The sequence below is a fragment of the Mixophyes fleayi genome, chromosome 1, assembly GCF_038048845.1.
Source record: "Mixophyes fleayi isolate aMixFle1 chromosome 1, aMixFle1.hap1, whole genome shotgun sequence".
NCBI lineage: Eukaryota > Metazoa > Chordata > Amphibia > Anura > Limnodynastidae > Mixophyes > Mixophyes fleayi.
In genome coordinates this window covers 312,070,330-312,142,418 of record NC_134402.1, presented here as the reverse complement: position 1 = coordinate 312,142,418, position 72,089 = coordinate 312,070,330, and the positions used below count along the sequence as shown (strand labels likewise).

Here is a 72,089-nt window from a genome sequence, read left to right as displayed (position 1 = left end):
GAGAGGAATCAGAGGTTGAGGATGAGGATGACATCTTTCCTCTGTAGAGCCTGTTTAGTTTGTACAGGGAGAGATGAATTGTTTTATTGGTGTGGGGGCCCAAACAAACCAATCATTTCAGCCACAGTTGTTTGGTAGGCCCTGTCGCTGAAATGATTGGTTTGTTAAAGTGTGCATGTCCTATTTCAACAACATAAGGGTGGGTGGGAGGGCCCAAGGACAATTCCATCTTGCAACTTTTTTTTTGGCATTATGTGACCATTCAATAGTCGTTTGCCATGTTCAAAAAGTAAAAGAAAATGCCAACAAATTCAATAAATTAAATCAAAAGTTAAATGCCCTGTCATTATTTAAAACAAGAGGTTTTGACGTGCTAGAATTAGTGTAGTGTTAAGATGTTATAAACACTACACTTGGAGGTATTGTGGCCCCGGTATCAAATTGGGTACCGGGGCCACCCCACTACGCAGTCCAGATACTTGTTTGGTGGAATTCAGATCAGTTAAGGGTGTATTTATTTTATTGTGGCCCCGGTATCAAATTGGGTACCGGGGCCACCCCATTACGCAGTCCAAATACTTGTTTGGTGGAATTCAGACCAGTTGAGGGTGTATTTATTTTATTGTGGCCCCGGTATCAAATTGGGTACCGGGGCCACCCCACTACGCAGTCCAGATACTTGTTTGGTGGAATTCAGACCAGTTGAGGGTGTATTTATTTTATTGTGGCCCGGTATCAAATTGGGTACCGGGGCCACCCCATTACGCAGTCCAAATACTTGTTTGGTGGAATTCAGACCAGTTGAGGGTGTATTTATTTTATTGTGGCCCCGGTATCAAATTGGGTACCGGGGCCACCCCACTACGCAGTCCAGATACTTGTTTGGTGGAATTCAGACCAGTTGAGGGTGTATTTATTTTATTGTGGCCCGGTATCAAATTGGGTACCGGGGCCACCCCACTACGCAGTCCAGATACTTGTTTGGTGGAATTCAGATCAGTTAAGGGTGTATTTATTTTATTGTGGCCCCGGTATCAAATTGGGTACCGGGGCCACCCCATTACGCAGTCCAAATACTTGTTTGGTGGAATTCAGACCAGTTGAGGGTGTATTTATTTTATTGTGGCCCCGGTATCAAATTGGGTACCGGGGCCACCCCACTACGCAGTCCAGATACTTGTTTGGTGGAATTCAGACCAGTTGAGGGTGTATTTATTTTATTGTGGCCCGGTATCAAATTGGGTACCGGGGCCACCCCACTACGCAGTCCAGATACTTGTTTGGTGGAATTCAGACCAGTTGAGGGTTTTATTATTATATTGTGGGGACCACTCTATACCACACTACCACTCTATACCACTCTATTTAATACTTTAATTCTATTACTAATTGCCATAAAGAGGAACTGCCGCTTCTATTTAATACTTTAATTCTATTAGTAGTTACCATAAAGAGGAACAAAATAAACAAATTTTACCAAAAGTATAATAAGACTTACAAACACTACACTTGAAAGATGGTGCCTTTAAATGAAAAAGTCAGTCTTCATTGCACGACTATGTGCAACAGGGACAGTTTTTTGGTTTACAAAGTCAACCAATAACACTTCGACCCTATCTGTCTTTAACATACTTGATGGGATCTCAATGACGAATGGTCTGTACCATGGTTGGAGGAGGTATTGTGGCCCCGGTACCAAATTGGGTACCGGGGCCACTCCACTATGCAGTCCAGATAGAGGTGTATCAGATATTAAACAACGTTGACTGTTGCTGCAAAATTTTTAAATAATATTGTGGGGAACACTACACTACGCAGTCCATAAACTTTTTGGGTGGAATTCAGACCCGTGTAGGGTTTTTTAATAATATTGTGGTGACCCACTCCTCTACACAGTCCAGGTACATTATTGGTGCGAATCATACAAGTTCAGGGTTTTTAATTTATATTGTGACCCACTCCTCTACGCAGTCCAGGTACATTATTCGGTGCGATTCATACCAGTTGATGGTTTTCTTATTATATATATTGTGGTGACCCACTACTCTACGCAGTCCAGGTACATTATTGGTGCGAATCATACAAGTTCAGGGTTTTTAATTTATATTGTGGTGACCCACTCCTCTACGCAGTCCAGGTACATTATTCGGTGCGATTCATACCAGTTGATGGTTTTCTTATTATATATATTGTGGTGACCCACTCCTCTACACAGTCCAGGTACATTATTGGTGCGAATCATACAAGTTCAGGGTTTTTAATTTATATTGTGGTGACCCACTCCTCTACGCAGTCCAGGTACATTACTGGTGCGAATCATACAAGTTCAGGGTTTTTAATTTATATTGTGGTGACCCACTCCTCTACGCAGTCCAGGTACATTATTCGGTGCGATTCATACCAGTTGATGGTTTTCTTATTATATATATTGTAGTGACCCACTCCTCTACGCAGTCCAGGTACATTATTGGTGCGAATCATACAAGTTCAGGGTTTTTAATTTATATTGTGGTGACCCACTCCTCTACGCAGTCCAGGTACATGTTTTGGTGTGATTAAGACCAGTTGATGGTTTTCTTATTATATTGTGGGGACCACACCACTACGCAGTCCAGAAAGATACCTCGTTGCAACGTTTTGGACTAATAACTATATTGTGAGGTGTTCAGAATACACGGTAAATTAGTGGAAATGCTTGTTATTGAATGTTATTAAGGGTCAATAATAGCGTAGGAGTGAAAATAAGCCCAAAAACTTGATTTTTTTAACTTTTTATGCTTTTTTCAAAAAAAATCCGAATCCAAAACCTTAAATCCGAACCAAAACCTTTCGGCAGGTGTTTTGCGAAACAAATCCGAACCCAAAACATCGAGAAAATCCGGATCCAAAACACAAAACACGAGACCTCAAAAGTCGCCGGTGCACATCCCTAATTTACATATGTGATTCTTTAATGTATTAGCTGTTCAACGGACAGGGTTGGAAAAATGGTTTCAGGGGCAATTTAATCATCTTCACTGAGCCTCTGATAGAAAATATTTGCCTACCCCTTTCCAAAGTATTGATGTACAGTGTATAATGGACACTTTCATCCTTCTACTAAGGATCTCTGGATCCTAAGGACCAGGTTGATTAGGATATATCTTTTGAAATTGTCTTTTTAACCCAGTGATAAGGAATATTTAGGTGTAAGATAGAGGGTGGGTGTGCTTGTTGAACATTTCATTCCAAAACCAAAGGTATTAATATGGTGTTAGTTCCTCCTTTGCTGCTATAAAAGGCTCTGGGAAATCTTTCCACTAAATTGCAGGGATTCTCAACCTTTCAGCCAAAAGAGCATTAGTGAGGTCAGGCACTGATGTTGGGCAATAAAGACTGGCTCGTAGCCAATTTTTCTGTCCAATTTCTCACAAAGGTGTTTGATGCGGTGGTTGTCATATTTCTGACAGAAGAAATACCGACACTTTTCCTGCCTACGTGAAAATGCCAACAGACTAAATAAAAGTGTTTCACTTTCCGCTTCACAGATAAAATACTGATGTTGTGATTGCTGCCAGGACTAAACAGTCTGAAAGATAAATAAATGTAAAAAAAAAGCATGCCCTTCCCTCCCCAGTCATATGAATCCTAGCTCTGCCTACCTAGGGGTACTTAGCCCCATGCTGACAGCACTAGGGCCCTTCCCCCACCACTGGGTGGTGGTTGTGGGGTAATAAATGGCTAATAACCTTAGTGCTGCCAGCCTAGTGCTGCTCAGAGGAAAATCAAGGGACAAACAGTGGGGGGTGTGGCGTAAAAAAATGGTTAAAAAAAAATTATGAATGAAGCTCTATTTTACATTGGTGAGCTACAGGTCCCAGCAAGCCCCAACTGCCATGAACAGTCTGGGCATGCTGTGGCATGAATTACTACAAGCACCAGCATACCTAGGGATGCCAGGGCATTCTGGCACTTGGGGAACCACAAATGCCAGTATGCCCTGACACCCAGGGGCACTGGGCCCTGTAGTGCAGCCATGCTAAATGTAAATAAAATACAACCCTCGTTCAAACCACAAAATTTTATTGAAAAAAATAAACATTCATACCAACACTGTTATTTATTCTTGGTGGTCCAGTTGGATTCTGGACAGATTTTAAGGGGTATAGGGACTCGGTCGGACCTCCCGTTGGTGTACACTGACCAGCACTTTTACCTGCAGAGTCTGTTCTGAGCTTTCCACTATACGGATTTGGACTAAAATTTCAAAAGACTTTTAACATTGGATCCCAGAAGACATACTAGGGTGTAGTTCTCAATTGGACCTCCCGATGGTGTATGCTGCCCAGAAATTTGACCTGGGGAGCCTGTACTGGGTCTTCTACTGGATAGATTTGGTTTGTTTGTCTGTCCGGTAACGCATTCGGACTCCCCTGCACCGATTTAAATGAAACCAACGTGAGGTGGTCCAGTTGGCTCCTGGGCAGGTTTTAAGGGGGTTAGGGTCCCAGTCGGACCTTCCAATGGTGTACTTTGGGCAGACCTTTGACACAGGGAGACTTCCACTGGATGGATTTGGACAAAGGCTCCACAGACTGGTAACATTGGATCTCAGAAGACCTACTAGGGGTTGAAATCACAGTCAGACCTGCTGTTGGTGTATGCTGCCCAGAACTTTGACCCAGGGAGCCTGTTCTGGGTGTTTTACTTAATGGATTTGGATAATATTTATTATAAAAACAAAAATGACACCTAATGGGTGTGTTGGAAGAGCTTCTAAGCTTCTAATTATTTTTAAAATGTTAACAGTTGCATCAAACTCATTGTTAACTTAATAACTTAAAGAATTAAACACAGGCAACATAAATGGGAGGTCTGACTGGGACCTCAACCCCCTGGTATGTCTTGTGGGATCCAATGTTACCAGTCTGTGAAGTTATCATTCAAATCCATCTAGTGGAAAGTTCAGAACAGGCTTCCCGGGTGAAAGTTCTGCTCAGCGTACACGAATGGGAAGTCCGACCGGGACCTTAACCCCCTTACAACCTGGACAGGAACCAACTGGACCACCTTGCGTTGGTTTCATCCTAACCGGTGCAGGGGTGTCCGAATGCAAACAAACCAAATCTATCCAGTGGAGGGCCCAGAGAGAGGTCTGATTGAGACCTACACCCCTAGTATATCTTCTGAGATCCAATGTTAAAAGTCTTTTGAAATTTTTGTCCAAATTCATCTAGTGGAAGGCTTAGAACAGGCTCCAGCGCTCAAAGTTCTGGCCAGTGTACACCAACGGAAAGTCCGACTAGGTCCTTATACACCTTAAAATCTGTCTGGGAATCAGCTGGAGCACCTCGTGTTGGTTTCATCCGAATCGGTGCAGCGGTGTCGAAGATATTTGCCTACAAACAGACAAACAAACTTCTTTTATATATATAATTTTGTCAACGTGTATAATAAAATACATTTTTATATTTCTTTGAGTGTGACTTTTTTCCCCTAACAATACAGCTGAATTCTACATGTAAGGCTGAATTATTTTATTTTCTATCTTTCATAACACTATGGGCCTTCTTCATTAAGGAACGTATCTGCCATTTTTGTGCGTATCGTAAGCAAAATTAATTTGTGCATGCCCAGAACCGAACCATTCACAACAAAACGCAGCAATGTTCAATTATTCTTCGTATGCAAAGAACACTTACTACAGCCTACGATTTCTGGGAGGGAATGAAGCCTCGAAGTGGCGTTTGGTCGTAGTCAATAAACAGTAGGGACGTGCCAAACCCGAACGCACGCAGCCACGTCCGATTCAAGCGTTGAGCATCTCAAAGTTACTTGTTTTTCTGCCGTGTCTCTTGTTCCAGCTACAGGGCTAGTCCTGATTGCTAGTGATGACGGTCTCATATTCATGCTATAACATGTGTTTGCAATCAAAAGCAACTGTAAAAATGTATTTTATGTTCAGCAAACATTAAGATCAACCTAATAAATATATTTCATGGAAAAACTATATAAATAAAAAAAATTGTTGTTTTTGTTTTAAACAGTTGTGTCATTAATGCTTATATTATTAACTGATGACATTTATTAAATATTGAATTTTTATTTCTGTGCATTCCTTTGCAAATGTATATTCTACATAGGCATTGAACGTATCCTGTAGTGTATTGTGTAGTAGAGCAGGGCAGACCTGCACCCAAATTCATTAGCGCATGTATCTTCAGATCTGTTCCTTGATTCAGGAGTATGAAGAGTCAATTTACGTGCACTTTAAAACAAACACACATTGCGCTCAGTATGCATGCCTTGATTAATCAGCCCCACTGTTAATAATATTAAGCATTATATCAAGGCTGTTATTTAAAAATAAATTAGATAGTTTACAGATACATTAATGTGAACTTAATACTTTTTATGGAATTTTTCCCCCCCTTTCCTTTGTATTAGACACAAATCTAATGAAAATACTGCTTCCATTATCCTTTTTTTCCTCAGACTCAGAGGCCTATTCACCATTACCAGCCCCGTCACAGAGAAAAGTATGATTTTATTGTAGGTGCAATAAAAGTGACTTGTGAACAAATCAGCATCAGCTGCACTGACTGTGGTGAAGGGGTGCGGCATTGCTCTGTTCATGTCGGTATTGTGAGTGTTGACATTGAGAATGTCGACAATCACAATGCCGACATTTTGAACCTATCACCAGAATGGAAGTGTCGCCATTTAGTCTGCCGACATTTTCATGTCGACAGGATAACTGCCGACATTCCCATTGTCTACATTTCATACCCAACCCATGGTGAAAGTTTTTGCTTGCAGGCTGACTCCAAATTACAGGCCAGGTCATTGAAAATGTATTTTTCAGCTCTCCCAGTGGCAAGCAAAATCTCAAAAATGTTATTAGGGTGTTTGAGCTCATTACTGCTTAAATTGCATGCATTTGATTCATGTATATGTTAGGTCTTAGTTTAGAGTTTGTGTCTGTATGTATACAGTCATGGCCAATAGTTTTGAGAATGACACAAATACACTTTTTCACAAAGTCTGCTGCTTCAGTTTTTATGATGGCAATTTGCATATATTTCAGAATGTCATGAAGAGTGATCAGATGAATTACAATTAATTTCAAAGTCCCTCTTTTCCATGACAATGAACTTTATCCCAAAAACAACATGTCCACTGCATTTCAGCTCTGCCACAAAAGGACCAGCTGTCATCAGGCCAGTGATTCTCTCGTTAACACAGGTGAGAGTAAGATAAAATAAATGTAAGATTAAAATTTAAGACTTTGTTTTGTTTAATTAATTGTACAACAAACACTTTTATACCATCTTTAATTTTTAAATAAGCACATCATGCTCCCCTTTACTTTTCACCATTAGGGCTGATCAAGCCTATTGGGCTTAACCTCGACACCTTGCCAATGGTGTAGAATGACGGGACGGGGCTTTTACAGTGAGATATTGCAAACCTGCAGGGGTCACTGGGTTGTGCCATTAGTCAAGCTAAAACATGCTTTATTGTGAACACAAACAAAATAATCACCAACTCATTCAGGCAGCAGAGTAGGTAATAGAAATAAAGATAGCTAAATAACCTCATGGAAGATGTGAGTGGTAGGACCAGTCACTCCACAATCTGACACCATTTAAACATGAGTTTTATTAATTTGCCACTTCTATATTACAGAACCAGCAGAGTCCTTGGAAAGACAGCAGAATGTGCTTTGAGAAAAAAGTTTCTTAGGTGGAAATGCATCTTAAAGACCCTTTGAAACAGACAAGCAAGATCTGAGTAAGTGGGTTGGTGGGTGGAGTCACATTATAAAGGCAGACAGATATATACAGTACAGTAACTGACTCACTCACTAGAGGCTGCCAGAGTCTGGATTATAGCTGCTCTTTGTGTCTGCATCTTGTGAATGAGCATGTTGTACAATCTGATTATTCTTCTCTCTTTCTATTGTAAGTTATCTAACCCAAACTATTAATAAATGTTGTTAGGTTTAATATATACACAATACATATAAAACAATATTGCTTTTGATGAACAAACATATTTAACAGTTCACTGCTTAAATCAGGGAATACAACATTCTGTAATACTGCTGTTCTGTTCTATTATTTATTATTTTCTTGCATTAACTTGTAGCGTGAGTAGCAGCGTTTCAATGAGTTATGTTTTCTTTTTACACAGTTGTGGATTGCCAAGACGCTGTCTATCATGAATCTACTTCTGTAATAACTGAGCAAATGCCACTTATAACTTTGTCTTGTGGCTATAAAGTGAGTGATCTCAGGGCTTTCAAATGGTTCCGACAGTATCCTGGAGAAAAGCTGATTGAACTGGTGACCATTTTGAGTGAAGGGAATAGAACAGAAGGGAGATTCATAGCTGAGCTCCAGAAGAAGAACAGCCAGTGCTCACTGCATATCAAGGACCCTGGTGTGAGTGACTCTGCATTGTATCTCTGTGCAGTGGAGGCACAGTGTGATGACTTATATAGAGCTCTGTGCAAAATGTCACTTCCTTCAATGTATTTAATGGTTCACTTTATACTTGTAAAATTAGGAATGTTACATTTTCAGTATAAAATAAATAATATATTTGTTTGACTTACTTAGTGCTCTGTTGAAAAATACTATTTTCTTCAATATGGGCAAAAGTACGTGGACACCCCTTCAAATTAATCTGTGTAAGTCATTTCAGCCACACCCATTACTAATGGGTGCATGCAATCAAGCATACAACCATTCAGTCTCCATAGTCAAATATTAGCAGAACATGGGTTGTAATGAAGAGCTCAGTGACATTTAACATGGCACTGTCATAGGATGTCACCTTTCCAACATGTCAGTTCATAACATTTCTGCCCTGCCAGAGCTACTGTGGTCAACTTTAAATGCTGCTATTATGAAGTGGAAATGTTTAGGAGCAACAACAGCTCAGGCAAGAAGTGGCAGGCCACACAATCTCACAAAAAGGCTAAGTGTTGAGTCAGTAAAAATCATCTGTCGTTGGTTGCATTACTCACTAGTGAATTCCAAACTGCCTCTGGCAGCGACATCAGCAGAAAAACTGTACACAGGATCATCATGGGCAATGCTAAACATCAACTGGAGTGTTGTAAATCAACAGAACCGTGGACATGCCTTTTTCTGGAGTAAATAATCACACTTCACCATCTAGCAGTCTATTGGTCTAATCGTGGTTTGGCGGATGCCAGGAAAACAACTCCAACCTGACAGTGTACTACCAACTATAATGTTTGGTGGACGATTAAGGGTCTGGGGCTGTTGCTCATGTTTTAACCTGGGCCCCTTAGTATCAGTGAAGGGAAATCTTAATGCATGAAATCTGTTATTGCCCTCTGTTACCACTGACGATCCAATGGTGAGGTAAATATACTAATGACCTTTTAATAACCTCATTAATAGATCTTTCATAGTTATTTTTGTCAATATCTAACACTTGTTTCTCTTTGGACCCTTCCTAAAGGGAAAGGGCACCATTCCTCCCCATCCCCCAGAGCCAAAAGGCTCCTTAGAGAATCAAGGATCTTCGGATTCCCCTTCACCAAGACTAGGGGTGCCCCTTTACATCTCCGACCCCCCCAGAGCAATAAGGCTCCTTATGGGGCAAGGGTCTTTGGGACCACCTCAGCCACAAGGCTCAGGCATCCCCTTTACCCCGAAGTTGACCTAAGCTTCCCCCGAGGGACTGCTTCTTCAGCTCCCTCAATAAAAAGGAAGCCTCCGACAACTAGGGTAGGGAGTAGTCCATCAAGGTTTATACACAAACCCTATTCTAGTAACTACAAACAAAAAACAAACCAACTGGAAATAAAGTGCTAAGTGTTAAACATATATATTTCTTAATTTCTTTCCTTTAAAATTCCAAGTGTATCAAAATGTGGCCAATTGAATATAGCAACAAACAATCTAGCATTGGCTATCTTCTACTTGTCTAAATGTCTATTGATGCCATTGTCTTTATAAGGAACACTGCTTCCTACTGTCGCTTCACTGTCTATGATGGATGCCCTCTACCATTAAAAGTGTATTGTGTGCGTAGTCTTTCAAGTTTTTTTATTATGGGTAAAGCCCTCCTTCTTTCTACTTGTCTAATGATGCTGCTCTCAGTTTTATTACCTCTTATTCAGGTCTTGTAGCATTAGTGTCTATGATGGATGTCCTCTACAATTGGGCAAAAGCAGAACCAAAACCAAAACATGAAGAAGTTTTAGAACCAAATCCAAGCACTGGGGTCCGCGCACATCTCTAATAAAAGTGTTCTCATAAAACACATGGTAATCATGGTAGTGTAGTGAAGCTGGAAGAGGAGCCAGCAGCAGAGGACGATATGAATATGAATGAGCAGAAGGATCTACAACAAATACATATTCTATATTTATTATAATACAGAATATAAACCTCACATATAGGATGCATGACATTATGTGCATTTCTTGGCAAAATGTGGCACAATCTATATGAGTTATATGTGTAACTTCCGAGATTATCTAGCATTTTGTATTTTCTCCACCATAATTGCAGATCGATTTGTCCATGTTAAAATTATCAAAGTAGGTGCTGCATTTGATCCCAAATCCAAATCACCCACAAACTTTAGTGAACCACTTCAGGAGCAAACGCAGGATTTGAGGAGGGGGGTTTCCATGGCACACCAGCAGTGGGTGTGGCCAGCATGCATAGGGGCATGGGTATAATTTTGGACAGTGCTAGGTAGCTCTCCAACTCTTCCAATCCCCCTTTAAATACACGAGCAATGCTGCGGGCACTACTGTTAGGTGCATGCAGCTCCCCCTTCATGAGCAGAGCAGTGTGAAGTGGAACATACCTCCGAACTGCCCCTGTAGTCGGGACAAAGTCCTGACTGAGTGGGTCAGTCCCCAAACTCAGGACTGCCCCACCAAAATCAGGACAGTTGGCAGACTGTCATGCTCCCTCCTACTTATTCTTCCTGCTGTCAGTACTTGTTGCTGCTGCTTGTGTCCTAAGCTCAGTTGTGCTTGCCTGGATCCTGGAATGTTGGGTCCCTGTTTGGAAATAGAATAGGTACATGAGATATACAAATACCAGCAATGAGTGAACACAGTAGGCCTCCCCGCCTATATGCAGTCTGACATTAAATCAAAACAACTCATGTGTTATTATTAGTGCCCCTTTCTTGTAACCAGCCAGACTGTAAAATAATTTTATTCACCTTTATTAAAAAGACATATTTCCCCCAAACAACCCCAACATTAATTGTAATCACATTTATTAAATAAACCTATTTCCTACCATACATTAAATAACTTGCATTCGGTTTTAAGAAATAGCAATCCTGTTTCCAATGCTCTGCCACATATTTAATTAGTAGCGCCCAAACCACCTCAACATTAAATGAATCATCCCACCCTACATTAATAAGTCTGCACCAATCCCACTATTACATTAAGTTGCCCCAGCATAACCTCACCAACAAAATAACACCAATTAATTAGACACCACCTACCTCACACATTACATTGCCACAAGCCGCCTGTGCCATCACACACACACACACTACATTGCCACAAGCCTCCTGTGCCATCACACACACACACACACACACACTACATTGCCACAAGCCCCGTGCCATCACACACACACACACTACATTGCCACAAGCCTCCTGTGTCATCACAAACACATTACATTGCCACAAGCCCCATTCCATCACACACACACTACATTGCCACAAGCCCTGCGCCAACACACACACATTACATTGCCACATGCCCCCTGTGCCATCACACACACCTTACATTGCCACAAGCCCCGTGCCATCACACACACCTTACATTGCCACAAGCCCCCTGTGCCATCACACACACATTACATTTCACAAGCCCCCTTGTCAACACACAGACACACAACATTGACACACAATATTGACCACACACACACACACACCTACACCTACACCTCTCACTTACCTTTAAGTGCACTTCTGCTGTATCGCTCCTCACTGCTCAGACAGGAAGTGAAGTGAGCAAAAGGCAGCCTCACGATTGGCTGCCTGTTGCTGCCACTGACCACTGACCACCAATGATTTCATCGTCGCCCCCCTCCCCTGCTCGTGGCATCCCCCCTCCCCCGCTCACACCACCCACGCACCCCCCCCCCCCCCGCCCCTCAACGCACCCGTGCCAGGTGGAAAGAAAAGAAAAAAGAGTCAGGCACACCAGGCAGGACAGGGGTTTTCAAAGACTAGGAAACCCCCCTGAATGCGTCTCTGCAATTGTGAAAATGTTGCCATTCTGAAAAGATACATGTTTATTACAAATAAACTTCACTAATTATTATAATGGACATGTGGAACAGTAGGGTTATCCTTAGAACCCTGACTGCTATAGTCATTTTGCAGTAAAACATTCAATTTGTGCCAATTTAGCATATTAATTAGCAATGCTGAGAATCTGAACATAAATGCATATGAAACAACGAGTAAAAATATTGACTAAACTACAATTTTAATATTCTAATAAATAGACACTTTTGAAATGGTGCTAAAAGAACTCTGTATGTATGACTTGTTCTGTTAAGAAAAGAACACAAAATATTACAAGACATTAATTCTTCCACTAAACACTTTACTTCTTTACATACACTGGTGCTGGACATATGGAGGGAGTCAAGGAGTAGTGGTATCCTACCAAACAGTGTATCTCATCGACATCCTAAGATAATTGGGTGCTACATATATACAAAAGAAAAATATGTATCTAAATTAGCAATATGACAAATTCAATAAGGAATTAAGCAGATACCAGCACCAGCATATAAAAACAGTGCATTTATTGATATTGCCATATATAAAAAAAAATAAAAAACATTCACACAGTCATCATGTTTGGCTCTTTATATAGCTGTAAATACATTGACACATGTACATATGTATGTTAAGAAGACTAAAAATAAAACTATTGTAATCTCATGAATGTCCTTAGGAGCAAATCAAATCTATGGGTATGATTTAAATATTCCTCTTTAGCCTTAGTATAAGATAATTTCCAGGGGAGTGGAGGTAGGGTGGAGAGGAGCGCACCTCCGGCATTTAAGTAAGAACGCAAATAGTTCTATGCCTTTATATCATCCGGTGTTGCCAAACCGAATATCTGCTTTGTGTAATCTAAGAGGTGCTGGTGAGGACTAAGGGACAGGAACGAAAAATTTTCTTTTTTTCATGTCATTTTGTGATTAATACATGTTTTGTTTGCATAGTATATGCATATATTTCCGTGTATATTTTCCACATGTTTAAACGGTTGTATTGATAAATATTGCTGTTGTATTTTATAGTGAAATGAATTGTTAAAACCTCTGAGAAGTTATTACCAACATTTGGGAAAATATTTTTCTGTACAGAAAACAAAGGTGTATTGGAATTGTGTGACTGTGAGAATACAAGTTAAGGACAAAGGTTACTGTTGAGGACACAGGGTATAAAATAACCTTTGAGACATTCTGTTGAGAAAACAAGTATAAAAGCAGTCGAGGTAGTATACGAAGTATACAGTGATACGAAAACAAGAGTTTTTCATCATAATCCCAACTGTAATCATAGAGCCTATAGATAGTTAGTACCTGTAAACTCTGCGATCGGACCGCACATGCTACATATGTAACCGTTTTTGTGAAATTGTGGATGGTGGGAGGAAATTCGTTGAAAGGCTGGGTAGTCTTCAATATTAAGTGTTCCCAGTTGTAAAGTACTCAGCAGGAACTTTGCTGGAAAGCGGGGTATATTCCCGCTGGAATGTTAATGTGTTAGAGACCCCGCTGTGTACACTTAAGCACCGTTAAGTGGTGGACGCAGCTGGTGGAAGAATACATCCACAGCCAATTAATCTCTAGCGGGAGTTTTGTGCTCTGAGGCATTGATGAGTCCGCTTCCAAATGGGCTCCAAACAAATGCATGAGATGGTTACATGACTCAGGTCAAAGGTGGCCCAGTAGGGTCATTTAAATTGTAAGCGAGAAATACGGTGAGTATGCAACTATGTACAGTGATAAATGGCTATTGAGTGTGTGAAACCTTTTCCCAAAGTTGGTAGTTTTAATCCAGAGGTATGGAGTACGGTTAGAGATAAAAATGCTTGTGTAAATCACTAAAACTGAGAACTACATACACTGACTGTTTAAAACTGTGGCAACAGGAAGGGATTAAATGGCACGAGAAAGCATGCGCAGCGGAAGGTAGCGTTGCGAAGCAAAGAGAAGAGAGGGCAAATATGCCCCTGCAGCCATGCGGACAGGGGGAGAAACTATAACCAATATAAAAAAATTATAAAAATAACAAATGTAACTTATATTCTATATTGAGTATTATAAAAATGTAATTTTTCAAAGCCCTGGAATAGATTTACAGTAAGTGCCAAATAGGCAAGCAGGGAGCAGTGATTGAATCTAGTGAGACCTGTGTTAGAAATCAGCAGTCTGGGGACAGGCTAGTATTCCATTCAATGGCAAGCCCAACATCTAAAATCATAATAAACATAAGTGACATTCCCCACCTTACGTGGATAATAACTAAAGTACTGCTAGAGAAAATAATGAACCATGTATTAATTTTAGTGAAAGAAGTTAGTTGTTGTCCCTGTAATGACTTAGTTTCAGAAATCATAAAGGAGAAATAAAGTTCCACATGTATGCACTAATAGTAGATAAGAGATATCCATTGTGTAGAGACAATGGCACTAGCTAATTGACCCTGAGTGCATTGATGCATAGAATGAGAACAAAATAACAGAGTAAATTGACAAGTAAGTGACAAAAGACTAGAGATAACATTTGCTAGAGATGGAGTAACATAAGAAACATTTGCTGCCTTTGAATGGATACAGTCTGAGGTTTTTGTTGATTGATGATAAAGACTGAAGAGTAAAGAATAGAAAATGTGTTGTTTTGTTTTTCTGATACTAATTAAATGTTTTTCTTCCATAGACAAAGAATGGCCAGAGAGATATATATTTATTAATCATGGCGATTGCAGGAGAAGTGCAAAATTTTCCCTTAAAGACAGAAGTTAACATTGGGTCATTCTAACATACCCTTACCCCCAGTCACACCACAGCTATAAACACTAGCTCTCAAAAACATCACAAATAATACCAAGAGCTAGAGTCACAGGAGCTATAAACTCCGCTATAAACCCTTGGTAAGTCTTTACAAGAGAAAAACAGTGAGCTTACTAAAAGAAGTAGCCCCTACACTATACAGTCAATATGCACCGCAAATGGAGCTATAGGCATTGAGCAAAAGAGCTGTAGAATTGAAATCTGCAAAAGCTATAAACATCCGACTGCAAACCTAGCACGCCAGTATATTGTCTGCACCACTTCTAGTCTATATTTGCTGTTTTTTTCCACCCACCTCCCATCTCTCTCTCCCCCTCCTACACACCCCCTCTTTTTCTCCCCCTCCAGGATCACCAAGTGGCTCCACAGCAGAACCAACAAAACAAAAGACCCCATCCACGGAAATCGGGACTACCGTGACACCCGTAACGACAGCAACAACTACCAAAACACCAAGCCCCGAAAGGACCGTCAGCAGCTAAAACCCCACAACATCCAATACGCCAGACAACAGAGGACACAGAAACTAAACAACATATTCAATACCACACCAACAGAAATACCTCCAGAAACATCCATAGAAGAAAATTTCTGCAAAAAATTCCTAAGACTGGAAAAACTCCTAACAACCTAAATAAAACTATGGTGGGACCACTCAACCCTGAATAAATACCTAGAACACGAGAGAATACCGAGAGGCCTACGTCTCCAAAAAACACCCACCTTCACTCCGTGACTGAACAGCTTCGAGGAAGATTGGAACACGATCCTAGACACCTGCTCAAAAAAGTTAATAGAAGTCATCATAAAAGACAGAAAAGCATTTCTAAACAAGATAGAAGAAGAAATAAAGAAGATCCAAGAAGATTTGAAACCCCTAGAGGACTTAGAGGACTTCAAACAACTAGAGAGACTAACCCAGAGCAAACTCAACAAAAAGTTCTACAGGGACTACAAAGACTATGAAAACAAAAAGGTCCACGGAAATACACCTCACTACCAGACCCCATACAACAGAAGAGAACAAACATGGACACAACCACCTACAACTACACCCAAGACGCATCTCCGCTCTCCCCCAAGGAAAAAACAACAACGAACACCACCTCTCATCGCAACAAGAGCAAAATACAACAACCAAAACAGAACCTACAAACCCCCAAACGCAAGAAACTTCTCCTACGGAAACCAACATCAACACACAGCAAGATTCCAATTCGCAGAAGGGAAAAGAACCAACAAAAACTCAGTCAACTCCAAGAAAGAAAGAATTATGAACACAATCAACGAGCTGAACATCACCATCCACACAAGTCCGAACCAGGAAACACAAGTAGAAGAATCACTGGAGCATTTTTTAGAATTCCTCCAGAAACAACCAGACCCACCAGACCCATCGCTAGAAAAAGAGACAGAGAACCCGCCAAACATGAAAAGGAAAACCATTACTTCAGACACAAACGAGGAACAAGAGGAGGAGCACTCGCGAAAGAAAGAAGCAGGAAACGCGCACAAAAAGAAAAAGTAGAACCAGAGGGTATTTTCAACCTCAGCAACCTCACCCTGACCAACCACATGATTAAACTACTCAACAAGGGCCTTACATTTGCCCCCTAGAATCAGATTGAAAAATTTGATACCTACATAGACCTCCACAAATTCACGAGTTAACTCTGCCTGAAAAAATTCTTTGGCGAACCAAACAGAAAGAAAGAAGACAGAAGAAGTTTAGACTCCACGGAAAAAGACCCAGATTACGTCCACACAGACCTAAATACAAAGTCCAGCTTGTACCCTCAGCACAAAAAAGGAGCATTCATAAAGACATTCGAAGCCCTGGTAGAAAAAGACCTTGAACAACTTAAAGACAAAAAGGTAAAACCTAACAACCTCTATCCACAGGAAAAACAAGCCCTCAAAGAACTAAAAAAGGAACAAAGACATTGTCCTGAAACCAGCCGACAAAGGAGGAGGAATAGTCATTCTGAACAAAAATGACTATCTAGAAGAAGCAAAAAGGCCTCTAAATGATGAAACCACATACAACTTACTAAGCTGTGACCCCACAAGCAAATACCAGAAAGAACTCCAAAAACTAACCAACAAAGGCCTAAAGGAAGGAACCTCAACAAAAAAGAATACGCTTACATATCCAGACCAAATCCAAGAATCCCAGTATTCTACTATCTACCAAAGATCCACAAAAGCACTGAAAAACCACCAGGAAGACCCATCGTATCCGGAATCGAGTCACTAACCAGCAACCTCTCAGAATACATAGACCAATTCCTGCAACCTCTTGTAAGCATACAAAGAAGCCACCTAAAAGACACAACACAAATCCTGAAGATGAATGAAATAGAATGGAAAGAAAACTACACCCTGGTCACCTGCGATTATACCTCACTCTACACCATCATCGGCCACGAAAATGGGTGCGAACACAGCAAGCACTACCTACAAGGAAACCCGAAAGTCACACCACAGCTATAAACACTAGCTCTCAAAAACATCACAAACAATACCAAGAGCTAGACTCACAAGATCTATAAATCCCGCTATAAACCCCTGGTAATTCTCTACAAGAGAAAAACAGAGAGCTTACTAAAAGAAGTAGCCCCTACACTATACAGTCAATATACACCGCAATTGAGCTATAGGCATTGAGCAAAAGAGCTGTTGAATTGAAATCTGCAAAAGCAATAAACATCCGGCTGCAAACCTAGCATGCCAGTATATTGTCTGTACCACTTCTAGTCTATATTTGCTGTTTCTTTCCACCCACCTCCCATCTCTCTCTCCCCCTCCTACACCCCCCCCCATTCCAGGAAGACACGAATGGGAGGTACAGAAGAGAGACTCCATGGTCTCCCTACAGATATTGTCTTTGATCGTGGCTCCCAATTTGTGCAGTTTTGGAAATCCTTTTGTACCCTCCTCGGGATTATCAGCCTCTCATCCCCATACCACCCACAATTTAATGGACAGACGGAGAGGGTTAATCAATCCCTGGAACAGTTCTTACGATTGTACACCTCAGAATTCCACGACAGTTGGTCTTTCCTATTACCATGGGCAGAATTTACATACAATAACTCATGTTATTCTTTCACTCATACTTTTCTGTTCTATTGTAAATTTGGGTTTCACCCTAGATCCAATTCTTTTTATTCGCTCAGTTCTTCTGGTCTCCTGGTAATACGTTCCACAACTGCTGAGCCTGTCACTGTAGTCCTTCCACTGCGCTCAGTAATTTCCTTACTGAGGAGATGTCGTGAATCTCAGTCTCATGAGATCTCCTCAGTAAGGAGCTTACAGCGTGCCTCGGAAGGACTACAATGACAGGAGAACAGAAAGAGGTAAGTGCTTGGGGTGGGGGGCGGCAGTTGGCTCACAGGATGGGGGCCTCATGGGGGAATGGAGGCCTCCATTCCCTTAAACCGACCCTTGGTATATTTACTAAACTACGGGTTTGAAAAAGTGGAGATGTTGGCTATAGCAACCAATACGATTCTAGTTATCATTTATCTAGTACATTGTACAAAATGACAGCTAGAATTTGAATGGTTGCTGTAGGCAACATCTCCACTTTTTAAAACCCGCTGTTTAGTAAATATACCCCCATGACTTTTCCATCTGGACTTAGTGACAATTCATGCTGCAAGTGGGGGACGTCAACTCTGCCTGCATGATATGTGTGGGGAGATGACACAAACTGCGTGCTATGTGCAGGTTAGCACTTACAATAACAAAGTGTAATGTGTAGATGAGATGATGCTGATAAGGGTGGCAGGTGGGACAAACATCCCTTTAACCCCCTATATCGGCACCAACAGTATGTGTGAAATGATGCAGCAAATTAAATTATATCTAAAATACATCTATGCCATAAGGGTTTAGCAAAATAGAAGAATGAGAGGACAAATGCTCTCTGTATTTGTACTTATATTTACCTTACCTTATAATTACACTTATATTAAATGCCTAATTCACTATTTCTTTAGATAGTTTGTAATAGTATACCTACAACAGGCTTATGGAATATAGGAGGACTAAAGAAACTTTTCTCACTTGTAAAACACATATAAAAATGCAATTAATATTTTAAATTTCCCTCTCTGTCTTATTGGTAGATACACTATATTTTCCCTATTATATTTGCATATATGAAAAAGGGCGCTGCCTGCTTTCCAACAGCTGGCGGGTGTTGAACGGAGTTGCAAGACAGGGGTCAGGAGCTCAGGACTTTGGCGCACAGTCAGCCCTGGCCCCTCTGTGCCCGGACTGAGAGGATGTAACAGTGAACTTGAATGAGGCAATGTGAAAGGCTACGGCACTGATCAATCAGAACACTCCTATCACACAGCTGAATCTGGTCACATCAGTGAAGTAGCTTTAGGTAATGATCTTTACTTTCTAGGAGAGTAGGCAACTATGCCTCTCCTTTGCTACAGTACCAAATGACATAATTTATAATGGAATACAGCCGTGGGGTCCGAGTATTGCTGCTTTAAAAGCGTTGTTTACATTGTGTTCATAGTAAATGACGTCATTTGGTACTGTAGCTGTTTAGGGCATTCTGATTTTACAGTGGACGGTGATTTAAACCTTCAGAAAAACTTCATGTCTGGTATATGTTAATTAGTGATTTTATTAGTGTCGGGTTTACACCCATCGTTATTCTCCCGTCGTTTAAAGCGATGCTGGGTTTTACAGCACCGTTCTCCCATACCCCACCCATGGGATTAGAACACCACTATGAAGTGCTCAGGCAGGTCAAGCAGTGTATTAACCTATTGCTATACGGAAAAGCTGCTTAGAAGCTATCACTGACTGATGTTCTACAAACACGGCGGCCTATTGCCCAACACCAATAGTTATAGAAAGAATAACAACAATAATGCACAGCATTTAACTACCAGCTTCACCAAGTTGCCAAGTACTTTCTTAACATTCCCTGTCTGCATCTAAAGAAAGACTAAGATTGTGTATGGTAGGCAGACACAATATTTCTAGTTCAATTAATTAAGTTCAGGAAGACATCACTGGAAGTAAGAAGTCAGCATCCTGGAGGCCGTATCTAGAGGTTCTATTATGGTTCTAGGCTAGTTTCCAGGGCTCATAGTTCCTGGGTTCAGGCTATCAGTTTACCAGGTGTACTTTTCCAGATATCCAAGTATGATATATAAGATACCATAGGAACAAGCATATGTGCCTTTGCTCACATGTAATGGTCACTCCTATTGCTCAGCCTAAAGAACAGCCTATACTCGATAATCGCGTATTGGTTCATGTTATGGGCACACATCAGTTCTACAATGACATGGGTGAGTTGTTATTGGCTAAAGCATGTGAAAATAGGCTTAACCAGTGATGGGCAAACTTTTTCAGGAGCAGGCTAAATAAAAAAGAAAAACTTTAGGCGGGCCAATATAATTTATTAAAAAACTCAAATATCACAGCACAGCACTTATTTCAGCAGTTTGTTGCAGATCCGTCTTTCTGGTGAGCCACTAACTGACAACACAGCAGCCAATCGAAATCCGCCTTAGTATATGGCCCAGCCCATCTCTTCTCAAATGACTTTCAGCCATTAGGGGGCGGGCAGGTGTTTGAGTGATTGACATACGAAGTGTCCTTTTAGGAAGGAGGATGAAGTGTAATGGAGGAAATAGCTGGGAAGGCATAAAAATGAAGGTTCTGACACACAGGGTCGGCCCTAATAATTTTCCGCATATTTTAATGAAATTTTTTTCAATATTGGCGGGCCGTATAGAACCTCTAAGTGGGCCGGATCTGGCCCGCGGGCCGTAGTTTGCCCATCATTGGGCTAAACCATTGCTGCGGGGCTTCCAGAGATGTATCTCCCTTATGAGGGAGCCTAGCCACAAGATACAAGGAGAGCCAATTCTTGATGAATAGGTGGAGACATTATTTAGCTACTACAAGTCCCAGCTAGCCTTCTCATAGGTATTACGGTGGCTTATATTTCCACAACATTGGGCACAGGCACTGATAAAAGCAGAGTGCATAGCCGCAGGTTAAACCTTGCAGCTTGTATTCCCCTGTATGTTTACCTCTGTATCTTCTCTGCTGCAGTGCAGGGATGTGAAGTCAGAAAAAATTCTTTCCGTGGGGTCTAACTCTCCTTGTGCACGACCCTACTGATCATGTACAGCAGTTGCTGATGAAAAAGGTCTCCCTTCCTGAGGGCAGATACCAGCCTGATCAGTGTCATTGCACAGGCAATGATCTAACAATGTAGATTATTAGACACATGAAAAAGAGTAAATAAATAATTCAAGTAGCTCACTAGCCCAGCGTAAAAGAAGGCGATCCAATACTGTAGTAGACCCGGGTGCAGATGCAGTGGAGGGCTGGTAAACTTTAGCCTGGGGGGCAAGACTCGACTCAGCAGACTATTAGGAACATTTTAAAGGAGTAAAAATGCAGGTGGCCCAGTGACCCAGCCCTATATTGGCCACTATGGCAATGGCCCGGGAGGGGGGGGGGGGCAGATGCCCCGCTGCCCCTTCTGCAGATATCACCTGGCCTGGACTGCCCCTGATAGTGGAGCATGTAGGACACAGGAGAGAGGTGTCAATCATTAAGTCACTGTGATTACTGTAAATTCAGTGGAATCCTTCCCTTAATGAGCAGTATATTGGCGGACTAGAATCGTATTTCCTGTAGATAGACAGATAGATAGATAGATAGATAGATAGATAGATAGATAGATAGATAGATAGATAGATAGATAGATAGATAGACAGATAGTTTACTAGCGGAGAGCATTTTGAAACAGACATAAGAAACCTGAGTAAGTGGGTTGGTGGGTGGAGTCACATTATATTGGCAGACAGATATATACAGTACAGTAACTGACTCACTCACTAGAGGCTGCCAGAGTCTGGATTATGACTGTTCTTTGTCTCTGCATCTTGTGAATGAGAATGTTGTACAATCTGATCATTCTCCTCTCTGTTTATTGTAAGTTATCTAACCTAAATTATTGAAAAACATTAGAAAGTTTATTAATAATTTGAATATAAACACCTCACATTATGTATAACAATAAATTAACTGTTGATAAAAAATAATTATTTTTGTATGAATAAACATGTTTAATATTTCCTTGTATAAATCAGTGACTGATTTTTCCTATATTACTGCTGGATTTTATTTATCTTTTTCTTGCAATAACCTGTAGACTGAGTATTCGCTTATTTCACGACAATGAGTTATGTTTTCTTTTTACACAGTTGTGGATTGCCAAGACGCTGTCCATCATGAATCTCCATCTGTCATAACTGAACAGAGGCCATTTATAACTTTGTCTTGTCGATATAAAACAAGTAATTTCCAGGCTTTCAAATGGTTCAGACAGTATCCTGGAGAAAAGCTGATTGAACTGGTGACCACGTTGAGTGATGGGAATAGAACAGAAGGGAGATTCATAGCTGAGCTCCAGAAGTATAACAGCCAGTGCTCACTGCATATCAAAGACCCCAGTGTGAGTGACTCTGCATTGTATCTCTGTGCACTGCAGGCACAGTGTGAAGACTTATATAGAGCTCTGTGCAAAATGTCACTTCCTTCAATGTATTTAATGGTTCACTTTATACTTAAAATTAGGAAGGTTTCAAATACAAAACAAAATAAATTTAAAAAATCACAAACAAAAAACATATTGTTCTGATGTTCATAATTTTGCTTGTTAGAAAATCAATTCTGTAGGTACATGATTCTAGCTTTCTTCAATAGTTGTCTGTCAAATTGATGTTTGGAGCTGCATAAAGTAATACCTTATTGATCCATGATTTCCAAGTAAATGTAGAGCAACTCTTTTAAGCTGTTCTGTATTGACTTATTAGTTAGCAGTCAGCTAAAAACAAAAGTATGGCATTCTTCAAACGATATGGATCTGAAATGTTGTTTAACGTGACCCAATGACCAAATACAATCTTTACCACATGAAAATAGACTTGTTCCACCGTGGAAGACTCAATGTCAACTTGACTCTTTAATATGTTGACATATTGTATTGATATAAGTTTAAATGTCTCATCGCCAGATAATTGTCAGATAAAGAGCGATGGTAAGTAGGTCACAATGCTCTTAAATTAAAACCAATGTGCAGTATAGGAAGAAGAATTACGACTACAATCAAAGTAGTTGTAAATATTTGCAGGTTCAACTAAATTCACTATTATGTCCCTTATAAGGGAGGCTTTAGAACAGAATACAGGTTTTACTATTATGAAGCTTCTCTTTATAGTCCCAATAACATGAGATAAAACACATTTTGTATTATTAAACCCATGATCCTTTAGGAGATAATAATTCATACTCTCAATATAGAATATACTGCTGTCAATATAGAATAAGCCTCTATGCACAGGAAGCGTTGGATTTCAAAGTTATCCTGCAACAGCAGCAGGAGAATTAGACTACATTAGGCTTTAGTGGTCAAGGGACTACATTTTAAAATTTCAGCACCTTCTAAATTATACTTGTCAGCTCACCCAATTTTTGGTGGCCTTGAGGAGGTGAAAAGGGTGTGATTTCTTAGAAAATGTGTGTGGTTTGGGACGATCAGTACATGTTTCCCTGGATTGGGCATAGCCTATTTTGTCAATTTCTGTAAATATAAGACTGTAGCTTTAAAGAAATTGTCACTTTTTTAAAAATTGTATCCTGTTACTTATGTGCTACAATTGTTATATTTCTGTTTAATCAAAAGATACAAAATTACTTTTATTTGCAAACATCATCTGGGCTTTGTAGTTTGATTTATGTTTTTTTACTGTTCCAGTTTGAGGAACATAACACTAGGTGATGCTATAACACTGAATCATAATTATTTTTTCCTATTGCAATTTAAATGAAAAACATACTGCAACATTAACTGCAAATACAATGTATATCTGTATGTTATCATAAACAAATACTATATGAAAAGAGAAATTAAGTGGTTAAGGGTGTTGTGTGTACAACAATTATACTAAGACCCAAACCCAGGTATAACATCAAGGGGTAAATTTATTAAACTGCAAGTTTCCAGTAGGTTTGAAAAGTGGAGATGTTGCCTATAGCAACTAATCAGATTCTAGCTGTCATTTTGTGGAATGTACTAAATAAATGGTAACTAGAATCTGATTGGTATAGGCAACATCTCCACTTTTCAAACCCGCTGTAAACTTGCAGCTTGATAAACTTACCCCCTTATGTCTCCTTGCAGCCTCAGATAAGGAAAATGTCCATCTAGTGTGTCCCAGAAACTGTAATGTAAGATTATGTAGATAGGAAAAATTCTGTGTACTGTGCTGTATATAAGAGCTGTGTATTGGATAGATCATGCAGGAGAATATATCCTATTATACATAATTAATTTTCCCCTTGGCGCTGTAGATGGCAGCTAGATGATTGATTTGCTTCAGAATAAGTATACCGGTCTAGAAATTAAAAATTAGATTACTGATTACTTTGAGATGCATTTATCAGAGGAGGGAGTCAGATGGGAGCTCTACAAGGTCATGATATGAGGTAGATTAATTAGCTCTGCATCAATGGCAAAAAAAATTAGCAGTGCTAGAAATATATTCTCTGGAGGGAGAAATTTTCTCCCTCCTATCACAGCGTACACAATCCTCATTAAGTGACCTTCTAAGCACAAGAATATGCCAGGACATAGAAGGCATAAGGGTTGGTAGCATAGAACATAAAACTATCCATTATACAGATCATTTGCTACTAACAGTGGCAAACCCAATTCAATCCCTTTCCCAACTTGTCAAATAAATTTAACAATGCGGCCATTATTCAGGCAATAGAATTAACCCCCTATAAAACTATCTTGGACTTTTATATCTCACGCATGATGAGAGTAGTCCTAAAACAGTCTTATCCCGTTAGATGACTTCAATGCGATATTTAGCATCTTGGTGTTCATATAACAAAGCAATATCACCAAGTCTTTTTTGCTTTTACTCTACCAGATAAAGTCTGACCTTGATAACTGGGCTTATCATTATATATCCTGAGTAGGCCACATTATTGCCATTAAAATGAAAGTATTCCCTAGTCTATTACATCTGTTCCAAACCTCCCCATTTATATCACCCCATATGTATTAACTGACGGACTGGCCCACCTGGTTAGTGGGGAAATCTCTAGTGGACCACTGCCCGATGGCTATTTAACCACAATATGTAAAAATGTTACAGACATCTCATAGTTCCAGATTCTGTGAGCGTCTCAGCATTGTTGTCTAGATTTTCATGGTTTATACAGAGCTATGAGCAAAAGCTCACTGACCAAAACAATACTGGAAGTGCCACTATTGGGATCATACAGCACTTTGAACTCATAGGTCTGGATTACCAGAATGCTGTCACAGCAGTGTTTGCAAGTTCAGTAACCTAAATAATAATTGGTGCACAAAAACACTTACAAAGATCATTCATAAACATCAATAACATTATTTTATTGATTATACATAACTAGCTGAATTACCCGGGTTTAAATCTTCAAGTTATTAAGTTATCAATGAGTTGGATGTAACTGTCAACCTTTGAAAAATAATTAGCAGCTTAGCAACTCTTCCAACACATGCATGAGGTGACTGCCCACTGTAGTTTTTTTTTTTGTCATTGAAATCCATCCAGTGGAAGGCCCAGAATAGGCTCACTGGGTCAAAGTTCCAGCGAGCATACACCAATAGGAGGTCCGACTGAGAATCTATCCCCCCTAAAACCTGGCCAGGATACAAGTGGACCACAACACATTGGTTTCATCCCAATCAGTGCACGGGTGTTGAATGCATAACCGGACCAGCAAACAGACCAATGATTTTTATATATAAGTTTAACTAAGGCACCTTACTTAACCATGGCAGAATGCTAACACATTTCCAAGTTGTTAAATTCAATACCCACAGAGCAAGTAATCCAGGGCACAGAAGTGGGGGATGCAACAATCTAGTGAGCAATATGTTATGGAAAAAGTACAGGGGAAAGCAAGGATCAAGGGACTTATTCTGTAGGCGATCCATTAAACAAAGCAGAGGTAGGTATCATAGAACAGAAGAGCCAAGAAGCATAGGTGAGGTCAGGTAATGGAAGATTTATCACGCCGAGAGACTAGAGTTATAGGACGAATCAAAGCTCAAGGGATGCAGAGATCATGGGACGAAAACAGAAAATGCAGGGTTGGGGTCAGGAGAACCCAGGATTAAATGTGAAGAGAAAGGGGTGCAAGGATGTAATAAGCTAATGAAGATGTAGAACAAAGACCAAGAGATGCAGGGATAAAATGACCTGGGGAACAAGATACCCAGGGAGCAGAGCAAAATTCAGGGAATGCCGTGTACTAGCAGGATATGAAAGGGTAGATAGGGTATTGCAAGGGTCACATGGCAAAGGTGGACATTTAGAAGTGATGGTATGGAAATTTAGAAGTGAAAAATGTAATGGTAGTCATAAGTCCCAATACAGATGAAAGCTGAAAGATAGGAAGAAGGTACAACACCATTACTTGCAATAGAATATATAAATCACCCAAATAAGAAATCACTGGCCATGAAATGGACAAGTTACAACGAATCTCAGCACAATTGCTTGCAGGAAGTTGTACTTACAACTGGATCAGTAATTACCCACAATAAAGTGGACAAGCTGGAAGAAGCCATAGTGAGCTGGACTCCATTAACCAGAATGGCGAACACAAAAGGTTGAAGCTGATGAGCAATACAGCGCTGACACAGTAGTAGGAAGCACGGCGACAACCATGGAGTGAAGACATGTCAGGCACTCACGTCTCCTAAATACCATCGATCCCCAAAGTTCAACAGGTGTAGATAACCAGACATAGCAGATAGAGGAGCGGAGTGTGCTTAGTAGTATAGCACTAGCCAGCAGAGATTGGAACTGAACACAACAATAGTTCAGTGCTTGACAGCAGCAGGTTAAACTAAGCACTGCCTTGGCCTGATTATTCAATAGGCTGACTAGGCTGCAGCCTAGGGTGTGAGGCTATTGGGGGTGGGGCACAACATTTGTGGGGGTGAAAAATTGTAGCAGGGAGAGGTAAACACTGATATTAATTTTAAAATATAAGAGAATAGTTAGAATAGTTCTCCAATGTAAAAAGTAAACATGAAAGAAAAATGTAGTAAGTTTGTAATCTTGATGTATTCCCCTGGTAAAGGCTGAAGACAATGGGCCTGATTTATTAAGGAAAGTAAAGCAAAAAAATGAGTAACTGTGAACCTTAGCAAAATCAGGTTGCAATGCATGGGGTGCAAATTAGTTTATTATTTTGCACATAAGGAAAATACAGCTGTTGTTTCATGTAGCACGCAAATACTTGATAGCTTTATTTTTAAACTGACATTTAAAGTTGATCTAGGACAAGCCTTACACCAACTGTAAATCTGCCATCACATTTTAAATTCACATCTCCCTCCAATGCAACATGGTTTTGCCAAGGTGCAACATTACTCATTTTTTTGCTTTACTTTCCTTAATGAACAGGCCCAATGAGTTCTCCTTTCCGCAATTTTGGGAATGGCGATTTTGAAAAATCACTTTACTGACAATTTTCCATCAACAGAACGGTGGTACCGGAAAGCTGGGTTCAAACCTCAGAACAGCCGGTAATGGATTAGGGTTCGGTCTAATCTGTAGGTCACAGGGATAGAGAAGTTTCCATGCAGGTGTTTCAAGCAAGTGATGTTTATTTGCTCACACTGGTTGAAGGTACCAGTGAGCAGGTCAGATGAAACAAGAAGAATGATTTTCAATACAAAATAGTGCTTTTTTACACAGTTTTGGACACAGCTTCATAGGGTAAACCAGCCCACTGAAGTCTGAGTTATATTTAGTATCAGGATGCAATATGTTTACCCAAACATGGATTTACATGCAATGCAATGCTAACAATATTTACACTTATCTGTGATATCCTAAAACTTGCTGATATTTCCTGCATCTTGCTTTAGACAGAGGAAATCTAACAGAAAGTCTAATAAAACCTTAATGTGCCTCCAGGTGTGTTTAGACATCACACATCAAAAGGTCTAATTAACATGAGAATAACATGGGTCCTTTTTTCCGACAGTTGCAGAATACACATTTCCTCCACTTGAGAACTTCAACTTCCAAAGAAAAGTTACAAAACCCCACATAATTTATTTCCCTACACCAAAATACATAAAAGACTTCCTCAACAAATGCTTCTTGCATCAGGTATATACCTCAGAAATAATGCATTTCTTCTCGCAAAGTTAAAACAAAAAACAAATTTCCTCCCTTGTTCTCAGAAATAAAGATATTTCCTTTACCAAAATACACACAATATCAAAAGTAAGTACATTTGCAATTATATAAATAAGCGCCCTGCACTATTTCCTTTAAATAAGTTTATGCCATGAATTATTTATAATGATCCAGTCACAACTCTGACATGTGTTAACGAGAGAATCATTGACCTGATGTTGGCTGGTCCTTTTGTGGCAGGGCTGAAATGCAGTGGAAATGTTGTTTTTTGGATAAAATTTACTGTCATGGCAAAAAGGGACTTTGAGATTAATAGACATTCATTTGATCACTCTTCATGACATTCTGGAGTATATGCAAATTGCTATCATAAAAACTGAGGAAGCAGACTTTCTGAAAAATAATGTTTGTGTCATTGGCAAAACTTTTGGCCATGGCTGCAGTAGCAAGATGTCTGTCAAAAATACATGTGGTGCAGTTCTGCATTATGGCTTTGGGGTGCCAGAGGCACTTAAGACAGGGGGCCCTATCATCTAAAATTAAGGGCATAGATAGAGAAAAACTGTGCTATTGTTACCATCATATCTCACTCATTGCCCTCCATATCTCACTCATTCCCCACTCCATATCTTACTCATTGCCCCCTCTATATCTCATTCAATACCCCCTCGATATCTTTCTTATTGCCCCCTCCATATCTTTCTCTTTGTCCCCTCCATGTCTCTCTTATTGCAGACCTCTACCTCTCAAGTATTGTGGAAGTACTGTGAAGCAAGTATTGTGAAAGCAAAACAGATTGCCTTTTAGAAATATAAGTAGATTCAGAATAATGAAGACAAAGATGTATATCTTGTTAGACAGAAGGAAGCTAAGAAAGTAATCAGTTGTGCAAAGGCACAAGCTAAAGAGAAAATTGCCCAGTCAGTAGGTAAAGGGGCAAAACTATTTTTAGTTATATAAGTGAAAGGAGAAAAACAAAAGGAGGAATAATAAGACTAAAGACACAGAGTGAGTCTTGTTGAAGGAGAAAAGGATATAGCAGATCATCTTGATAATTATTTTTGCTCAGTGTTCACTACATAAAGAGAGGGGAAGGGACCACAGTCCAGTTGCAAGTATAGTAATAAAAATGAGGTAAATATAATTACATTTAAAGAGGAGAAGGTCCTAACAGAACTCGCAAAAGTGAAAGTGGGTAAATCAATGGGGCCAGATGGGATACATCCAAGATTACTAAAAGAGCTAAAAGGGGTGCACCATTAACAGAATTATTCAACCAGTCACTAGCTACAGGAGTAATTCCAGAGGACTGGAAAATAGTGAATGTAGTGCTATTGCACAAAGGTGGAAGCAAGGAAGCCTTCCAGTGAGCCTTACATCAGTAGTAGGGAAATTGATGGAAACACTCTTAAGATAAGTTGTAGAATATCACAAATCCAGTAACTTACAGGTTCCCAAACAGCATGGACTTACTGGTAGGAGATCATGTCAAACAAATCTTATTGGTTTTTGTGAGTGGTGACTAAAGTAATAGATCAAGGGGGGGGGGGCATAGATGTAGCATATCTAGATTTTAGTAAGGCTTTTGACACTGACCCACATCACATCACAGACTGTTAAATAAATTCAAAACCTTGGGATTGGATGCTAAGATAGTTGAATGGATAAGGTCTTGGTTGCAGTAAAGAAAACAAAAAGTTGTAGTAAATGGAGTGAATTCACAGGAGGGAAAGGTAACCACTGCAGTACCTCAAGGATCTGTACTTGAACCAGTGCTTTTTAATATCTTTATGGTGACATTGCAAATGGTATTGAAGGGAAAGTATGCCTTTTGGTGCTGAGTCACTGGGTCACCTGCTTTTTTTTCCCTTAAAATGTTCCTATTAGGGTGCTGAGTCGAGTCTTGCCCTGTAGGCTAAAATTTGCTAACCCTCTCCTAGCAGCTGTCGCTGGTGTTTACCTTACCATTTTGCATGCTGCAGTGTAGAAAGGGAAGCTTGGAAGCATATACTGTCTACAGTGATATAGACAACAAGAACGTATTTGAAAATTAAATCAAACAGCTACTTGGTTTTATGAGAAAGCTGAATATAATGGTCTTCAGCCTGCGGGGGAACAGGACAGGTGCACACAGATACCTTACCTTCCAAAAGATGACCACTTTCTGTCCACTTCGGATTCACCCCAGCCGTTCTGCGCCTCGATGTCCTGCTCTTTCCCTTTCTGGCAGGCCAACAACTGTACCTCTGTCAGATTACTCCCCTTCTCTATGGGGGAGAAACAGAAATTACAACCCGTGCTTACCATAAAGGGACTGTCCGAGGCTACGGCAAGGAGAATAGACCTTCACTCAACCCCGGGTTGTCAACACCTCGCTTTACTCTTGCCAAGGGCGCGGGACTACGAGTATGAGGGACCAGGAACAGTCCCCCCCCAAATACCCAACTCACCTCTCGGTGAGGGCCTAACCAAAAGAAAGAATCGAGAGCAATACTCACTGGGCACCCCAACTTCCAGTCCCTGCTCTCCTGCTCCTCTCGTCACCTGTGGAAGACAGAACAGAACATGTCCTCCCTCTACTCTACAGGTGAGGCTAAATATACCACCCACACAACTGGTACTAGCTAACAACAGGCGCCCTGACCCTACAACAGACAACTAATGGTCAGGTGCGCAACTTCGCTAGAAACTGGGTGTAGTGCACTCCTTAGACCTCCTCCATCTACCTGCAAGGAACACCCACTGGTGTTCACCTTCTACTCCGGGGCTGACCCTATCCCTCACCCAGTTCGTACCGATAAGACTATCTTCTCACTATGGGGTCATTCACAAAATCCCAAGGACCAGTTCCACTTGCACGACCGGGGCTCACTGGAGCAATGCGCCACCAGGGTAGCGGCTTCTTCTCGGAACCGTCAGTGGCCACTGCCGGAACTCGAGATGGTCGCGTTCACCCTAGTGGAACACCGCCCCAATCTGGAACCGCAAGTAAGGCTGCCGGAACTCAGACTGGGACAACCAATTGGAACCATGGGACGCACCCCTGGAACTCAAAAGGGCTGTGTTGCACTGCCAGTGAGGGGCCAAATCACTGCCTCAGGAATTCCTTTGTAAACCTGGGGACCTACGGGATGGGAAGACTACTGTGTGTCCTAACCCTCACTGCATGTGTGCTCTATCTATTCCTTGTCCCCACAGACACAGAGTATCACAGGATTACAGTCAGAAACAAGAGCCTACCTTTAATGGGGGCCTGACATCTTGCACCTGGAAGGAAACATACACAGCACAACCAAACACAATACACAATACTGTATTTCACCACACAGGCGCAATAACAAGAGTCTACTGGTTATGGAAGGCTGACAACAGAAGGCACTTACCTCTGCCTAACCAGTTGGTTAAGTAGGAGAGCATCAGGAGCCTGCTGCTCAACTGTTACCTCAAGTCTACAGCCTGAGACTCACTCTCTCGTGACACACTACTCTTTGGGAATTGCACCCTATTCTAACTCAGGGCCCTCACGCCCACTCTAACTCCAAGGACCTAGTGCCCTGTCTCTCAACTGGGGCCTTGTGCCCCTCTTTAACTACAGGGCCTTGTGCCCTCTCTATCTATGGGCTCTATGCCCAGCTACCTAGGGCCTTGTTCCCTAACTATGGGCTTTCTGCCCAACTAACTACAGGGCCTTGTGCCCTTTGCTGCATAGGGCCTTGTGCCCTGACTATGGGCTCTCTGCCCAACTAACTACAGGGCCTTGTGCCCTTTTATAAGACCCTACCTATCCCTACCTGTGCCAGGGCCTTGTGCCCGCTCTCTGATGCAACGGGCCTAGTGCCCAACAGTGACCCCGGGCTTTGTGCCCGAGCTAACAGTAGAGTATACTTACCTGCTCCGCGCAGGATACTCTACTTGCCCCCCGATGTCTTCCCCGGGTTTTACAGACCCTCCTGCCGGCGGCGCCTCTTCTCCGGTTTGGCGTGGCTGTCTGCTGGGCAGGGGTGCTCCTAGCCCTTACAAGGGTTTTCTGCCGACGTCTCCGGCGCTCTCTTCTTGTGACAGGATAACTCCTTGCCCTGACAAGGGCACCCTGCCACCTCCATTGGCATTTTCTCCCTTAAGGACCCCGGACGTCCCACGATGTCCTTCCTCTCTGGCTCTGCCGACGAACTGCTCTCAATATGGCGGTGTCCAGCGGCTTAAATAATCGCCGGCGCTCTGTCATTACTCGGAGCTGCCTCGAGCGCTGATTGGCTCGCCGCGGCGTCAATAATTTAAACGCCTGGAGGTGAGCCAGGATTGGCTCACTCGTCCGGCCGCTGCTCGGACCTGCGTGGAAAGAAGAGAAGTACTCACCGGCGCTGGATAGCAGGATCGGTGAGTAGATTTTCTTTTCTTCTGTCTTCACCCTCTTCACTGGCAGACACATCATCTTTGCCCTCTTCCTGGGCACTGCAGTGGGGCACATCTCTACATGTACGCCAGGCCACCTCATTTAGATGAAATACATGAAGTAGTCTATTTACAGACACTTTCTAGCTTTACTCTTGAGCAAATATACTTGTGCCTACCGTCAGGATGCTGCAAGTGAATAAAAGGGATTAAAGGAGTATACCCTATTGATACACCAACCTAAACTGTAAGTGCTGGTTACAACTACATGTCCAAGACATCCTGCCCTGACCATTTGCTTGAGCTAGTTCTATGCAGCATCACTGACCGACCTCTCTCTGCAATCCAGATCTTCCTTTTTGAACTAAGACATACTCAAGTATCAGCAGCATTTACTTGAACAACAACCACTGTAGACCAAACTCGGACCTATATGCCAGTCTGGTTCACATGGTATCAATGGAACAGGTAAGAGTCTAAGGCATAGCAAGCTTAGACTGAAACTGGAATAACTCTGAACAGAACTTCTTCCTGAGTCTCCTCTCCTCACTGGCCCTGCGATATATTCTCTTTCTCTCTCATTTCTCTCTCTCGCCACACATACCTTAAGGTGGCACACTCATTACATGCCACAAGGATTGCAACACTCACCTGCGACTAATGGAGCATTACATAATAAATGTCCTATCCAGTATAAGATAGTGTAAAAGGCACCATGTTGAAAGTATTGAACAGCTCCCAATAAACACCACTTCATGGGACATGTAAAATCAAGTTATATTGTGTGTTTGAAAGGCTCTGTGGATGCCTGCAAACCAAGGAATATCTCCCAAATGATGCAACTTCCAACATTTTAAGTTTATTAGAATTTTTTGTCCCTCAAGTTAAATCATGTTTTCATTTGGGTGCAGAATAAGGTGCATTACTATGACTAACCTGAATTCAACAAGGGATGCCCCAATCTGCCTGTATCTGACCTTCTCCTCCCATCAGTAGCACAATGCAGTTACCACCATCCTGTATCAATATAACAATATGTATATGACACCACTATAAAAGAGCAAATAGTATTTGTATTAGCAACTATTTTGCATTCCTCCATGATCTTTAGTATATTTTCTCTTTTTCTCTCGCCTAATCTACTACCATCTATGTACACAATATCCGCTCCTGTCATATCGGTTTTCTCCACCACTTGAAACTCAGGTTTTTCAAGCAGGCAATAAAGTAAGATATCTGCACTTCCTTATATGTTTATGTATAGTTGCAGCCAACAGCAAAAATAGAGGAGAACCCTCTGTTCCACTAAAGAACGATATTGTGAAAATTACAATTCCAAGACACAAGGGTAAGTAAATGGATAACTAGTTGTAGGGATGTAATACGGTGGCTGTTTTTTTTTATTATCACCTTATAGTGAGTGTCATCACATTTCAGTAACACCAGACACTGTATTACATCTCAATATCTATTTATCCATAATTTCATCCTTGCTCCCTGAATTTCTGTTTTTCACACTAATGTAAGACAGCTGGAAGATGAGAAGTGCTCCACAGAGATGTGCGACCCAAAGTGTAAAGATGACATAGTGACAAACACAAGGAAACATTAAAGTAGTTGTTGTGCAATTCAGAGCATTTATTTGAAGATGGCACCAGCTGGAGAATTAATTAAAACCCTTAATGCACCCCAATTTCATGTAATGGTTATGGTAAAGACAATAGATTCCTATTTTTGGAGAAGTGTGCAGGTTTTAAAGTTCAACTTTGTTCCCATTTTACAGCAGAGAAGATGCATAAAGAAATATGTATTTGACCACACCCACAGCTCAGCCACAAACCAGCAAAAGTGCAGCTGTTCAATATGACAAAGATCAAGAGTAACATACCTAGAAGGTCTATACACAGATGATGGCAGCTTCAGTGAGGACTTGTGCAGCCTTTACCATACTTATTACAGGTACAGCCCTCAATATTGCTAAACACTTTACTACAAAAGTTTACTAACTGATGTGACTTTCATTACAGTGCTTGTTAGATAAGAAAGAGACTAAAGATAATATGAGCAATATGAAGGGACAACGCATACTGTCAGAATAATCCCGGTCTGATTTTACATTGCCTTATAAAGGGAAGCTTCCCTTTACAAGGCAGCGCCGCTTTAAATTTAAGCTGTCATCTCGCCAATCTCCCCCGAGTTGACAAAACCGGAGATTGATACATTTACCACTAGGACTCTGTAAAACTACTGTAATAATACATTCATAAGGTGCAAGAAAAAGGTTTAATTCATCTTCAGCACTTTGAAGTGTCAGAATGTCAAATGAATCGATATAGTGGTCCATTTAAATTTATCACAAATAACAAATAAGCCATTCCCTATAAATATCTCCTCTAACATTATATGTCATGTATGTCATGTATTATTTTCATATATAATTTTTATTTCAGGAGTTCTGGGACAGTACTCAGTAAAACAGGCTCAGTATGCTGTTGTGTCAGAAGGAGAGGCTGTGCAAATAAACTGCTCATACACGGGCACAGAGTACAGCCTACAATGGTACCGGCAGCTCAGTGACCACAAAATCGAGCACATTCTAAAGCTGAACACTAATGGTTACAAATCACATGGATACTTCACTATGTTTCTGGATACCAAGGAAAAGTTCACCTTTCTCTACTTAAACATGACACAGGTGGAAGACTCAGCAGTGTACTACTGTGCAATGGAAGCACTGTGACACACTCCAACAGAGGCTCAGTGCAATAAAAGAACTCTGCTTTACCTGCTCATTTGTTGTCACATAGGTACCACTGCTGCTAACTTACATATCATTAAAAGGCCTTCCTATAATATAGCAATTACCTGAAAAATTATAAAAGATAAAAGGGAAAATACATATGCTTCACATTTAAATGCAACTAAATTTACTGTGTAAAATGTATTAACAGTGATCAAAGCAGTTTACGTTATACTGGAAGGTTCTTCCATCTGATTAGAATGTTAGAAGCTTACAATCATTTATTAATAATTTTATCTAAAAAATTTATTATAATTGCAATAATCTCTAGTCCATAGAGTTTAAATTTTTATTTTGACAAAATGTTTTGCCTTAAAATATTAGTATGTTATTGTGTATATCTAATTTTTGCATAAAAACTATGCAAGGCATTGTATGTATGAGACAGATTTTTGGTTTATTATTTAAACATTCCTAAAGGTAAAATATTGAACTGAACCATAGTTGCCAACTTGCCAATTGTCCTTAATTTCCAAGAGTGGTTCTAGTTTTATAAAGATTTGTCCTTGTAAATGTTTGTATCTAGAAATGTCCCTATTTTTCAGAAATGACTGACAGTATAGTACATTTCTTTTTATAATGCATATTAGATGCAGTCCATTGGATGATTAAAATGCAAAACTAAATATTAAATTCAGTAAACATTTCAATATGAGATTTGCAATGCACCAAGGTCTACTTATGGTTTGCCACACATTACTGTATAAAATACACCTACTCCCCAATACAGTGTCCTTGGAAATTATTTAAAAAGTTGGCAACTATACTGAGCATTAATGAACTTGGCCTAATGTAAAAAAAATCAAAATATAAATACAGATATGTTTTCTTTTGATATTTTCCCCAAGTGTAGCATTGTTACAGTTTTGAGCCTGTACATTTTACTTCCTGGCCCTGGACTAGAAAACTGTGTAAAGTCATGGGTACTGCTTTGTTCAGGGTGTAAGAAGGTGAACAAATGGTTAAATCTATATTATATGTTTATGTGAAAACAATTGCAGTGGTGAAATAGTATAACAAAAGTAATTTTCAGTTTACAAAATCTAAACAAATATACAAAATAAATGATTCTTTTTCAAATATTTATAGATTGACATCTATAGAAATGTATACTACAAAAGGAAAAAGAGGGGTTGGCTCCGCACTAGGTCATGGACCATCCTCAATGGTCACATTGTCAAGAGCAATGTGCACCAATAATGAAGAGGTGCTTTTAACAACATATGTAGTGCATGGAAAGGAAAATGGGTTGAGCAAAAGAGCACTCCAGTCCTGTTCAAAAAATGTAATTAAAATTAAATCTTTATTGAAAATACATTTAAAAAAGCACTCAAAAAGGTACTAATATAGGCGAATTATGTTAAAAATATAGATGAGGAAAATTAAATAAAGTGAATAGAATATAGACCCTGAGGCAGGACTGTGTGTGTAAAGTCAAAAGACTAATATCTGGGGAGAAGTATAATACGTGTAATTGTAGTCTGAGATTAATGCAGAAAAGTTACTATCGCTTCCAATATCTTGTTTGAGATCTTAATTATTATTGTAAAAAATATATTATGATATCATAGGCTCCTTATCAAGGTACTCCACATAATATTATATACTTGCAATTTTTAGTACTTGTGCTTAGTGTGTGTTTAAAGATGTTGGATCATCACTATATATATATATATATATATATATATATATATATATATGGAAAAACCTAATTAATATTAAGCATGAATTATCTTAGACAGTGTGATAAACAATATTCACTGTCTTTCTCTAAATATTATAGAATGTTTAGGAGCTGCTCAAAATATTAATAGTAAATTGCCACCTTCATGTACATAGACATGATTAACAGACCAAAGTTTTAATACTTAATCAGATGGCATTAGAATCACGATCCTTTTAGTGGTCACACTTTTTTTCCCCTTCTACAACGGCAAGACGCCGACATTGGGTACACATTCACACACTTCTAATTTGCACTTATCTTGCCCACAGTTAGAATCAAATTCCTTTTAGTGGTCGTACTTTTTTTCATGTGCAACGGCAAGACGCCGACAATAAGTACACATTCATACACTTCTAATTCCCCGTATCAGACGGCCAAATGCCGCATACAGTCCCCCTCACATTTCCGGGTCCAGCGTCACATGATCAAAGGTATCATGTGACGTACGTAAACCCGTCGCACGTTTTGCCTCACGGATTAGTCATGGGAATTACCCATCTAGTGTCTGGGACATCATTATAATGTTCGAACATTAGATATAGAAATGTACCTAATGTAAACCTAAAATTCATGAGATAATAAAAATTTTACCAAAAAAATTAAAAATAAATGGAAATACACAATACATAAAGCAAATCAGAGATGATTCTTATTTGTATAATAAAAAATAAAAAGACAGAAATTTGAGATTTTTTTTTTATAGAGACATTGTTCAATTGCTATTTTATGTTCCATCAAATAAATATTTTCTATTTTAGATAAAATTTTCTTCCCATGAATTTGACTGTGTTTTCCAGAATGAGGCAATTGTGAATCTAGTGGCCATTCATGTTATATTAATTAGTTTTGATGATGAAATTTTAATTTGTGGAATAGAACCTCCAGGTGTTTAAACCTTTTTCAAATATGATTGATGTTTAGGGCAAGACCACCATATGTGATCAGTAACACCTCTATCTCAACATCCTCGGAAGCAAATATTTGGAATATGATGGTATGCTTAGATTACTTTTTCTGGTGTCCAATACCAAAAAATAACAATTTTGATTATCTGTTATTTGAAGACAGGTAATGGAGGCATTTCATATTCATAATTATTGAACATTTTGTAGATAGATTCTATTGTTTGTTCTTGGAATTTATCGTTTAAGGTTAAACTTTGAACTATTGTCAAGGAGTATGAAGGTGTTTCATCATAATAAACTAATAACATTAAAATTAGGTGATTAAAGTAATTTTTGAGTTCACTGTTGTCAAAGAAAATCTTTTTTTTTTAAACTAGTTAAAAGCCCATCAAAATGACGGAAAACAATAAGAGTAAGATTATGTTGGACCCTTTTGCACCCAATTTGACTTTACCCTTGTGGCAGCATTAATTGAATTGTTTGTGAGATGGCTGCTCAGCCACAAAATGCTTAGCCTGGCAAAATTCACAAATACTGTTCATGGGACCACAGTTATGAGCATCAATATTTGTTTCACAAAGTTACCGACATCAAGAATAGCCTGGCATCTTGTTCGCTTACTTTGTAGGCGTTGACGTGATATTACATCTGTCCTGTTCACTCTTCCATTGTTTTCTCTGTGACGGGCAGATTTGCATGGCGATAGCGATCTCTTCGGTCAATAGTCATAGTTTGTCGTCTGGCCTTATCCCGCTCTGCCCTTCATCTTTTTACTGCTTCTTGCTGTGCAGTTATTCCCACAGCAGCCATTAGCCTTTTAGGTGGCCACGCAGTTACACTTAATTGCGTACATGAATTAGTATATTTCTATTAATTTAATACTAAGTGCAAATAATATGAATAGCTAGAACATCGAGTCAATGTGGAATAGCAAAGGTCTTTATAAATGATAACTGTCACCCAAAAAACCTAAATAAACCAAATAAAATAAGCCCAAAAAAATGAGGAAAATTTAGTTAGTTTGAATAGTCACTTACACAAAAGAGTCACTTGCAAACATTTTACCAAATGTGTTTGTGTTTTTTGTGTGTGTATTTACAGGTGAGGAGCAGCATTAGTCTTTTGTATGTACAGTATATATATATATATATAGCTATAGATATATAGATATATACACATATACATATATATACACACATATATATATATATATATATATATATATATATATGTATATATATATATATATATACATATATATATATATAATATGTCTATATCTTAAAAACAAAAATAGAAGCGCCACACATAGTGTATCATAAATAAAAAAAAAATCTAATGAAACAAGTGAAATAGTCTTGTACCAAAAATAAAATAATAAGCAGCTTATCTGATGTAGTCACTCCAAAGGAAGATATACGATAAAAGTCCTCTTGTGTATCTTCTTTTTTACATCAGATAGTTAAACTGGAAACTCAGAAGAGAAGTATTATAGTGTAGTAAGTATGCAATGACTAGTATCAGACTGCTACACAATCATATTATTATTATTAATTTTTATTTATAGGGCGCCACTAGGTGTCCGTAGCGCCATACAGGGACAAACAAAATTGCAATACAAGGTGAGACAGCACAGTACAGTAAACAATAAGCACAGTAACTCAGTGAGCTCAAAGCATAGCTAGAGGGGCAGGGGAGGGGAGAGGGGAAGGTCCTGCATACGGCTGAGCCCAAGAGGGAGGGCCCGGATCACAGGGAAACCCCCAGAGGGGAGAGGAAGGAGCAAAAGGGGACGGGGGGAAGAGGGTCCTCGAGGAGGAGGGCTAGGTAGCTGGAGAGCCAAGTTAAAAGTGGTGAAGACAGGATTAGAGATGACCCTGCTCAAAGGAGCGTACAATCTAAGGGGTGGGGTAGACAGACAGAGAGACACAGTGGAGAGAGGAAGAGATAAGGATAAGGGAAGGGGAATGAGGGGGAAGAGGTAGAAGAAGAGGTAGGAAATTAAGTGGGAGACTGGAAGGCTTTAAGAAAAATCATAGCACTTTCATCCAGTGATTATCAGAGCGGAATCTTTTGGCACTCAGAATAGGCTCTTTATACTCAAAGTTAGTGGCGCTCTAACAGGTAGCTAGCAATGCACTCCCCGTAACTTTCTAGATATTAACAGCGATCATTTATGCTGGGTTCATTAGGTTGTTAGGGAGATATACCACACAGAAGCTGGCACTGCAAACTCAGTAACCCTATGAATTTTGAGTGGTGGGGAAGCACGGTTATCCTTTTATGGATTCATGACTTTGTCCGTGGCGGTATTACTCGTCCTGTTCACTGCAAACCGTCATACAGAAGTTATCACTTCTTTTATTTTAGGAAGCGGTGTGAACAATAGACAGTTCCAGTATACTTATTGTACATGTTATACAGCACAGACACTGCTCATCTGTTATGTTCAGAATGCATAGAAAGATACTTACCTGTTATTATATTTAGATATATTGTGTCACAGATTCTGATCTCCTACAATCCTTGATTGGTCTCAATTACTATTGGACCCGTTATCTCCTACGATATATATGGTATTTTTACCAAGTTACTGTTTTGAGAGGATTATAATTGGAGAATCTGGGGATTTGTAGTAGTTTATACGGTTATATAGAACCCAATATCATATGGGAATTTCTACCAATTTATTTTTAGATCTATTTTCTGGATAGAAAGTGCTTTCAGCGCATTTTATATCACTTACACTTTATACACATTATTCACCTTTTTATATTTCGCTATTTCATTTTAATTATCTGGTCAATAAAAGTTAAGTTTTACAACCTTTAATATGGTACAGTGCTTAATATTTCCTACTACTCTTGAGAGTTGAAGTGCATCTTTCCAAACACAGACTTTTAGGGGTAAATGTATCAATCTGCGGGTTCTTCAACACCCGCGTGTTCAGCCTCTTCCGCGATTAAATTTCAAGCGGCGCTGCATTGTAAAGGGAAGTTAACCCTTTACATTGCAGCGCCGCTTGAAATTTAATCGCGGAAGAGGCTGAACACGCGGGTGTTGAAGAACCCGCAGATTGATACATTTACCCCTTAATCTTTCTATTTATTGCTACTGAAGGATCTTGTAGCACCAAGTAATCTGAAATCTATAGATACCAAAGCTATTAATAGTTTTTTAAATGTTCTACTGTTTTTATAAATGTACGAAGTGTAATGTTTGTAAATTTGTAGATGGATCTAATAAAACGTTCACTGACTCTTCAAATAAACAAGAGATCAAAATCCAAAAACACATGTTTAGCTACATCTGTAGTGTATATGTTAGAATGCCCTTGCGGACTGAAATACATTGGGAAGACAAAAAGAAATTTGAAACTTCGTATTCAGCAGTATATCAGATCGATTAGAAAAAAATCAGAGATACATTCTATTCCTAGACATTTTAATGAATATCATAATGCTGACCCTAAGGGACTTAAATTCAGAGCAATTGAACAAGTAAATCTGGGTTTAAGAGGAGGCGACTTAGCTAATAAATTATTACGTAGAGAAATTATTTGGATCTACAAGCTCGGCACACTTGCACCTTTAGGTCTAAATGAAGCTTTGAATTAGCTGCTTTTATTTAATAGTAATTTTTTTTTTAGGCTGATTGATAATAATTATTGTTTTTTCTTTTTTCTTTCTTTCTTCCGTTTTCCTTTCTTTTTTATATATTTTTTAACTTTTTATTTATTTTTTATTATTATAATTTTTTTATTATTATTTATTTATTATTTTTTATTTTTATTTTTATTTTATTTTTTTTATTTATTTTTTTTTTTTTTTATTTTATTATTATTTTTTTTCTTATTTTATTTTTATTCTTATTTTATTATTTTTGTTGTGTTATTTTTAGAGTTTTTTTGAGTATTTGAATTATAGGAATATTTGTATATTTTGTATATGTTTTCTCTGTAAAGATTGGTATATCTATATTTGTATATTTAAATATTTGTAATTTCACTTCCAAAATGGCGCCTCCCTTTGGTCTCCAGTAAAATGGAGATGACATTTAGAAATATGTATATTATTTGTTATATTTGGTTTTATATGTTTTATATGTTTTTTAAATTGATATTGTCACGGTTTGGTATTCTGGACTCTGGATCCGTTCAATAGGTGTTATAGGAATGGATCCTCGGGGAGTGAGAGTATGTTAACACACTGGCAAGTGGTAGTAGTAGCCCAAAGGTCAACAGATGACAGATGTAGGATAAAAGTAAAATCAGCGGTTTAATGATGACTGAATGAATAAACAGGAGAGTCTTGATATATATATATATAGACACTAGGAGCGTAGTACAAGGTGGGCTGATCCATCAGCAATATCATATGCAATGTGAACAATCAGCATGTAATATAGATATGGCATAAAATGAACAGTCCAGCAATAAGGTGGAAAGAAGGTATATGGTATCACAATAGAGCAGCACACCTCAAAGGGAAGAGTAACAATCCAGGTAGCAATATATCACAATAGATGCAGCAGGGATCCGGTACCATACAATGCCTTAATACTTTCATTAATACATGAACAGTTCAGCCAGAGAAGAGAACAACAAGCAGCTTGAGTGGTATAGCCCATGGAGTATCACACAACAGAGACAGGTGCAGCTTGAGCTGTATAGTCCATGGAGTATCACACAGCAGAGACAGGTGCAGTTTAAGCTGTATAGTCTGTGGAGTATCACACAGCAGAGGCAGGTGCAGCTTGAGCTGTATAGCCCGTGGAGTATCACACAGCAGAGACAGGTGCAGCTTGAGCTGTATAGCCCATGGAGTATCACAAAGCAGAGACAGGTGCAGCTTGAGCTGTATAGCCCGTGGAATATCACACAGCAGAGACAGCTGCAGCTTGAGCTGTATAGTCCGTGGAGTAGCACACAGCAGAGACAGGTGCAGCTTGAGCTGTATAGCCCGTGGAGTATCACACAGCAGAGACAGGTGCAGCTTGAGGTGTATAGTCCTTAACAGCAACACAGCAAAGGCACTGACAATCCAGGTGAGAGCTCATAGAATAGGTAGGAACCTAACAAGGCAGGTAACTTGATCAACAGGCCCAGAGGAAAGGGAGGAAGTACCTTTTCAAGTCTGGAGCCAAAACAGGAACCAATAGGAATCTTAATTAGAAGTAGACAGGTAATCAGTCTGCACATGCGCAGATCAGAACTTAGAGGTTTGAAGTCTGTTAATGAGACACAGGTGAATGACTTAGGACTATATTTACTATCAGGTGTGATGCATGGCGGCTTGAAGCCGCCATGCATCGCGGCGGTTTTCCGGCGGGTTTGCATTGCAAACAGCCGGATTTACTAATGGGCGCATATCAGCTTCAATTTGAAGCCGCCGGCGATGTCACGGCGGGATGTAATGCTCAAAGCCGGCGGCGGCTTTGAATAGAACATGACGCTTTTGCTTTAAATGACGGCGCTTTTGTGTAAAGGCGGTTTTTTTGAAAATTACACCTGTCTCCTGGCCTGTTACTATTGGCTATTTTCAAACTCAGGAGATTTGACATCACAAGCCCTATATAAACCACTGGCCTGACACTTTTTTCTCTGATAGGGTTTTGAGGAGTTTTGAGAGAGGAGTTAGTTGGTTTGTGCTTTGTGAGAGTTGGTGAGAGTTGGAGTTTGGTGGATTGGTGGAGCGATATCTGATTGAAGTGTGAGTAGTCCTGTGGTATTTTTCTGTTTTGTACATTTATTTTCTCTTTTATTTTCTGTCTTGTATTTTTTGTATTTGACTTGTCCTTTGTCTGTGTTACTTGTGTGTGCCTGTGTGGAGAGTGTGTCTGTATTTAGTGTAGTTTGTCCTTTGTGTTTGTAAGTCTTTCTGTGTTTTCTGTGTTTGGCATTTATTTGTCATTATGTCCAGAGATAGGAGGGGAGAACAGGCTGAGGAGAGGGAGATGGAGGTTGAGGGGTCAGAGGAGGGAGAGGGAGAGGTTGAGGAGACAGGTCAGGGCAGGAAGACCAAGACAGGGAGGAATGTGCGCTTCTCACATGATGAGAATTGTGTGTTGGTGCACAATATCGTTCCCTGTTATGAGGTCATACTAGGCAACCTGGCAGCCCGGACTCCTCTAAGGCGGCGTCACCAATTGTGGGGGCGTGTCTGTGATGCCGTGAACGCGGTGGGCCCACTAAAGAGGACAGTGGCTCACTGCCGCAAGCGGTTTTCGGATATAAAAAGGAGGCTGAAAGAGAAGATGGCCCAGGAAAAGAGGGCAACCAGGCGCACGGGTGGTGGCCCCCCTCTTCGTATTGAGTACACAACGTACGTGGAGGAGCTGCGACAGATAATGCCGGCAGAGATTGTCGAGGGGATAAACGTCCAAGACACGGATTTGCCCTCTTTTGGACAAGTAGTTGGTGAGTTATTTGCATATTTTACTCTAACAGTATTTATATTTTTTTTCTCTTTTTAAAACTGCTTTTCTCTTTGCAAAACTGCTTTTCTCTTTGCAAACGTTTTTTCTTAAAAAAATTTTTTTGTTTTTGTTTTTCAAAGTGTATTTTTGCCTCTAATAGTTTGTAAAGGTTTTTTTTTCTCATAGAAAAAAAAAATTGCAAACACATTTGTGCAATAAACAGTATATTTGGAAATTGTTTTTTTCTGGAAATACATTGTATGCTTTTTCTAATACATCCAGAATCGCCAGGACCGCAGTTCAGTCCCAGTGCCAGACCTACACCTCCACCTTCAGCGAGAGATTCGGGCACAGACGAGCAAGCAGGTGTGTGATTTCTGTTTAGGAGAGAAATAATGGAGTTACTTGATTTTCTGTGCAAATGTTGCGGTCAATGTTGTTTTTTTTCCCTTTTTATTGTTTGCAATGAGAAGTTAGGGCTACATTTTACTAAACTGATATGTTGCCTATAGAAACCCATCAGAATATACCTTTACTTTATTTATTGCATTCAACAAAATGACAGCTAAAATCTGATTGGTTGCTATAGGCAACATCTCCACTTTTTATAGCATGCAGTTTAGTCAAAATAACCCAGCATGTACTACACAGTCCAAATGATAATGGGTATTAAAAGGATAATAAGTGCATCCGTAAGCAGGTAGCATAGTACTAGAAATCAGGAATGCAAACATTGTGAAAGAATCTGTAGTTGCTAAAGAATATTCTTTCCTAACCAGTGTTCAGAATGCAATATACAAACATATTATATACTATATACTTACCGTCATTTTTCATACACAGGGCCCTCTTCATACCAGCCACCTCAGGCGGAGTCCCTGGAAATGTCCCCTGAGCCAGAGGATCTAACGACCATCACCCTGGTAACAGTGGATGCCCCTGTGTCTGGCCTCCAGGAAGTTTCACCTGGCCCTGCTGAACCATCACACCACCAACCTGCACCTGAAACTGTGGACCCAGCCAGAGAAATGGCGCTGTCTATTGGCGCATTCCAGCAGCAACAGACATTGTTCATGGACAGGCAAACTGGCCACATGGCACAAATTGCGGCCCAGTTGAGGCGAATACACCGCTCCACTAGCCAAATCCCTGCTGCAATAAACGGGCTGGCAAGCACTTTGGAGCAGACGAATGTGCAGCTGGCCCAAATGTCTGGGTCTGTGGACGCCATGCATTCCTCCGTTCGTGAGGGGAATGCCAATGTTATCCGGCTGGCAGGCCAACTCCAGCAGGAACTGATTGCCCGCTTGCCGGCCCCTTTTTCATCGGCCTCCACCAGTACTGCTAGTACGCCGAGCAGATCCACACATAGCACTCCTCCAAGGAGAGGTGCTCGCACCAGGGGTGGGCGAGGGAGGGTAGAGAGTGGGGTTAAGCACAGTGATATGCCAACGAAAAGACGGCGCTAGGGCAAAAAATGTATTCTTGGGGAATGTGTTGTGTAAGCGTTATACTTTTTCTTTTATTATGTTGTAATGCAATAAATGCTGTTATATTTCATTCATATCATTCTTTCTTTTCTTCCCATTAAACAAGAGTATACTGTTTTCTTTAAAACGATGCACTAATTTCACGTACACATTGACCTCTAACTGTCACTTTACAGGGATTTTAACAATTACAACATTCACAGTACACACTATCCTCTGTTTAAAGGGTCCAATTTTATTAAAATATTCCATTAATAAAACCATTGCACTGACATAAAATCAAAAACCAATATATGTTTTTTATTGTATGCACTTACATTTAAAGTAGTTTGTAATGAGACGGTCTCAAATCTGCCTCCCCCTGTGTGCTCTGCACATCGCCAAATGGGACACGGGCCCCTACTTGTTCACTGTGTACTGCAATAATCGGTGGCGTAAGTTGATGTAAAGCTAGATTATGTATCAGACAGCAAGCCAGGATAATATCAGACACCTTAACAGGTGCATACATAAGCACCCCACCAAATATATCTAGGAACCTGGTTTACATGAGTACAAACATTGGTACTACGTCCACATCAGGCAAAGATTCCAGATTCATACGCACTTTAAATGCATGTGGAGTGGCCGGTAAACCTTTACATCAGTAAATAGGATTCAATAATACAGGATGGGAAAAAAAAACAAAAAACCTCAAATTACATGCCAGTTTGCCCATTTCCCATATACAATCCTAAAGGAGGAAACTTTGCACAAAATGGCTCTTTCTCTTATGTTAGAAATGGCTAAATAGTTCAAACAGCACACTGTTTGAACAATCTCGCTGCTCACAAGCAGCGCTTTCATTTTGGTCTATTGAATGGCGGTTTTCCGGCGGCTTTATAAACCCCCTAATAGTAAATCCGGCTGTTTGTATGTAGAACATTGTTGAAACCGTCATGGCGCTTTATACAGAGGCGGGTTTGGAAACATCATTTTTGGCCATTTGGACGGCGGGTTTAGCCTTAGTAAATCCGGCGATGGCTAAACCGCCGCCAAACCCGCCAAAAGTCCGCGGGTTTACAAACACGCCTGATAGTAAATCTAGCCCTTAGTCTTTGTCTATGGAAGCTGAATGAGCAGCGTGTGACAGATATAAGTATTTTATGCCCTTTTTGCTATTGCTTCATTCTTATTTAATGTTATATGGTAAATGATCTATACCCAGTGTACCGTAAGTGACGCAGCGACATTAGGCAGAAGTGATGTCAGAGTGAGCCTGGATGCGTTGTCGGAAGTTACACGGATTACTCGTTTCAGATGTCATCCGGAACTGAGGCTAATTGGGATATTTATTTCATATGTTTTTGGGATTATATAATCTCTGTTTGTGACCGGATACACTTACCTTTGTTGACCTCTTGATAAAGTCAGCCAACGAAACTAAAGATGAGCGGGCTCGGATTTCGCTAATCCGAGCCCACCCGAACAGTGCGGATCTGACGGGATCCGAGCACTGTTCGGGTACTTCCGGCCGCCAAAGCAATCCAAAACGAGGCTATGACATCCAAGTCTCGCGTCGGATCTCGCGAGACTCGGATGTCATAAATTATTATTATTATTAATTTTTATTTATAGGGCGCCACTAGGTATCCGTAGCGCCGTACAGGGACAGACAGAAACGCGATACAGGGTGAGACAGAACAGTACAGTTAACAGAAATCACAGTAACTCAGAAGCTCAATGAACAGCTAGATTAGAGGTGAGAGCCCCCAGCGGGGTAGAGACAGGGGCCGGAGGACCTCGTGGAGGAGACAAGGAGCTGGAGAGCAGAGTTAAGGTGGTGGAGAACAGAAGGAGAGGAGGCCCTGCTCGAAGGAGCGTACAATATAAGGGGAGGGTAGGACGGACAGAGACACAATGGTAGGAGGAGGGAATGGGATGACGGAGGGGGGGGAGAGGAGAATGAAAAGGAGGGAAGTAGGAGGGGGACAGGAGAGGGAGGGGGGTAGGGGGTGACTGGGAGGAGGTCAATGGGTGGGGGACTGAAGGGCTTTAAGGAAGAGGTGGGTTTTTAAGGCCCGTTTGAATCTGGACAAGTTGGGGGAAGTTCTGATGGAGCGGGGGAGCTGGTTCCAGTGGAGGGGGGCAGCGCGGGAGAAGTCTTGGATGCGAGCATGGGGGGAGGTAACCAGGGGGAAGAGAGGCGGCGGTTGTTAGCCGAACGAAGAGGGCGGGATGGAGCGTGAATGGAGATGAGGTTGGAGATGTAGGGAGCAGTGGAGTTGGAGAGGGCCTTAAAAGTAAGAGTGAGGAGCTTGAACACGATTCTGTAGGGGATGGGGAGCCAGTGGAGGGATTGGTAGAGGGGGGAGACAGAAGAGGAGCGGCGAGAAAGGAAAATGAGCCGAGCGGCTGTATTGAGTACGGAGCGAAGGGGAGCGAGATGAGAGCGGGGGAGGCCAGCAGTAAGGAGGAGGTTACAGTAGTCCAAGCGGGAGATAATAAGAGAGTGGACAAGGGCTTTGGTGGATAAATTCCCCGCTCACAGCCGCCATCTTCATTCTCCCTGCGATCACTGAAGAGGGAGGTTGTTTGGGAGACCCTTTCCTGGTTAGTTTTGTTCAGTGGTTATTTGGGAGATCCTGTGCTCTGTCCTGCTGATCAGTTTAGTCAAGTGGTGCTTTGTCCAGTGCTCTGTCCTGCTGAGTCCAGTAGTACTTTGTCCAGTGCTCTGTCCTGCTGAGTCCAGTGGTGCTTTTGTCTTGTGCTTTGTTCTGCTAAGTCCATAGTAATTTTATAATTATTAAAAAATCATAAAAATACAAAAATAATTTTAAAAAAATATATAAAAATAATTTAAAAAGTATAAAAAAAATTCTAGTGCAAAATATTCTTGCAGTCCAGAAATATTAGTACTGCAATACCTACGTTCACTGTTCTTGCAGTCCAGAAATATTAGTACTGCTATATTTACCTACGTTCACTGTTCTTGCAGTCCAGAAATATTAGTACTGCTATATTTACCTACGTTCACTGTTCTTGCAGTCCAGAATTATTAGTACTGCAAAATTAAAATACGTTCACTGTTCTTGCACTCCAGAAATATTAGTACTGCTATATTTACCTACGTTCACTGTTCTTGCAGTCCAGAAATATTAGTACTGCTAAATTAAAATACGTTCACTGTTCTTGCAGTCCAGAAATATTAGTACCAGAGATTTAACTATAATGGAGTACAAAAATTTGGAGGATAAAGTAGGGAAATATCAAAACCCACTTCCTCCTAATGCTGAAGCTGCTGGCACTAGTTAAGACATAGACGATGAAATGCCATCAACGTCGTCTGCCAAGGGCGATGCCCAATCTCCTAGTAGAGGGCATGTAGAATCCAAAAAGCCAAAGTTCACTAAAATTAGCAAAAAAATAAAATTTAAATCATCTGAGGAGAAACGTAAACTTGCCAATATGCCATTTATGACACGAAGTGGCAAGGAAAGGCTTAGGCCCCGGCACGTGTTCATGACTAGTGGTTCAGCTTCACCCAAAGATCTAAGCCCTCCTCCCCCCCTCTAAAAAATTGAAGAGACTTAAGCTGTCATCAACAACACAGCAAATAACTCTGCCTTCTAAAGAGATGGCATCACAAATCCCCAAGGCGAGACCAAGGGTGTTGGTGGTTGCGAAGCCTGACCTTCCCATCACTGTACGGGAAGAGGTGGCTCCTTCCACCATTTGCAGCACGCCCTCTGCATATGCTGGAAGGATCACCCACAGTCCAGTTACAGATTTGGCTAATGAAGGTGTCAATGTTATACACCGGGAGGAGGATATTGATGTAGCTGGCGCTGAGGAGAAACTTGACGAGGAGGATGCTGATGTGGTTATCTTAAATGAGGCACCATGGGGGGAAACAGTTGTTGTCCATGGGATGAAAAAGCCCATCGTCATGCCTGGTCAGAAGACCAAAAAATCCACCTCTTCGGTCTGGAGTTATTTTTATCCCAATCCGGACAACAAATGTATGGCCATATGTACCTTATGTAAAGCTCAAATAAGCAGGGGTAAGGATCTTGGCCACCTAGGGACATCCTCCCTTATACGTCACCTGAAGAACCTTCATAATTCAGTGTTTAGTTCAGGACCTGTGGCTAGGACCGTCAGCAGTCCAGGGACACCTAAATCCCTTGGTCCTGTTGTATACACACCACCAACACCCTCCTCGTCAACTTACTTCACGATCTCCATCAGATATAGTCCTGCAGGCCATGTCACCAGCATGACTAAGTCCTCTTAAATCCGGAAATCATCGGAGGAATCCTGCAGCGGTATGCCTACTACTGCCGCTGCTGCTGTTGCTGCTGGTAGTCGGTCATCTTCCCAGAATGCTTCGTAAGAATGCTTCGTCTTTCACCAAACAGTTGACCGTCCAACAGTCGTTTGCCATGAGCACAAAGTACGACAGTAGTCACCCTATTGCAAAGCGGATAACTGTGGATGTAACAGCTATGTTGGTGTTAGACGTGCGTCCGGTGTCCGCCATCAGTGGAGTGGGATTTAGATGGTTGATGGAGGTATTGTGTCCCCGGTACCAAATCCCGTCTAGATTCCACTTCACTAGGCAGGCGATACCCGGGATGTACAGAGAAGTACGAGCAAGTGTCCTCAGTGCTCTGAAAAATGCAGTTGTACCCACTGTCCACTTAACCACGGACATGTGGACAAGTGGTTCAGGGCAAACTAAGGACTATATGACTGTGACAGCCCACTGGGTAGATGCATCGCCTTCCGCAGCAACAGCAGCAGCTGCATCAGTAGCAGCATCTCCACAACGGCTGCTCGTTCCAAAGCAGGCAACGTTGTGTATCAATGGTTTTAATAAGAGGCACAACGCTGACAACCTCTTAGAGAAACTGAGGGAAATAATCTCGCAGTGGCTTACCCCACTTAGACTCTCCTGGGGATTTGTGGTGTCAGACAATGCCAGTAACATTGTGCGGTCATTACATATGGGCAATTTCCAGCACGTCCCATGTTTTGCCCACACCATAAATTTGGTGGTGCAGCATTACCTGAAGAGTGACAAGGGTGTGCAGGAGATGCTTGCGGTGGCCCGCAAAATTGCTGGACACTTTCGGCATTCTGCCAGTGCCTACCGCAGACTCGAGCAACATCAAAAAAGGCTGAACCTGCCCTGCTATCACCTCAAACAAGAGGTTGTGACGCGCTGGAACTCCACCCTCTATATGCTGCAGAGGATGGAGGAGCAGCAAAAGGCCATTCAAGCCTACACAACCACCTATGACATAGGAAAAGGAGTGGGGATGCGCCTGAGTCAAGCGCAGTGGAGACTGATTTCCGTGTTGTGCAAGGTTCTCCAGCCGTTTGAACTTGCCACACGAGAAGTCAGTTCCGACACTGCCAGGTGATTCCCCTGATCAGGCTGTTGCAGAAGCAGCTGGAGAAAGTAAGGGAGGAGCTGTAAAGCATTGCGATTCAACAAAGCATGTAGCTCTTGTGGATGAAGCCCTTCGTACGCTTTGCCAGGATCCGAGGGTGGTCACTCTTTTAAAGTCAGAGGAATACATTCTGGCCACCGTGCTGGATCCTTGGTTTAAAGCGTATGTTGTGTCTCTGTTTCCGGCGGACACAAGTCTACAGCGGTGCAAAGACCTGCTGGTCAGGAGATTGTCCTCTGAAGAGGACCGTGACATGCCAACAGCTCCTCCTTCATTTTCTTCAACACCTGTGGCTGCTAGGGAAAAAGCTCAGTTTTCCTAAAAGACCCGCTGGCGGGGATGCTGAGAACATCTGGTCCGGACTGAAGGACCTGCCAACCATTGCAGACATGTCTACTGTCGCTGCATTGGATGCTGTCACTATTGAAAAAATGGTGGAGGATTACTTTGCTGACACCATCCAAGTAGACATGTCAGACAGTTATTATTTTTACTGGCAGGAAAAAAAGGCAGTTTGGAAGCCCCTGTACAAACTGGCTATATTTTACCTGAGTTGTCCCCCCTCCAGTGTGTACTCGGAAAGAGTTTTTAGTGCAGCGGGGAACCTGGTCAGTGAGCGGCGAAGGAGGTTGCTTCCCCAAAACGTTGAAAAAATGATGTTCATAAAAATGAATTATCAATGCTTCAATCAAGAACAGCACTGGCCTCCAGAGACTACAGAGGGACCTGTGGTTGTGGAGTCCAGCGGGGACGAATTGATAATGTGTGAGGATGAGGAAGTACACACTGAAGGGGGAGAGGAATCAGAGGATGAGGATGAGGACGACATCTTTCCTCAGTAGAGCCAGTTTAGTTTGTACAGGGAGAGATGAATAGCTTTTTTTGTGTGGGGGCCCAAACAAACCAATCATTTCAGCCACAGTTTTGTAGGCCCTGTCGCTGAAATGATTGGTTTGTTAAAGTGTGCATGTCCTATTTCAACAACAACATCAGGGTGAGTGGGAGGGCCCAAGGACAATTCCATCTTGCAACTCTTTTTTTGGCATTATGTGCTCTTTGGGGCCTAGATTTTCAAACTGCCATCCTGTCTGCCACTGCAGTGCCACTCCTATATAGTCATCCTATGGCAAAGCGGATAACTGCGGCCGTAACAGCTATGTTGGTGTTAGACGTGCATCCGGTGTCTGCCATCTGTGCAGTGGAATTTAGACGGTTAATTTAGGTATTGTGTCCCCGGTACCAAATCCCGTCGAGATTCCACTTCAATAGGCAGTCCAGAAATATTAGTATCAGATATTAAACTACGTTCACTGTTCCTGCAGTGCAGAAATATTAGAATCAGATATTAAACTATGTTCACTGTTCCTGCAGTGCAGAAATATTAGTATCAGATATTAAAGTATGTTCACTGTTCCTGCAGTCCAGAAATATTAGTATCAGATATTAAACTATGTTCACTGTTCCTGCTACATCAAAAAAGCATGAACCTGCCCTGCCATCAACTAAAACAAGAGGTAGTGACGCGCTTGAACTCCACCCTCTATATGCTGCAGAGGATGGAGGGGCAGCAAAAGGCCATTCAAGCCTACACAGCCAAAACCGATGGGCCACGTGTTTGTGCCGCCCAGTTGTGTCGCTTAGCTTAGACATCCAGCTACCTCGGTGCAACCTTTTGGACTAAAAACAATATTGTGAGGTGTGATGTGTTCAGAATAGACTGGAAATTAGTGGAAATGAATGTTATTGAGGTTAATAATAGTGTAGGAGTGAGAAAAAAAAAACCAAAATATGGATTTTAGCACTTTTTATGCATTTTTTTAAAAATAAATCAGAACCCAAAACCCAAAATCAGAAGCAAAACCTTTTGTGGGGTGTTTTGGCAAAACAAATCAGAACCCAAAACCTCAAGCTAATCAGAACCCAAAATACCAAAAGTGGCCAGTGCACACCCTTAAACGAAACGCGTTGAGGTGGAGGAGGCTTTCTGTTCTCTCCTGTGTTTTTCCTGAAACTACCCTGGGCCAGGTGGAATCTTTGGAACTTGTACTTTCTACCTTGGAGTTGCACAGATAACCCTTATTGCTTTTACTTTATTGTACGGGCACATTTTTACTGTTATTAAATCTTTTTTGTGAAGATTATGAGTTTATCTGGATATTTGTCCTAGTTTCTGATTTGATTGTGTAGCAGTCTGATACTAGTCATTGCAGACTTACTACTCTATAATACTTCTCTTCTGATTTTCCAGTTTAACTATCTGATGTCAAAAAGAAAATACACAAGAGGACTCTTATCCTATATCTTCCTTTGGAGTGACTACATCAGATAAGCTGCTTATTATTTTATTTTTGGTACGAGGCTATTTCACTTGTTTCATTAGAATTTGTTTTTATTTATGATACACTATGTGTGGCGCTTCTATTTTTGCTTTTTAGATCTATTTAGGCACTTGCAAATAAGTTCTAAAAATTAAGGAGCTGCCTGCTTTACAAATTGTATGTTATATTTATCCTTTTGCAATTTTGAAGGTGTGTTTTTTATTGCACACATGGGGTTTTGAAGTTTTGGTATCACAATTCATATATATATATAGTGGCAAGAACCCGCTACTGCTGGAGCACACGCCGACAACTTCTTCCATTTTATGCAGTTTTAATATCAGGATGGCACAGGTATTTGACACAATACAGTTTTCACATTTTTCTTGAGACCCTAAACGCTAGCTACACAAAGACCGCCTCTCTAAAGAACAGCCCACTTCCTCAGCATTGGTCTCCCTGGGCAGTGAATCAAAAAAAGTTTCATACATGACACTCCTACCACAGCCCTAGCTTGATGGGAAGGTGACACACCCACCTTCCCTTTAAGAGGAAACTCCCATCAATGGTTCTGTTTGCCCTGACACAGACATACCCTGTATGTTTGCTGTGAGGAAGGACATTTCAAACCATGTAAGTTAACCAAACTTTAAACTATTGTTTGTCACACAAAAGTCTTCACCTGGTTTATCTTCAATCTAGGTGCATTACTGCACTAATATTTTACTCTGCTTGCACTCTTTCTCTGTATATTGCAGGCTAAATGCCTCCCTTTGTTATATATCCCTCCCCCTAGAGTCACCAAGTAGGAAGACAGGGACTTTGCGAGGAGCACATATTTTCGTGACAGTGCATTTGCATTGTTATGTAGAATCCCGGGTCTATGTTCTACTGAGAACTTGAAAGGTTGCAGTGCCAAGAACCAGCGGGTTACCTTTGCATTTACCTCCCTATTATTCTATGGTGCATGTTCTGTTATTAAGGTGAATTCCCTGTCTAGGAGATAATAGCGCAGAGCTTCTGTAGCCCATTTTATGGCAAGACATTCTTTCTCCACGGTGGCAAATTTTTGTTCCCTTAGAAGTAACTTCTGACTTAGGTACAGTTCAGGGTTTTCTGATCCATCCTTCTCCTGTGACAAAACTGCACCTAAGCTGAAACCAGACGTATCAGTTTGAAGGAAGAACCTCCATGTAAAGTCCAGTGCTTGTAAACCTGGAGAGGAACAAAGAGCTAACCGAAGATCAGACCAGGCGGCTTCTGCAGAGTCAGACCAGGTTAATCTAGACAATTTTTTGTTAACATGTCTGCACAAATGTTTAACTCAGCCAACCAGCACCGGACCAACGACAGCCCCTCTTCCCCTGGCCCGGGCAGCTTCTGGGCTTGATTCATATTTTTAAACTATTATCCAGGAGGCCGTGGACTGCCAAAGTCTCTATATATTTTTTTTTTTTCTAAATCCCCCATAAACAAACTTTATGCGGCCTTCTGAGGCCACCGGCCTACTGGGAAAAGATCCGGTTGGCTCTATGATCAATCTGCCCCTGCTTTCTTTACTGAATTGCAGTGGCTGATGTGACTTTTATATTGTTTCATTTTAAATTGTTTGATGATTTCCTCCAATGAACTTTTAAGGTGATTGACTTTCCCTTTTCTAAGCTAAAGAGAGTAATACCACCACCAAATAATAATCACTAGTGAGCGGCTGTGGATTTACTATTCCACTCAGGTGGATGTTTTCCTGGTTGCTAATATTCCCAGACTTGGGTAAAGGCAATTTACATCCTTCATTTTCCAGAGCTTTAATTTTTTTTAGTATCTCTGCTATTCACTTTCTAGTAATAGTAAATATTTAGGGAAATACCAGTTCTACAATGACATAGGTGAGTTGCTGTTGACTTTCTACTTATGCAAAGCATATTAACATAGGCTAAACCATTTCTGCGGGGCCTTGTCTCAGACCCCCCCAATATGACAGATTTCCCAACATGTATCCCCTTGATGTGGGGCCCCAGCCGCAAGATACAAGGAAACCCAATTCTTGAAGAATAGGTAGAGAAATTTTATTTTGCATTCTTTAACAAACTGCAATATATATTTTTTTTAAAAAAAGTAACCCCAATACCCTAGTGACCGTTCTACTGCAAGTGTATTATGTGGCCAGCTGTATACCAGTGTAACCAATGGATCTCCACCTATGTTTAACTACTAGAAGTCCCAGCTAGCATTCTCATTGGTATTACCGTGGCTTGCAGTTCCACAACATTAAAGTGCCACAGGCACTGATAAAAGCAGAGTGCACCGCCAAAGGGTCAACCTTGCAGCTTGTATTCCCCTATATGCTTTACCTCTGTATCTTCTCTACTGCAGTGCAGGGGAGTAGAGTCAGAACAAATTCTTCCCATGTGGTCACAGGCTCCTTGTGCATGACCCTGCTGATCGTGTACAGCAGTTGCTGATGAAAAAGGTCTCCTGAGTGCAGATACCAGGTTGATCAATGTCAGAACATAGGCAATAAACTGACCCTGCATATTATTAGACACCTTTCCTTACTGAGCAGCAGTACTGACTGACTAGCATCATATTTCCTGTAAATAGATATAGACAGACAGATAGATAGATAGATAGATAGATAGATAGATAGATAGATAGATAGATAGACAGACAGACAGACAGACAGACAGACAGATAGTCTACTAGCAGAGAGCACTTTGAAACAGACATACAAAATCTGAGTACGTGGGTTGATGGGTGGAGTCACATTATATTGGCAGACAGATATATACAGTACAGTAACTGACTCGCTCACTAGAGGCTGCCAGAGTATGGATTATGACTGTTCTTTGTCTCTGCATCTTGTGAATGAGGATGTTGTACAATCTGATCATTCTCCTCTCTGTCTATTGTAAGTTATCTTACCAAAATAATTCAAAAACATTAGAAAGTTTATAGATAATTTGAATATATACACATCACATTATATCTAACAATAATTTAATTGTGTATAAAAAGTAATTAATTTTCATAAATAAACATGTTTTCCTTGCATAAATCAGTGACTGATTTTTCCTATATTACTGCTGGATATTATTTATCCTTTTCTTGCAATAACCTGTAGAGTGAGTAGCAGCTTTTCACGACAATGAGTTATATTTTCTTTTTACACAGTTGTGGATTGCCAAGACGCTGTCCATCATGAATCTCCATCTGTCATAACTGAACAGAGGCCATTGATAACTTTGTCTTGTCGCTATAAAACAAGTAATTTCCAGGCTTTCAAATGGTTCCGACAGTATCCTGGAGAAAAGCTGATTGAACTGGTGACCACGTTGAGTGATGGGAATAGAACAGAAGGGAGATTCATAGCTGAGCTCCAGAAGAAGAGCAGCCAGTGCTCACTGCATATCAAAGACCCCAGTGTGAGTGACTCTGCATTGTATCTCTGTGCAATGCAGGCACAGTGTGAAGACTTATATAGAGCTCTGTGCAAAATGTCACTTCCTTCAATGTATTTAATGGTTCACTTTATATTTGTAAAATTAGGAAGGTTATAATTACAAAATAAAATAAAATTAAAAAAATGACAAAAAACATATTGTTCTAATGTTCATAATTTTGCTTGTTAAATTAATTAATTCTGTGGGTACATGATTCTATAGTCCCAACTTTCTTCAATAGTTGTCTGTCAAATTGATGTTAGGACCTGCATGAGATAATACCTTATTGATCCATGATTTCCAAGTAAATGTAGAGCAACTATTTTAAGCTGTTCTGTTTTATCTTATTAGTTAGCAGTCGCCTAAAAAAATAAAAGTATGACACCAAGTGAGAAACTCTTCAAACAATATGGATTCCTAATGTTGTTTAAAGTGACCCAGTGACCAAATACAGTCTTTATCACATGAAAATAGATTGTCCCGCTGAGGAAAACTCATTGTGACTCTTTAATATGTTGACATACTGCATTGGTGTTGCAGAGATTTGCTGCTTCAACTAAATTCTCTATTAATGTCCCTTAAATGAGAGACTTTAACACAGAATGCAGGTTATACTATTATGTAGCTTCTCTTTATATTCCTAATAAAAGGAGATAAAACACATTTTTTATTATTAAACCCATGATCCTTCGGGAGATAATAGTTCATGCTCTTAATATAGAATAAGTCTCTATGCACAGGAAGCGTTGGATTTCAAAGTTATCCTGAAGTCAGCAGCAGGAGAATTAGACTACATTTTACAATTTCAACACCTTCCAAAATATACATACCAGCTCACCAAATTTTTGGTGGCCTTGAGGTGGTGGTCTATCGGAAAATGGTGTGATTTCATAGAAAATGTGTGTGGTTTGGGACATGGTTTCCTGGATTGGACATGGCCTGTTTTGTCAATTTCTGTAGATATGTAGCTTTAAAGAAATTGTCACTTTTTTGTTTTATAAAACGTTATCCTGTTACTTACTTGTTACAATTGTTATATTTCTGTTTAATCAAAAGATATAAAATTACTTTTGTTTTTAAATATCATCTGGGCTTTGTACTTTGCCTTCTGTTTCTTTAGTGTTCCAGTTTGAGGAACATAACACTAGGTGATGCTATAACACTGAATTATAATTATTGTTTCCTAGTGCAATTTAAATGAAACACAGACTGCAAAATCTACTGTAAATATAATGTAAATCTGTATCTTGTCATTACCAAATACTATATGGAAGAAAGGAGTAATGAAGTGGTTAAGGGTTTTGTGTGTACAACAATGATACTCAAATCCAATCCCAGGTATAACATCTAATATCCCTGCAGCCTCAGATAAGGAACAAAAACTGTAATGTAAGATTATCTAGATAAGGAAAATTCTGTGCACAGTGCTGTATAAAAAAGTTGTGTATTAGATAGGTGATACAGGGATATATATCCTAATAATCCCCTCCGTCTCTCTGTCTGTCCACCCCTCCCCTTAGATTGTACGCTCCTCTGAGCAGGGCCATCTCTCCTCCTGTTTCCACCACTTCTAACTCTGCTCTCCAGCTACTTAGCCCTCCTCCTCAAAGGTCCTCCACCCCACGTCCACTTTCGCTCCCTCCTCCCCCCTGGGGGTCTCCCTGTCTTCCGCGCCCCCCTTCTTGGGCCCCGTCGTTTTCGGATCCTCCCTCCCCTTTCCCCGCCCTCTCTAGCTGTGCATTGAGCGTACTGAGTTGCTGTGTTTACTGTACTGTGCTGTCTCCCATTGTATTGTGATTTTGTTTGTCTCTGTACGGCGCTGTGGATGCCTTGTAGCGCCTTATAAATAAATATTAATAATAATATTAATAATAATAATAATAGACATTATTAATTCTCCCCCTGTCCTCATGGTGCTGTAGATTGCAGCTAGATGATTGCTTTGCTTCAGAATAACTATACCGGTCTAGAAATTAAAAATGAGATTACTGAGTACTTTGAGATGAACTCATGAAAGGAGGGAGTCATATGGGAGTCCTACAAGGCCATGATAAGAGGTAGATTTATTAGCTCTGCATCAAAGGCAAAAACATCTTCAGTTCAAGAAATATGTTCTCTGGAGGGGGAAATTTTCTCTCTCCTATCACAGCGTAACTGTTAGGCTGCCGGTCTGATAATAAACTTACAGAACTAATGGAAGAGGTTTTTGCATATAGCAGCCTCCTTTCCCGTAGAGCTTTATGTGCTCACAGGTACTCGGATGCCCCCAGGACTTTACTCTTAATGTAGTGTAAGCTTATTAACAACACCGCAGCAGCAGGGCCAGAGGAGGCTGTATAGATGGTAACGGATGGTCAGACGTAAGCCGAGGTCAGGAGTCAGAAGCAAGCATTAAACAGCTTCCAATCACCGCCACTTCAATGGACATGTAAAAATCAAATTATACTGTGTGTCCTGAAAGGTTCTGGGCAGGGGCGCACGCACCCCTCCGCGAACGAACGGTACTGTACAGCAGCCGCGGCGCTACCAAAGAAGCGTCCGCGGCGGTGCTGTATTGTACTACAATACACAATGCTGTACAATTCAGAATCTCCGAAATGGAGCTGCTGCGCATGCGTGGCCACATGTGCAGCAGCTCTCTCACTCTTTTTTTTAAAGGGGGGGAAACCCCCCTTAAAATTCCTGCGTGCGGTCCTGCTGGGGATGCCTGCAAACCAAGGATTGTCTCCCAAATGATGCAATTTCCAACATTTTAAGTTCATTAGAATATTTAGTCCCTCAAATGAAATCATGTTTTGCATTTGGGTGCAGAATCAGGTGCATTACTATTATTAGCCTGAATTCTACAAGGGATGCCCCAATCTGCCCATATCTGGCCTGCTTCTCAGGTCAGTAGCAAAATTAAGTTACCACCATCTTGTATCTATATAAAAATATGTATATGACATCACTATAAATTGAGCAAATAGCATTTTTATTAGCAAATGTTTGGCATTCCTACATGATCCTGTATTTTCTCTTCTACTACCACCTATGTACGTGTTAACACAATATCTGCTTCTGTCATATCGGGTTTCTGCACCACTCGAAACTTAGGTTTTCCAAGCAGGCAATAAAGTAAGAGATCTGCGCTCCCTTATATGTTAATGTATAGTTGCAGCCAACAGGAAAAATAGAGGAGAACCCTCTGTTCCTCTAAAGAATGATATTGTGAAAAATACAATTCCAAGACACAAGGGTAAGTGAATGGATAACTAGCTGTAGGGATGTAATACGGTGGCTGTTTTTTTATTATCACCTTATAGTGAGTGTCATCACATTTCAGTAACACCAGACACTGTATTACATCTCTTTATCCATTTACTCATCCTTGTGCCTTGAATTTGCATTTTTCACAATAAAGTAAGGCAGCTGGGAGATGAGAAGTGCTCCACAGATATTTTCAACCCAAAGTATAAAGATGACATAGTGACAAACACAAGGAAAGATTGGAGTAGTTGTTGTGCAATTCAGAGCATTTATTTGAAGATGCCACCAACTAGAGAATGTAAGGAGCATTGAAAAAGTAGACGTGTGATTGGAACCCTTAATGCACTCAATTTCATGTCATGGTTGTGGTAAAGACAATAGATCCCTATTTTTGGAGAAGTGTCGGTGACAAAGTTTCCCATTTTACAGCAGAGAAGATGCATAAAGAAATATTTATTTGACCACACCCACAACTAAGCCACAAACCAGTAAAAAGTGCAGCTGTTCCACATGACAAAGATCAAGAGTAACATACCTAGAAGGTCTATACATAGATGATGGCAGCTGCAGTGAGAACTTGTGCAGCCTTTACCATACTTATTACAGGTACAGCCATCAATATTGCTAAACACTTTACTACAAATGTTTACTAACTGATGTGACTTTCATTACAGTGCTTGTTAGGTAAGAAAGAGACTAACGATCCTATAAGTAAAATGAAGTGACAACGCATACTGACAGAATAATCCCAGTCTTAGTATCAATAACGATTAGGACTCTCTGTACAACTACTGTAATGTTACATTTATAAGGTGTAAGAAAAAGGTTTAATTCATCTTCAGCATTTTGAAGTGTCAGAAAGTCAAATGAATCGATATATAGCGGTCCATTTAAATTTATCAGAAATAACAAATAATGTCATTCCCTATAAATATCTCCTGTGCAAATAAACTGCTCATACACAGGCACAGAGTACAGCTTACAATGGTACCGGCAGCTCAGTGACCACAAAATCGAGCACATTCTAAAGCTGAACACTAATGGTTACAAATCACATGGATACTTCACTATGTTTCTGGATACCAAGGAAAAGTTCACTTTTCTGTACTTAAATATGACACAGGTGGAAGACTCAGCAGTGTACTACTGTGCAATGGAAGCACTGTGACATATTCCAACAGAGGCGCAGTGCAATAAAAGAACTCTGCTTTACCTGCTCATTTGTTGTCACATAGGTACCACTGCTGCTAACTTACATATAATTAAAAAGGCCTTCCTTTAATATAGCAATTATCTGAACAATTATAAAAGATAAAAGTGAAAATACATGCATATTTCACATTTAAATGCAACTAAATTTACTGTGTAAAATATACAATAATGAAATGTATTAATAGTGATCAAAGCAGATTAGAATGTTAGAAGCTTTCTATTTAGTGATGCAATTTGATCTGTTCTTTGGCATAGGAGCATGATCAATGACTTTATATTTAAATTGTAACAACAAGTATCCATTACACAAAGAAAGGGCCTGTGGGTGTAAGTATTTTGAATAGCCTTTTTTATACATTTCCTATGTTTTAGTAAAAGGCTTTATATTGTAATTATTGAATGCTACATAGTTTAAATGTGGCTAAAAAAGAATGTATCCCTTTGTCAACCTTGTAAGTACTTCTTCGGTTTTTATGTATAATATGTCATACCCACTGTACAGCACTGCAGAGTTTTGTGTTGCCTTACAGTCATTTATTGTTATTTTTATTTTAAAAATCAGGCTTGGTTTATTATAATTTTAATAATCAACACTTTGTTTAGAGTTTGTGAATTCCTAATCCATAGAGTCTAATTTTTTAATGCAACAAAACGTTTTGCATTAAAATATTAGTATGTTATTATGAATATCTAATTTTTGCATAAAAACTTTGCAATGTATTGCATGTGCGAAACAGAATTTTGCTTAATTTAAACACTCATATATGTAATATAGTGAACTGAACCGTAGTTGCCAACTGTCCTTAATTTCCAGGAACAGTTCTAATGATTGAAGATTTGTCCTTGTAAATGATTGTACTTGGAAATGCCCCTTTTTCATAAATGACCAATTGTATAGTCCATTTCCTTTTATATTGAATATTAGATGCAGTCCATTGAATGATTAGAATCCAAGCTATATACTGTAATCTAATGTGACAAAGAGGGATATTTGCTATACCACTCCTGCATAGGGACAGGAGAGATCCTAAAGAGTCTACAGGTAAAGGTTGCGAGCAGGGTTGCACATATGTACAGCAGTGCACCTATTTGAAAGGTATACAGGTGGAAGACATATGTGTGACAAAGTATAAACTGTGATTTAACTTACACAGTGCAGATGGTTTGGATGTAATTTCTTTTACAGCTGACTGGATGTGATCGAACAGAACACCTGAAGAAACATCCTCTAAGGACCATGTGGGAGTGTCACCTGTCAATCAAGCTAGGGGGAGTAGGACTCTAAATTACTTAAACCTGTGTTGGGCATTTGTGCAGTGCAACCAATGCCAGATATTGTCCGGTGTCTAGACAGAAAGACTGTGGCTAGATTTACTAAGCTGCGGGTTTGAAAATGTGGGGATGTTGCCTATAGCAACCAATTAGATTCTAGCTTTCATTTATTTAGTACCTTCTACAAAATGACAGCTAGAATCTGATTGGTTGCTATAGGCAACATCCCCACTTTTTCAAACCCGCAGCTTTGTAAATATACCCCTGTGTCTTGTCATAGTTAAGCTGGGTATGCAATACAGAAAATTACTGCAGATGTAATTTCTGCAACAATTTTTCCAACGATGAGCATGCAGATTTATGTGTACACACCTACACAATTTACATCCCACATAACCATCTGCTGAAAAGATTGTGACACAGCACACTCTATAGAGATCTGCCTACAGTGCTGGTTGTGAGGGCATACACACTTCCACATTTGCCCAACATCATTCCATCGTTGATTGTCATTTTTAGCAAGTTTATAAAACCAAATCAAACGATAAGTTGAGCTTTGGTATGCTAAACATGATCGTGGGAACTTGCACACTAATGCAATATCTTAGTAAGCGGTCATTTATCGTGTGATTGCCACAATAATTGGATAAACAACCTGTAGTGCATACCCAGCTTTAGGTCACCTGGTATCATCCTTACGGAAGGTGTGTTGTTTATCTGTGAACAATAAAATCAACATTTATTCAGGAAGAAGTTGTTGGTATCTGTCTTCTTCCAAGTGTCAGCATCACAGTAAATTCAGTAAACATTTAAATATGGGATTTGCAATGCACCAAGTTCTACTGACGGTTTACCACACATGACTGGATTAAATACACCTACTCACCAATACAGTGTCCTTGGAAATTATTTAAAATGTTGGCAACTATACTGAGCATTAATGAACTTGAACTAATTTAAAAACGCAAAATTTAAATACAGAGATGTCTTATATTGATATTTTCCCCAAGTCTAGCATTGTAACAGTTTTGAGCATTTACTTTTACATTTTACATCCTGGTCCTGGGACAGAAAACTTTGTAAAGTCATGAGTACTGCCTTGTTAGGGTTATGAGAAGGTAAACAAATGGTTAAAACTATGTTATACTGTACACAGTAGTGGTGAAATCTTGTGCTGGAATGCTTTAACACGGGTTAAAATGCCCTACTCTCTGCCCCCACATTAAGAATTACGGTTTGTAGTTGTAAAAATGGTTTTATTTGAATAATCAAAATAAATATAATACAATAGTATAACAAAAGCAATTTTTGAGTATAGAAAATCCTAACAAATTATTCTTTTTCAATTATTTATAGATTGACATATCATCATCATCACCATTTATTTATATAGCGCCACTAATTCCACAGCACTGTATATAGAAAAATGTACCTAATATAAACCTATAAATTCATGAGATAATGACAATTTTACTATAAAAAGTAAAAATAATTGGAAATTCACTTATTTGTGAAATAATTTTTTTGTTTTCCAACAAGAGCCAAAATTTTGAGACTTTTTTTTTATAGAAACCTTAGTCAATTGCTATTCTATGTTCCATCAAATACATTATATCTATTTTAGATATAATTTTATTCCCATGGGATCAATGGTGTTCACCAGAATGAGGCAATTATTAATCTAGTGGCCACATTTATTATATTAATTAGTTTTGATGATACAATTTTAATTTGTGGGATAGAGCCTCCAAGTACTCCAAGTACACACATTCTGTTAGATCATTTAAAAATTGGTTAAAATTCTTCCAAAATTTTGTTAATTAAGCTTGAGACCTCTTTCAAAATTGATTGAAATTTAGGACAAGACCACTATATGGGATCAGTATTTCCTCAACATCCTCAGAAGCAAATATTTGGAATTTGATGGTATACTTTATTTTTCTGCTGTCCAATACCAAGTATAAGCATGTTGATTGTCTGCTCATTAAGGCTGATATTTGAAGTTAAAAAATTAGTGGTTTGAAATATTGTATTCCAATAATCTTTTTCAAGATTTTCTATTATTAGGTTATCCCATTTTAAACAGGTAAGTGGCGGTGTTTCAGTTTCATAATTATTGAACATTTTGTAGCTTGATGATATTGCTCCTTTTTGGAATTTATTGTGTAAGACGAAACTTTCAAATGTTGTAAAGGAGCATCAAGGTGTTTTACCATAATAAACTACTAAGCATAAAATGAGGTGATAGATGTCATTTGAGACCTTTTTTATTTCAGATATCTCTTTCCAGTCTATCTATTTGCTGGCATAAACTAAGTCCCAACATATATATATATATATATATATATATATATATATATATAATGTTGGGTACTGTGTGTCTATACACAAACACCAAACACACACACACACACAGAGTATGTATATATGTATATATATATATATATATATATATATATATATATATATATATATATACTCTATGTGTGTGTGTGTGTGTGTGTTTCTGTATATACACACAATACCCCACCTTATAAACACTTAACAGTTCTTCTTCTATATACACAGCAGAGCACTTCCTTATAAGTACAGCCGATACTTAGACACGCTCTGGATCCAGCATACAGTCATTCAATCCTGAAGTCTGTGGTCAAGTAGACTGTATGATTGTCTCAGTGTCTGGTTTATATACAGTTTGTAGTACATAAAAATAGTAGTGATGTCATGGCATGTTTCCATTGGTTCAGGATTCAGGACAGTCCAGTGTAATACAGGTCATAGGTCGGTTCAAACAAAGCCCTCCAAGGGTGGGGGTCAACTCTCCAACAGCTGCATACGTGTCTTCCCTCCGAAAAGCTGGTTTAAACTGGTCTATTTGCATTACATACACAATATCATCCTCTGTCATCCATAACTTGCATACGCAAGATGTCTGATGGTGAAAAGTGGATTAGAATGACACTAAACATGATATGTTTCCTATATCCTGAACCTTAGATATCAACAAAGTGGGTTTAACATTATTATATTAAACTATTGCATTCAATTAAAAAAAGTGTGTTGGAACTTTATTAAGATGAACTATTTAAATATGAATGTGTGAGTGCAAAATGTATGTAGAAGTGTTTGCACGAATTTTTGCTAAATACTGTCTTCCATGCAGTAACGTGCTATTTGCATATTTTCTGATAAAGACAATTAAATTGATGGTTATTAATTTGAAACAACTTCATCCAATTATTCGACTTTCACAATGCTAATCTCAGATCCAGGTGAATTCGACACACCAAACAGAGGTACCGAAAATGAGAGAAAAATGATCAGAAATAGTGTAGTATTATTTATATATAAAGAGTGCAACACCCACAATTATAGTGCATCTACTTACAAAATAGAATAGAATTTGAGGCTTATCTGTAGCAATCCAGTTGCTATTTCATTTGAGATGTAATCTGTATGGCTCCAAAGAATGGATAAGCAACCTTATTGTGTAGTATTTTTATAAAAAACATTTAAAATAAAATAATATAAGATAAATACACTCACAAACATATAAATAAAAGTGCTTATCTGTAGTCTTGATCATTCAATAAAGGATGTCTAAGTGTTGCAGCTTTGGTTTGACAGGGAGACTAGTAATGTTAGCTTATTCTAAAACATAATGTCAGCCAAGCTAGAGAGCACAGACCAGAAATATTGGCTGGAAAATTAGATTGTGCAGTGATATTGCTTTGCAATGTAAAACAAATTAAAGCAACTTTGTGTTTTTCTTAGTTATAAATAAAAACAGTCAATAATTGAGTATATAAGTTTGCACCAGTCTTGGTTGAAAACTTGGCAGAAGAACCTTTAGTTGCAATTACAGCTGTACTTCTATTTAGATAAACCTTTATGTTATGGCTAGCATCCCAAACATAAACTCCTAGAACAAGCAGTAGAGAGCATCCCAAACATAAACTCCTAGAACAAGCAGTAGAGGTCTTTGCCAATAGCAGCTACCTTTCCTGTAGAGCAAGTTTTACTCACAAGTACTCGAATGCCCCCAGGTCTTAACTCTAAGAAGTAGGAGCTTATATTTGTCGACCGTAGCGCGGGTGGTAGGAGGTTGTCCAGGAGGCAGAATAGACTCTAGCTGAAGGGAATGGTCCGGCAATCCGAGGGTGGTCTGGGCAATTGGCAAAAACAGACGAGGTCTGCTAAACAGGCAGAGGTCAGGGCAACAGGCAAGGTCCGGTAAACAGAAAGAGGTCATGGCAACATGCACAAGCAGGGTCCAGTAATCAGGCAGAGGTCACAATGGTGGGCAGTCAATCAGAGCAATGAGCACACAGGCATGACCTGGAGCTGGTCAGCAAAAGTGTAAAATTAAGCTATAACCGACAGTGAGGCTAAGTCCTCCTACCTCAAATAGTATAAGCAGGGCTGAACCCTGCACAGATTAGCCCCAGAGGTTGATTAATGAATTTTTCTATCTGTGCACGTCCGGCTGTTTGACAGCTTGGCGGGCGTGGCGGCAGTGGCGAGGGGGCATCACAGTTGCCCTGGCAACAGCAGGGACGCTCTGGCCGGAAGTGACATTCCGGCTTCCAGGGCAATAGCCGGGACGCAGGAGACCATTGTGAGCAGCGTAGCGGCCTGTGGCAGCACCTCCTCCTTGAGGAGGGGTGAAGAAACCCCTATATCACGGTTTCTTAGGAAATTGCTTGAAAAATTAATTGATGAGTTTGTCAGCGTGTAAATTTCTCTGTGGAACTCAGGAACATTCCTCTGGACCATAGCCATTCCAATGCACCAGAAAATGAAACTGCCCTTGGACTCTCTTAGAGTCAAGAATTTTTCCCACCACAAACTCTTGACATGTTTCAACCATGACAGGTTGAGGTTTTGATGATCGACATGGTCTTAACTTGCTTGAAGCGACGGCAGGTGCAAGAAGAGAGCAATGGTATTGGGTATTTTCAAGGACCTAGGAAGCTGTAGTCTAGAAGATGGAAGGCGGTGTGAACCTTCTTCCATACTAATTTAAGGTAAGCAGCAGTAGAGCAAACCTCAGGCACACTAGTCGGAACCATGGAAGACAAGGAATGGATCCCGAGGCCCACTTAATAGTCAGAAGCTCCGGATTGCCCACATCATAGTTGGCTTCTGCAGACGAAAAACTTGCGGGATAAGTAGGCACACGGGTGGAGGTGATGGTCATTGGAATCCTTTTGAGATAAAATTGCTCCTGCGCCTACATCAGAGGCATCCACCGTGACTACAAAGTACAACTCCAGGTTGGGACACCTGAGGACCAGAGCAGAAATGAAGGCACATATCAAGGCTTCAAAAGATGCCACTGCTGAAGGAGGCCAGTAGTCAGGGTCTGCCCCCTTCCTGGTTAGGGCAGTAATGGGTGCCATGAGAACCAAAAAGGAGAGAATAAACCTTCTGTAATAATTCACAAAGCCCAGGACTCTTTATTTGTCCTTCAGAGTAGATCTTACTGGGATCCATTTAGAATTCACTAGGTGTGATGACATTCCCAATGAAAATGACCCTGTTGACCTCGAACTTGCACTTTTCGAGTTTAGCATAGAGATGGTGGTGACGGAGCTTGAGAAGGACCTTCCTGATATGCTGGCGGTGTTAAGTCAGGGACTGAGAATAAATCAAAATATCATCTAGATAGACAACGACAAAAGAACCCAGGAATTCACATACAAAATTGTTGATCAAGTCCTGGAAGATGATTGGTGCCTTGCTGAGGCCGAAAGGCACGACCAGGTATTTATAGTGGCCTGCTTGAGTGTTGAAGACAATCTTCCACTCGTCGTCCTCTCTGATGCGGGTTAGGTTGTAGGCTTCGCAATGGTCAACCTTGTTGAAAATCTTAGCCTCTTTAAGCTGATCAAAGAGGACAGAGATGAGTGGTGGAGGGTAGGTATTTTTGATGGTGACATTGTTAAGCCCTCGGTACTCTATACATGGTCTTAACCCCTGTCTTTCTTAGATAGAAAGAAGACCCCAGCACCAACTGGTAACTTTGAAGGCCTAATGAAGCCTTTTTTGTAGATTTTCCAACACGTATAACTCCATAGCTTTGGTTTCCGAAATGGAGAGAGCATACAGTTTATCCTAGGTAGTTTACAACCAGGGACAAGATCAATAGTGCAGTCATACTCTCGGTGTGGAGGAAGGGTATCCACCTCTTTTTTAGAAAAGACATCCTGGAAATGCCTATAAGGATAGGGTAGCTGCTCAGGACAAGCCAGTATGACCCAGAGGGGTAAGGTGAAACAAGAGAAAGTACAAGAGGAGCTCCACTGAAAAATCTCCCCCTTACACCAATCAACTAGGGGTTATGGCGTTGAAGCCAGGGTTGACCCAGGATTAGCGGTACTGAGAGACAGTGTATAAAGAACAACATAAATGTTTCTGAATAGAGGGTATCCACCAAGAGTTGCAGTGGTGGTGTCTGAAGAAGAATCTTGCCACCCGTCAGAGGTCTTCCATCCAGACCATTCACTGTGATAGCCGATTCTAGATTAATAGGCTGGAAGCCCAAGGCTTTGGCTAACTCCAGGTCCAAGAAATTTCCAGCAACCCCACTGTCCAGGAAGGCAGAGAGAAGAACGATTTAACCAGTCACAGAAAGCTGAGCAGGGATCAATAATGAATTCTCGGAAGAGACAATTTGCATGCCTAGGTGAACCTCTCCCTCATTCACTAGGCCTGGTCTTTTCCTGCCTTGTTGGGGCAAGCACAGAAGAGGTACCCCTAATTGCGCAGTATAGGCAGAGACCTAGGGAGCACCTTCTGGACCTCTCTTCAGGGGACAGGCGGTAAACCCCCCGCTGCATAGGCTCAGTAATGTCACCAGAAGGAAGAAAAGGATCTGATGGTACAAAGGAGGAAGGAGATTCTTTTTCTCTGCTTTCCTCTCCTTAATCCTCCGATGAATCTTTATGGCCAGCTGCATACATTTTTCCAAGGAAGCCAGAGCAGAATATTGAACCAAAGAATATTTAATTTGTTCCGAGCGACCCAGGCGAAACTGACTGATCCGGGTTGTTCCATTCTCTGTCCGTGGACCAGCACCGGAGCTCAGTACAGTATTCTTGGGGCGTTCATAGTCAATGCTTCAGGGATCTCGGGTGCACCTCGATGGAAGCCACCCGGTCAGGATCCTCATATAACAATCCCAGGACGTTAATAAATGCATCCACAGACTGAAGCGTGGAACTACTAGGATCCAAACTGAAAGCCCAGGACTGGAGAAGAGAGATAATAATCCCCACTCTCTGCTGTTCCGATCCCAAGGAGCGGGGTCTAAAATGGTAATAGAATTTGCAACTCTCTTTAAAGTTGTGAAAGAGCCTATGATCTCCAAAAGCAGTCTGGAGGGAGCGTTCTGGTTCCCTGGCTTGGGCCGAAAGTGACATCCCGGCTGCCAGGGCAACAGCCAGAGTGCAGGAGAGCGGGCGGGCCATTGTAAGCAGGAGAGCGGGCAGGCCGTCGCGAGCAGTGCGGCGGCCCATGACACTCTACCAGATTTGCATATATAAAGGCTGCAATTGAAAGCTCCTCCATGTAACTTTAGCTATATGCTTTGTGTCACTGTCTTACTGAAGTATAAACCTTCTCCAAATCATACAAGACTATATAATCTTCCTCCACTTGCTATGTGGGTTTCCCATGTGCTTTATGGAAAACTCTAGGCAAGTTTTCATGTGTTTTCTTTCATAAAGCAAAGATTGTGTATCTGGGGTATTGTTTCTCTCTTTTTGTCTATGGAAGACTGTAACTCTGTCAGAGTTGCCATAGGCCTTTTTGTAGCCTCCCTAACATGTGCCATCCTTGTGCGTCATGATGCTCCCTCTAATCCTGAAGTGATCACAGTTGGTTTATAGCTTTCTTCTGCTATACTCTGTCCCTATTCTTCCTATCTCTATCTATGCTCATTAATCCATATATATTCCCTTCCCTGTGTCCCATACCAGAACTCTTAATAAATGTAATCCCATGATGTGACACACTGGTTTGGAATCATTTGCTCACACCACATCTTTAGAAACCAAAAGATACAATTTTTTCTTTCAGGATTACACGATGGAGAACTGAGAGGAATAATTATAAAAAAAAGCTCCTTATCATAGAAGTCTTATTTCATTTGTTAACTTCAGGAATATTGCAGTACCGCAAATATCGTCCTGTGACAAGATCTTATGGAGAATGCACACTAACATATTTCATTTAGACTCTTTATTGATTATTCTATGCCACAAGATGGCAGCACTGTGCCCTTCTATACTATATATTGTTTAGCATAACAAGAACTTTGAAATGACAGAAGCTGATCATGTGCGATGCTTTATCATGTAGTGAGTCACTTATTATAGAACCTACATGTAGAACACACATCATATACATCTGCTGAGGGTCTTACAGTCAGCACAGGTATGACAATGCACCCTGTGTGGAGCTGGATTTTGCTGGATATATTATGGACTGCCTGTAAGTATACCTATCACAGTATAGATATAATTTAATAAGGCTTGAACAAAATGTTTACTTTTCTCCTGCGTTTATTTTGATGTTCAGCATGTTAATTTGGTGTCATATTTTCTTGTTTTGCAGTTGTGAAGTCTCAGGATTTAGTCTATTACCAGAATCAGACAGTCACTGTGGCAGATGGGGAACCTGTTAAACTATTTTGTAGTTATAAAGTGAACACGTTCAATAACTTAAGATGGTACAGGCAGAACCCAGGAGAAAGCCCTGTTCAACTTATAATTACTTTTTCTGAGAAGACAAGATCAGAAGGAAAATTCACAGCTGTGCTGCAGGAGAAGAACAGCCAATGTACTCTGCACATCAGTAACCCCAGTGTGAGTGACTCTGCATTGTATCTCTGTGCAGTGGAGGCACAGTGTGATGACTTATAGGGAGACCTGTGCAAGAAGTGATCATACACCAACACAAACTTTGCAAACACAACTTCATCCCACAAGAGTAATGAAGTGCACCATATTAGTATTACCATATTAGTTTTGAAAAGGGCCAAC

The 72,089-nt window shown here is 40.3% G+C and overlaps 1 protein-coding gene across 1 annotated transcript; it reads left to right on the top strand.

Annotated features, from left to right (window-relative positions):
• Positions 1-44,760: 44,760 nt before the first annotated feature.
• Positions 44,761-46,092, top strand: LOC142150858 (uncharacterized). The gene is made up of 2 exons (XM_075206067.1): positions 44,761-44,989; positions 45,467-46,092. The coding sequence occupies exons 1-2, from the start codon at positions 44,884-44,886 to the stop codon at positions 46,090-46,092; spliced, it is 732 nt and encodes a 243-aa protein (XP_075062168.1). The 5' UTR covers positions 44,761-44,883.
• Positions 46,093-72,089: the final 25,997 nt, after the last annotated feature.

What these genes read in the sequence shown, in the direction of transcription:
- LOC142150858 (XM_075206067.1), top strand. Translation starts at nt 44,884, where the DNA reads ATGCTTTTTCTAATACATCCAGAATCGCCAGGACCGCAGTTCAGTCCC. An exon ending in GGGCACAGACGAGCAAGCAG is followed by an intron (nt 44,990 to 45,466) that starts GTGTGTGATTTC and finishes TTTCATACACAG; the next exon opens with GGCCCTCTTCATACCAGCCA.